The sequence below is a fragment of the Zophobas morio genome, unplaced genomic scaffold (assembly GCF_036711695.1).
Source record: "Zophobas morio isolate AGI-343-1 ecotype UQ-CSIRO unplaced genomic scaffold, CSIRO_AGI_Zmor_V1 ptg000223l, whole genome shotgun sequence".
Classification (NCBI taxonomy): domain Eukaryota; kingdom Metazoa; phylum Arthropoda; class Insecta; order Coleoptera; family Tenebrionidae; genus Zophobas; species Zophobas morio.
In genome coordinates, this window is record NW_026972327.1 from 1 (window position 1) to 61,279 (window position 61,279).

General features: G+C 24.3%; 4 protein-coding genes and 1 long non-coding RNA gene across 5 annotated transcripts; 2 read left to right on the forward strand and 3 right to left on the reverse strand.

Annotated features, from left to right (window-relative positions):
- Positions 1–1,197: 1,197 nt before the first annotated feature.
- On the reverse strand, positions 1,198–5,283 carry LOC135146345 (E3 ubiquitin-protein ligase AMFR-like). Its single transcript, XM_064078511.1, has 6 exons — positions 5,237–5,283; positions 2,947–3,072; positions 2,524–2,738; positions 2,313–2,407; positions 1,339–1,937; positions 1,198–1,277 (listed from the first exon to the last, which is right to left on the reverse strand). The coding sequence occupies exons 2-6, from the start codon at positions 3,060–3,062 to the stop codon at positions 1,250–1,252; spliced, it is 1,053 nt and encodes a 350-aa protein (XP_063934581.1). The 5' UTR covers positions 3,063–3,072; positions 5,237–5,283; the 3' UTR covers positions 1,198–1,249.
- Positions 5,284–11,086: 5,803 nt separating this feature from the next.
- On the forward strand, positions 11,087–11,925 carry LOC135146344 (2,3-bisphosphoglycerate-dependent phosphoglycerate mutase-like). Its single transcript, XM_064078510.1, has one exon. The coding sequence runs from the start codon at positions 11,087–11,089 to the stop codon at positions 11,861–11,863; it is 777 nt and encodes a 258-aa protein (XP_063934580.1). The 3' UTR covers positions 11,864–11,925.
- Positions 11,926–15,129: 3,204 nt separating this feature from the next.
- On the forward strand, positions 15,130–16,155 carry LOC135146339 (small ribosomal subunit protein uS2-like). Its single transcript, XM_064078504.1, has 3 exons — positions 15,130–15,176; positions 15,239–15,376; positions 15,454–16,155. Exons 2-3 carry the CDS (start codon positions 15,244–15,246, stop codon positions 16,131–16,133), a joined length of 813 nt encoding a protein of 270 aa, XP_063934574.1. The 5' UTR covers positions 15,130–15,176; positions 15,239–15,243; the 3' UTR covers positions 16,134–16,155.
- Positions 16,156–20,701: 4,546 nt separating this feature from the next.
- Spt-i (Serine palmitoyltransferase subunit I) lies at positions 20,702–43,333 on the reverse strand. Its single transcript, XM_064078512.1, has 13 exons — positions 43,304–43,333; positions 42,830–42,902; positions 41,812–41,883; positions 40,589–40,649; positions 37,364–37,493; positions 34,232–34,321; positions 33,579–33,686; positions 31,603–31,698; positions 27,150–27,272; positions 22,548–22,604; positions 22,375–22,494; positions 22,152–22,238; positions 20,702–20,758 (listed from the first exon to the last, which is right to left on the reverse strand). The coding sequence occupies exons 1-13, from the start codon at positions 43,331–43,333 to the stop codon at positions 20,702–20,704; spliced, it is 1,104 nt and encodes a 367-aa protein (XP_063934582.1).
- Positions 43,334–43,715: 382 nt separating this feature from the next.
- Positions 43,716–46,582, reverse strand: LOC135146343 (uncharacterized). The gene is made up of 4 exons (XR_010283795.1): positions 46,412–46,582; positions 46,007–46,117; positions 45,841–45,935; positions 43,716–43,788 (listed from the first exon to the last, which is right to left on the reverse strand). It is a non-coding gene; the product is annotated as an uncharacterized LOC135146343 (long non-coding RNA).
- Between the last annotated feature and the right edge of the window lie 14,697 nt (positions 46,583–61,279).

Sequence of the window (61,279 nt, forward strand, 5' to 3'; positions counted from 1 at the left end):
GGTATAAATTGAAAATAGCGAACAAACCACGTGAGAGGTAGTTGTTCATTCTCCTCTTCTCTCCCCTTTTTGTTCCATTTATTTACAAGACTCAAGCGCCTATACACTTTATTGCGCAACAACGGCCAACTTTAAAAAACACCTAACTGCTGCTTGGGTCAGCACTACCATCCTCACCTCAAGTACGACAAATAAAATTGTTGCGAAGTTTGTAACTACAGGGTAATGAGGATGTAGGGTTAGGGCAAATAAATGGAAGAGTGGGCCTTTTACCCTTCTCTTCTCTCTCTCTTACTGTTTTAAGTTACCCGCTGTGTACTGGCTGGGTCTTGTGTGTAGTTGTACTTATATGTCATTTACTATACAGTTTTATCGCCGAGAAAAGAAAGAAATAACACGTTTACCCATTGCATCTTGGCCAGTACGCAATCATACACCACCGCGAATAACAAAAAACCGCTGACCTTCTCCATAAGCACTGCTGTCGCTCTTACTAAACGGATAACCGGACTCATGCTAATCGCCTTCTAGCGGAAGAACTCACTTGCATGTTTCGTATTTTGTACTCTCAGCGTGTTGGTTAAATGCTAAAGTTAAATATTTAAATCAACTGCGAAGGTCACTTGAACAACTTTAGTATAAAATGGTAACTTGTACTTGTGGCGACGCGCCCTTTCATAGCTCGGTAATTCGAAGTTGTTAACTCCTTCAGGATGCCAGGAAACGCCATTGATAAATAAATAAGCTACTCCCCGATAAACCTTTAATTAAATTTTTCAGGATTTTTGCGACAAATCGTTTGCAAGCAGCTATAATAATTAAGATCCATTTTTAATTTGTAAACAAAGATGTGATTGAGTCTAAGTAATAGTTTCACTTAATAGCGTTCAAGCTGTGGATAATGGAATTTAAAAATACACTAAGACTTTTCTAGTCGTGCTATTTCATTATTATGAATAGAATTTATTTATAAATTGCACAGTTTATTCCTTTTCAATACAAACTTTTTCTACAGTTTAGCACGCCTGCTTTCAATAATATAAGCGCAACAGGGCAAGTCATGCATAAGTCTGGCTTGTTTAATTAAAAATATAACAGCTAACCAAACTTTAAATTTTTAAATATATAAATTTAAATAAAAAACATCAGTTTTTAAAGTGATTTCTTTTAATTTTAATTCAAGGGAAATTATTATATGCAGCATAAACCGTTTCTTGAAAAAGAAACAATTAAAAAAAAAATAACTTTTCTAGTCTTCTTTTCTTAAAAGGTATCGCCTGGATATAAATCCATTAAGTCATAAATAATTATCAGTATAATAAATTAAAAATGCTTTACTTTCTCGAACGTTCAACTAAATCTTCGCGTTCTTTTATAAGTAATTCACTGTGCTTGAGATTTTTCGGGTACGAAGCGCTTAATTCCCGTAAAATAGAAGAGTTGGCGGGAAATTTTTCATCGGAGGTAATGGTGCGAGTCGAATCGTCTTGACTGCCCTCAATGAAAGCGTTACTTGAATCTTTAGAAGTGTGATTATTACTATTATTACTATTATTATTACTACTACTATTATTAATATTAGAATCATTGATGAATTCTTGTGAACTATTATAACGACCGGCCAAGAGATTTTCAGTAGTTTCTTCAATAGAATTTGTGAGTCGGAAATCTTCTTCTACTATATGCATCGGAATTCTGAAAATCTCCGATAACTGTTGCAGAGTAGCGCGCTGGTCAATACTAACTGCTGAAGATGCTGAGGCCCCTGCTGGAGTGGGGGCAGGCGGCGGGTCGGGTGGAGATCCAGAGGAACCCTCGCGACGCACGAGACGACCTTCCGCTAAATTATCGGTGGTTTGCTCGATCGAGCCGGTTTGCTGAAGATCAGATTCAATAAGATTTTCAGAAACTCCAAAAACAAAAGAAAGATGTTGAATCTGTAGCAAAAAAATTATAAATCAAAAAAATGAAAAAAAAAAATTAAAGTTATAAAAATTCAATAAACTCAAAAACGAAATTTTAAAAAAACTAAAGGTAACAAAAAAAATTAGAAAAAATTTAAACAAATAAAAGTTCGTTAAGTTTATTTGTAATTATTTCTTTAAAGATTATTTTAAAAAATAAGCATAAAAAAATTAATCCCCCCCAAAAAATGAATAATCAAAGTAAAACTAAATTAAAAAATAATTTAAAATTACTTTAGGAAAAAATAGTAAAAAAATTGATACAAGAAAGTTAAATTAATTATAAACAAAAAAAAAATCTAAATTTTTTTTAAATATATATTAAATTTAATTATATAAAATCGCTACCAGTTGACGATTAGAATTTACTTGGCCTAATCTTGGCAAGTGCTGTGCTCTAAATTCAACCGAAAATGAAGGCAGCCAAGTGGCCCACCGACGACCTAATTTGATAAAAAATTAAAACAAATAAAAATATTCAATTTTAATTAAAATATTTTAAAAAAATATTTATAAAAAAAATATTTTACAAAAAAAGAAATTTAGAATTTATAAAAACCATTAAATCGAAATACAGAATTTCGAGGCCCCGTCATCGTGGCGGCGTTAAGATTATTATTATCTATATTATTATTACTGCTATTATTATTATTATAATTAAATTGATTGCTTTGATCAAAATTAGGAGAAATCTGTGCAGTCGAGGATTTCAAAAGGGATCTTCGACAAGTGGGACAAGAATTGTGATGATGAAGCCACGAGCGCAGGCAAGAACTTTATTTTTAAAGAAGGAATAAATTAAATTAAATATTATTAATTTTAATTCCAACTTTAAAAATTTTCATAAATAATTTTTATTAAACCTATAGAAAAATTATAATAAATTTTTAAACTTAACCCAAAATGATTAATATAAACAGTAAAAATTATTATTAAAATTTAATACAATTATATAAATTAGTAAAATTTTTAGAAAATATACACGTGAAAAAGATGGCCGCACGGCATTTTTTTAGCTGATTTCATAAGCTCTCTGCAGATGGCACAGTGATCGTTATAATCCACGAGTTCCTGTGGAGTAGCAGATTCGTACTTCATTTCTAAATCTCTAAAAAGTTACGAAATTGATGTTATTTAATATTAGATTTCATAAATTATTTTAAAAATAATTAAGGTTAACTATTACTTAGTGGTAATTAAATTAATTTAAAGGGATTATTAAAAAAATAATGCTAATAAAATTTATATTAACATTAAATTTTAATTTGGGTGTAAATTAAAATAAACTGAAATAATTATTTACTTTTATTTATAAAATTAATAAATCAATTAAATCAAATTGTATTTTTAACTTTTCTATACAAATAAATTTAAATAAAAATTAAAAAGTTAAATAAATAAAAAAGTTAAAATTATTAAAATTTGGTTTCGAAATTTATTTTAAAAAATTACAATTAAATTCAAAATAAAAAGAATTATAATTAAAAAAGTTAAAAATTGTAAAAAAAATTCAATAACTTTTATATTACTAAATACTGATTTAAAGAAATATTCAAAATTAAAAATATATTATATACAAAATATATACAATAAAATCTTTAAAAAAAATTATATAAATTTATTAACTAATTTTTCAGATTATATAATTCGAAAAATTATAAAATTTAAAAAATAATTATAGAAATCTTTTAAAAACAGTTTATATATAATTACTAAACAAAAAATTGTTGTAAATAATAAATATAACGTAAAAACCACTATAATAAGAAGTTTTGTTATCTTTTTAAAAAAAATTCCTTGCCAAAGTAAATAATTAAATAAAATAAATTTCTCAACAAAAAGTTAATAAATTTACTAGAAATAAAAAAAATTACATTCAAAAATAATAATAAACTTTATTATAATAAAAATAAAAAAATTTAACTATTTTGAATTTAAATAGTATTTTTGAATAAATTACAAAACAAAAAAACATAAAAATTTAAATTAAAAATTTTTTATGAATAAATAAAATTTTAAGCATTAAATCTAAATAATATAATAATAAATTTCTCAACAAAAAGTTAAAATTTATAAATAGAAATTTAAATTATAATAAATAAAACATAAAAACTTTACTCTTAAATTATTATAAATAACAAATTTTTTTATTAATTTAACTAAAATTTGTTAAATAATTTTGAACAGTTAAAATTAATAAATTTCTCATCAAAAAGATGAAAACTTCCAAAAAAAATTATTAATTAATTTATACTAACAAAAAACTTTTCAAGGTTATTAATTTAAAAAATTTAACATTAAAATTATAATTTAAAAATTACTAAACAAAATATGTCGATAAATTATAGATTTAAATTTGAAAAAATTAATCATAAACTTTTTTTTAAGATTAAAATATAATAACAAGTTTTTTAAAAAAGTATTAAAAGTTTAATTACTAAAACATTTATTTGTGCGATGTAAGAAAAATTAGTTATTATAATTATAATTCAAAATAAATTTTTAAAATTTTTTTTCAAAATATATTTAAACTTAAAAAAAAAGCAAACGTGTTAAGTAAAAATTTATTTTATAAATAATTTTATATACTAGTTAATACTTTGTCAAGAAGTTAAGTGCTCGTTTAATTTATATTATTAACTAAATTAATAATAATAATAATAATAATTAAGATAAACTAGTAAAAAAAAATTAAATTTTTTTAAAATTTTGAAGTAAATTAAAAACCGTGAAGTGCTATATAAAACTTATTTACTAAATTATCTATACTTAGTTTATTATATTTTTTGATCAAATTTAAGGTTTTTTTTATAAACTTAGTAATCATAAGTGTGTTAAAAGAAATTTTTATAGTAAAAAAAGTATAGTATAATTTATAAATGAACAATACATTGCAACCAAGTAATTGTTAAAACTTAAGTTTTATTAAATTTATCAAAATTAAAGAATCTAAATAACTATTATATTATTATACTTAACATTAACTTAAGAAGAAAAAATAGTGTACAACTTTTCATATATTAAAAAAAAAAGTTTTTATTCCAGTAAATCTCTACCAAGTCAAAATCAAAATAGACTAAAAATTATTAATATACATATTAAATTTTTCTTCACTACAAACCATTTTTTAAATCAACTAAATAAAAATACTTTTCTATATAAAATTAAATTCAAAAATTAGGTTTAACTTTACTACTTTGTGTATAAAAATATTAATCTAAACACAAAATTAATTAGAGATTTATTATCTTAATAAAATTAAAAAAAGTTACCTTGAAATTAATCTGTAATCTCGATAGCGCCCAATTTTCTTTTTCAAAGAATAATAAACTGATCGAATATTAATTGCTAAAATGAAGTCGATGAGCGAAAATTGGAGCCCATGAATTATCTTTATAACATTTATAGAAATTAATTTATAAATAAAAAAAATTTACTGCGTGATACCAAAATATGAAAATAGTGAAGTAAAGTCAAGATATCAATAAAAGTTTCAGTATAAAATTCAATGTTGTACAAAACGGATTCTTTATTTTCCAAAAAATTAAATTCCCGTAAAGAAAGTTCGGATAAGTGAAGACTATACTTTATTGCTGTTTGAATACAATCTAAAAGTAAAGTTATGGACTTTGAAGGAATTATTAAATAATGAATAAATTTTAATTTAAATCATAAAGTACTTCAAAATTAAGAAGAAAGATGATGGACAAGCCGCCTATTTTATAAGTTACAAGAGAAGTGCCGATTATTAATCCGCAGATGAACGATAAAATGATCATAAGAAGGCCAAAAATCCGAACATGAACCAGTGAAGATGCAGAAGGAACGTACATTAACTATTTAAAATAAATATTTTTTTTATAGGAACTCAAATTAAATGGTCAAGTATTTTTATAAAGTACGAATTCAAAACGGTCTTTGCAAAGCATCGCAAAAGTCCGTAAAAAACCCAGTAAAGTAAACCAAGTTATCCATATAGCATTTTCATATATATTGGGCTCAAGAAATAACGAGATAAATATAAGTTTAGACATAGCAAATTTTGCAAGTCTATCGCCTAAAGTGTATTAAAAATGAAAAAAATAACATTAACCATCTACAAAAGGGAAAAAAAAACCTAAATTTTGGCTTTCAATATCTCTTAACTTTCCAAATACACTAACCTGAATTAGTTTACCTAGTAAAAACACATAAAACAAAAGCTGAGTTGGTGAAGAAATAGAGAATCCGGAGAAGTAACTCACCAAACCAGAAAAAGGAAACCAGGAACATGTTGAAAAAGAATAAGAAGAAATCTTTTCGATTAGTTACAAAATATATAAACTGGCCAACGAATATTTTATGGCGGAGAGTAACGATATGAGCGTCATAAGCACAGGAAAAAACGTAAGCGACAGCAGCTATGCTTAATGTCGTATAATATCTCACTACTTTTGTTAAATTCATTAAAGCTTAATATAAATATGTACTAAACTGAATAACAAAAAAATTTATATTTAAAAAATAAGTATAAATATATATTTAAACAGATGCTTAAATATTTCGGGTACACCCGTACCGAGATAGTAATAGATAGAAAAAAATTTTAAACAATTATAATTAGACGTGGGAGGCGCCCCCCTTCTGTTCAGTACTATAATAGTTCACCTATCAAAAGTCACCTGCTATAAAATTTCATAACCAATGGCTAATCAATCAAATAAAGTTTTAGAATTCCTTTATTGTTTTTCTTGGTGCTTCGTTTAATTAAAAGAAAGTTACGAGGTTTTATTTTTAAATATAGACAAACATTACTTACTTTTTTATTTGAGAACTCTACTATAAAAAATATAAGGAAAAGAATTTTTATTAAAAAAATTTGTGATAAAGAATGTGAGCTACTACGGCCTTCTTTAAAACCCAGTTGCTTAATTTTTTCATTAGTTAAAAAAATTAACTGTGATATTTATTTTACTGAGTAATAAGGCATTTTTTTTATCTATAGGAGCAGTTCCTAATTTATCTTAACATGCAGTATATCGTAAATGTTATATTTTATTAACGAGTAAGAAGGCAGGATAAATTGTGGTGGATACTTAATAAAAACAGAGTTAAACATATTTTTTAGTTTACGTGCAAAACTTATAAATAACATGCTGTTTCTCTTGATAGATGGGATTTAAAAATCCAGGGACTTACAAGATATAATTATCTTTATATTAAGACCCGGTTGGGAACAAAATAAATAAGTTTGGCAAGTTAATACCAGCATAAATCTTAAAGAAAAATATGATTATTACGTTAGAAACAGCGCCATTATGTCTGTATTACTAATAAAAGTAAACCTTAAACCCTGTAGAACCAGTTATATCAACTTTTAGGGTTTTTTCACATAAATTTCATTGCGAATAAGTTCTAGATCTTAAAAAACTTTAGTCATTTCGCGTACATAAAATATAAGCAGCACGTGTATTCATAAACTAAAAAACTTAAAAACATAGTAATTGTGCCTTCTTTTTAAAAAATATACACATAAACATTAAAAATTATTTTGTCCATAATTACCTATGAAGTTTCAAAAAAAGTTTTATTCTACTTTTATTTTAATAGTAAAACGCAATTTTAAGTATATACTTTTGTTTTCTTTTATAGTATGTATTATCTTCTATAAATAAAAATTAAATTGGATTATTACAAATTCCACTGTTACAGAAAATAAATTAAATTTCCCTGAAGCTATGCAGCTTTAGTTTAGAATATTAATTTTACTCAGTATTACTGTAATTTACCAATTACTTATTTGTCTTGCATTAATAGCAAAAACCGGACACCTTGTAACCAAAAAAAGGGCTCTCATTACTACTTAAAAACTGCTAAATGAAAAACAGCAGCAAAGGTACTAACATGGTCATAAACTCGGTACAAAAACTTTATAAAGTATAAAGTGATTTTATTTATGTGGTTTTCGTTACTTATTCAAAAGAGAAATTGAAAGCTTGTATAACTGACTAAATGAATATAACAGTGAACATTTCGCTAGAAAAGGTCAAATATCTTCACGGCCATCCATGTACGGAGTGGCTGTAGGAAGCGATAATATAAATTTATAAGCGAGTAACAAATTTTTATAAACTTATAAAATTATATAAGATTTTCGTAGCAATTCATCCGGTAACATACACGGCACCAATTTCTTTCCAATAAATAAAAAGCAAGAGAAAACTAGATATCCTCCAAAAGGACTTACTGTCTCTATTTGCGCTTTGTTTACAAGTGTTACGCTTATCTGTCGAACTGTAGCGCTTATATAAAAGCTTTGATAGAGAAAAAAAACTAAAACCTGTTTATTAACCTTTTTGCACTCATACTTAAACAACTACCTTGGAGCTAGCGGGGTGTTACATACATATATATTGTCAATATTTATTAATTTATCCATATAAAACTAAGCCTCTATAGAACTACATGATTACTACTAATTGTAATAAACGATTAATTACTTATATAGTCTCCCGATGGATGATCTATATATCTTTGTGTTCTAGCCCCATAGACTAGAATTAATAACGATAACATTATTAACTGTAGTTTTTACCATATAAACTTAAAAGAATGAGATCTAAAGTAAAAACAAAATAACATACAAATGCAAAACTGAAGCGAGAAGAAAATCTCTCCTCCCACCTTTCATTACCAAAATTGCATTATATTCTTATAGTTAATGTACGTTTAAACATAATCCTGGACATTCTATATGCACATGCAATATATCATGCAATATATAACTGAAAAAAGTTTACCCTGTGCTATAAAAAAAACCGTAAAATTAAACGGCCTTTTCAGTGATCAATTCACTAACGCTTTATTCTTGATACGAGTACTTAGCGGAATCACATCATTAACAAGCAAAGTGTATAAAATAACACACAAATGTTAAAGAACCAATGAAATTTACTAAAAAAAATGCCCCAATTAGTTACAAATTTGTTGTGGTTGACTTCTTTTACAACTTCAGGAAAATTGTAAAAAAATTGAGAGCTACATTAATGATTCGTGGTCATAGTATACAAAAAGTTTAAAGATAAAGGAATAAATGAATGAATATTTATGTACTAAAAATTTAATCTGCAAATTGGATTTATCAAGAAGTTACATCAAATTCAATCCTATCAAGATATTAAAAGATCTTCCACCCCAACTAAAAAAAAGCTAGCCTTAAACTTTAAAAAAATAACCACTAGACGCTCAAAGATTTTATAATGGCACGTGTACATTAACACTAACGTTAATATTACAACATGAATAAGATAGTAGTAAGATAAGTGAATAAATGGTTTTTTTGTCTTCCTCTTACTTGTTTGTTTTGTTTTTGAGATAATATGTATATCTAAAATAAAGTCTAAAGTCTTAATAAAAACCTACCATAAATTTGAAATACATATAATAAATTTTAACGGACTTAAATAACGAAAAAATTAACTCCGACTTTTATAATTATCCTTTTACGTTTATATGTTAGATTATTAACTTTGGGCGATCTACTTAAAAAGCGAATTCAGTCAGTTAATAAAATCAACAGAATATGGTTTAGAGCGCTAGTTGCTAATAAATGTTCAAAGGTAAATATTAACAATAGAACGTTTATTTAACTCCTTTAATAAAATATATATAGTGTTAGGTAATAGATTTTTGAGTGCTTTGTAGTAATTGGAAAAAAAGTGTATACCCCTTACTGTAAGTTTTTTATTATTAAAAAGTAATTCAATTGGAATGTACATTTAGAGTAACTAGTCAACTTTTCTTGCGTTAAAGGGAAACATGCGGAAATATTATTTATATCTAAAAAACTAGTGTTTAGGGCAACTGCGTAAACGTCAAAGAAATTACTAACTGACGCTAAAGATTAAACTTTTCGACAGCTGTTTATAAAACTTAATAAAAATAAAATCAATTATTTAAATTTTATTACACGAGTGTTGTAATATAACCCTTCAGTTCAGTGAGATTTTTTTAAATAAATCAATTTTTTTTGCTTCACAATTATCTTTTCTTTTATACTCATTTCTAACGAAAAACGATACATTTAATTAACTTGAGTCGTTTTATTTTTAAAGTTTAATAATAATTATGGTATCTCAGTTTGCAAATATTTCTATTTATTCTATATTTTATCCTAAAATTAGTAGTGTAAGATGCGTGCTATCTTTTATAATATACTTCTACCGAAACTCAGATGTTATTGTACAGAAATTAGTTTTTTAATATTTTGAAAATCTAAGTTTTGTCCCCATAACTTTATTAACTTAAACTTTATTAAAAGTTAAATTAATAAAACAAAAAATAATTTAAAAACACGCAATAAATTTCTTTCACGCAAGAACAAAAGTTTTTACTTTGTAAAAACGTTTAAAATAAACTTAGAAACAAAGTTTGCCTAATATAAATAAAGTAAAAAAAAAAAGATTGACAGGAAATCAAGTACAGCTTAGGAAAATATTGAACAATTTAAAATAATGTTATTATTTTGTTATATTAGAACTTCTCGTAAAAGTAAAAAAATACAAAATTAAGAATAGCGCTTCTCTACTGTTGGATTGGAGGGAAATTGTTAAATACAAATGCTCACATCTCTTCAACCAGGTTATAACCTTTAAAACGATGAGTTTACAACAACTTTAAAAAAAAATAGTGTTATAGGGATACGTAAGCTCCATAAAACTGTAAAAAAAATCTAAAAACTATTAATATATATATATATATATATCCAATTTTATATTTAATTACTGAATTTTATGTTAACACCACCACCCGTGGGCATAAACCTTGTAAACTTAATATGAATAAGTTTTTACGTAATCCGAAGTCACTATTGTTTATTAAAAAAAAATAACAATAAAGTAATTTTGATATATAATATAAATAGTGCAATGCATTAAATAGACACTCGCTTGTGTTAGCTTTCCCACCAAACCAAAAATTGACGCCCGCCTTAAGGGAGCAAAACAATTTGGAATTATTACAAAATAGAAAACCCAATTTATACCCAATCGCATTTTACGCATATAAATTTCCCAAAATAGTAGCTAATAAATTGATCTACTTATGTTGAAAAATATGTAGGTTTCTAATATTTCAGGTAGAAAATGGTATATACTATAGTTTTTATGAGACACGGAGAAAGCGAGTGGAATCTCTCAAATCGCTTTACCGGCTGGGTTGACTGCAAGCTTTCGGAAAAAGGAGTTCAAGAAGCTATTGAAGGTGGCAAACTGATAAAGGAGCACGGTTACGAGTTTGATCTTTGTTATACTAGCCTACTCAAAAGAGCTATTACCACTGCCAACTATGTTCTGGAAGTATGCGATCAACTCTGGATACCTCAATTTAGATCTTGGAAGTTAAATGAAAGAATGTACGGAGCTCTTGAAGGTTTAAATAAAAGGGAATGCGTAGAAAAGCACGGCGAAAAACAGGTTATGGAATGGAGACGTTCTTATGGTACACCACCACCAGCTATGGCTGAGGATTCCGAACTTAACCATGCCTTTGAAAGAAAATATGCTAATATTGATGGAATAGTTCCTATGACAGAATGTCTTAAAGATTGTGTAGAACGAGTGGTGCCCTTTTGGAATACCGAAATTGTTCCTGCTTTAAAAGCTAACAAACGCATCTTTATAGCAGCTCACGGTAATAGTTTAAGAGCTTTAGTTAAACATTTAGATAACATTTCCGAGAAAGACATTGTTAATCTAAACATACCCACTGGTATTCCGTTGGTGTATAATCTCGGTGAAGATTTGTTGCCCATCCCCGTGGAAGATAAAAAGTACTCTCCCTTAACAGGAACTTACCTGGGGAACGAAAATGAAATTAAAGCAAAAATAGAGGGAGTTGCCAACCAGGCTTCCAAGAAGTAGAAAGTTTAATAAACTTTACTGTAAGAATATAAACGCAATAAAGGTCAAGGCTTGGTCTATAAGCAATATAAATTCCCTACAATTAATAATACCTTTTATAGTAGTGTTCACCTAAATTAATATACCTATTATAACTTTTTTAAAATAATTCTCAAAGATACCTAACAACTAAACACGGTATAGAGTGTCAATCTATAATGTATTTTAAATCTAATATATGTTTTATAAATTCTTCACCTTTATAGTTAGTAAATGAAGCAAGTAAAATAATTTTAACAAAATTTATTACAAGGACTTGTTAAAATTGGCTCGTGCTAATACCCTTCATTAGAATATAGCGTTATAGTCTAAAAAAGTGATGATATTCTGAGTGACAAAAACTATATTTAACGATTATGGTGTTGTGAATCAAAACCATTATGTTGCTGATGAGACGGATAATTAATGGAAGAGTCGTAATAAGGCAATTGATGGGGATTGGGAGTCGCTACAGGCAAGTTTATACGAGGAGGGAAGTAGGCGCAAAATGGCGGATTCTGAACCGATAATTTTGGGGGGAAGGGCAACGATTGGACCCCAAAATAATTATGTTGGTAAAACTGAAATAAGGGGATCGACTGCGGATTCCACTGAGGAGACGGAAATGCAGGCAACTGCGGGGGAGGACCACAACGCGGACGTGTATCATAAACTTCGCTGTGCTGCTGCTGCGCCGGAAGACGAGAATGGCTATAATGGCCGTGTGCGTTGGAAGATTGTAAAGTGGTGTAAGAATTTTGGCAATGAGGGGTATCGAGATCTTTATATTTGTGATCTTTTTCTAGGGATCCACCGGTATCTATTTTTTTCTCAAATTTCTTTCTAAAAAAGTTATATAATTAAAATTAGATTTATATAATAATAGCAATTAATAACTTTAACTTCTCTTTTTTAGCTAAACGCTCCTTTTCGTCATCAGAAAATTCGATAACCTTTGTGAAAGAAAATTAGAATAAATAATAAAAAGTATTAAGGGTAAAAATAATGTGCACCTGAATCAATTAAAGAAATGGAATTCTAATTTTAATAAACAAAGATTTTTAATTAACTATAATTAAAATTTTATTTTTTTAAAAGTAAAAATTAACTAGATAATAAAAAGTGTTTCGCAATGAATATAAAACAGTAATAGCTTACAATATATCTATATATAATGATATAATACGTTAAATAGGGATTACCAAAAAGGTGTATAAGCTAGTTTCAAAAATAAATAAAAGTCAAAAAATAAGGAAATTTTGTATAAAATTTAAAAATTGTAATAAAAAATTGCGAAACTATTAAATCACCAAAAATAAGTTAAAATAAAATTTAAAAAAAATAATAATTCTTTTAACTTTCACAAAAATTAAATAGTTCACTTTTTTAAAAATCATCAGACTTTATTACTCTTAATAAATGAACTTAAAAATACACTTTAACCTAAAAAACGAAATTTTAATAAATTATTCTTAAAAGCCTTAAAAATTAAAAAAAAGAAATATATATTTAAAAAATAAAACTTTATAAAAAAATATTTCTTTAAAAAAGAATTTATTTACAAGTAAAGGATTAATAGATATAAAACACATAAATAATAAGCTTCCTTATAGATATTAATGCTAGCCTAATTTAAATCTAAAAGTAATTCTCCAATATTAAAATCTAATATTTATAATAAATTTTTTTTAAAAAATATATTCGTTAAGGCAGTTATAAAAAGAAAATAATTCCAAAAACATAAAAATTCTGATGTAAGTATTTTTTAATTTATAAAAAGGATTTATCTTTATTATATTATTAAATAAAAAAATACGTCTTCTGGAGGTTCTTCATCATGATACCAAGAAGCATCGGAACCTTTAAAGTTTTTTAGTTGCTCTGAAAATACAAAAGATGTCAACTGTGGAGAATTTGCTACAAAGTAGACAAAAATTGGATCTACGTGGGCTGCGAGCTTAAAAACAATTGTTTCGTAAATATGTAAGTATTATAAAGTATATACTTTTTTTTCCAAAGTTTCAAAATCTATAGATTGTTTTTCTCTATTTACCCTTAAAAGATAGAAAGGAAGATCCACGGGCCCAAAGACATCAAAAATCTGAAAAAATAAATAACAATAGCAAGAAAGTAATAAATTAGTAGCAACTTACCTTCCCTATAGGAATTTTATCTCTAAGAAAAAGTATGGTGTCCACATCCAAAATGGGGATCTTGCTGAAGCTCTGAACCACAATATTTTCTTTAACTATACTTAAAATTTGACCTAACTCTTTTAATTCAGCATTCTCAGGAACTTCAATTACAATTGGCTCGGGTAAGCTTAAATCCTAAAATTATAAAGCAGTGCATATGTATAACCAAAGAATTGTAAATAATAAATAATACGTCTAAAGAAGTTTCATTCTTAGTCTTTACAGGAGTGAAAGAAGAATTATTATAAGAATCAATTTCTTCAAAACATAAGGATTCCATAGATTGAAAGTCAAGTGAATCTACGAAACTTTCATCGCTTGAAGTTTCGCTTTCTTCAACTTGAAAACAATTCTCAACGACATCAAAATTATCTTCGTTATCAAGCGGTTCGGATTGCGCAATTCTCAAATTTGCTTCAAATTCTACAGCAGTAGTTCCTTTGTAAATATTTTCAGGAATGAAATCTTCCATAAGAGCATCAACAGTAGAGTTTTCACCGTTACAAGAAGAATATATTGAATTTCTTTCATAACTGGAATCGCTTTCGGTTATAGGAATTGGCGCTGTACCCAAATTTTTCTCTATACAAGTACCGAAAGTTGGTAACAAATTTTCACATTGTGAAGAAACTGAACTTATATCTTCAAGTTTATTGATAATACTTAAATCTTCCATTTAAAGAAAATTATTCGTTCAATTCTACTAAGTTTTTTAAATAGTGTCTGAATTAAAAAATTATGCTTCGCACAGATTCAATTGTGATTAAAAAAACAGAGAATAGGTCACGTGTTAATGTCCTAGTTAACAATTTTCAATCGGAATTGATATACAGCAATACAAATGAAATTTGTAAGGCAGTTAAAAAAAATTTAAAGATTTCAATTGAGTTAATATCAATTAAATAATATGAATAAAAATTTGATATAACTTAATACCAGTGTTAGTTTTTAAATTTATGGTAGTCAACTTGTCGAGGGTTACAAGAGGCACGAGGGATTACAAACTTAGGAAAAGATGCATGTGTAAAATATTTTTTAGACGGGCGTGTCAATTTTTTTTCCGTTTACCTACTTTTTACTTTTTCGCCTCGGGTGTTAACGTTCGTTTTATTTTTTTTTAAATATTATTATATAATCAGAAGTCAAATTTTGTTGCTTTTAGAAATCATGTCTGGGGGTTTGGAGGTTCTCTCACTTAATGAGGATGATCTTTATAAAATGCTGAAGGCTAACATTCACTTATGCGACCAGATTTGTGGTTTCCAGATGGAGTCTTACGTTTATAAAAGGAATCCTTCAGGTAATTTTTGATATGCTGCTCTGTCTCAGGATTACTAACTCATTTTATAAACTTGTACTGTTGTTACCTTTATACAGGTTTGCATATAATAAATTTACAAAAAACTTGGGAGAAAATTCTTTTTGCCGCTCGCGCAATTGTGGCCATCGATAATCCCGCTGATGTGTGCATAATTGGATCAACGAATAATTCGCAAAGGGGCCTTCTTAAATTTGCCTCTCATACCGGAGCGGCCTCCATAGCTGGACGTTTTACTCCGGGGACCTTTACTAATCAAATTACGTCACAGTTTAAAGAACCGAGATTAATAATTATATGCGACACACACACCGATCGGCAAGCTTTAATAGAGTCATCCTATTCTAATATACCTACTATTGCGCTGTGCAACACATCCTCTTATGTAAAGTTTGTTGATATAGTCATACCCTGTAACACCAAGTCGACCCTCTCTGTCGGCCTTATTCTTTGGCTTTTGGCTCGAGAAGTTTTAAGATTCCGAGGAATAATTCCACGTGATATAGATTGGGATGTTATGCCCGATTTATACTTTTATCGCAGCCCTACAGAAATTGAACGTGAAGAAGTCGGAAAAGAAATAAATCAAGAAGCTTCTGCAGGTTTTGTACCGCCGCCCGTTTTGACTGCAGCCGATACTTCTCAGCTTGGGGAAGACGACTGGGCTAGAATAGATAGCCCGTCTGACGTTTTTGCACCAGAGCCAGCGAGTAAATTAGCGGAATCGTGGGGGCAGTAGTTACCTCTCTTAGCCTGTTATATTTTTGGGCTCAATAAATATATAGTAATGTTGTCTGAGACTTTGCTTTTTTATTCATTTCGTTTTTATAGATTCAGTCATTATTATAACATTTAGGTCGGGCATGTAGTTGATTCAATACTCATATAATCTTAAGTTTGATAGTTTATAAGGTGCAGCTTCTTTTTTTTTTCTCCTCTTCCCGTTATTACTGATATAGTAGATATATATTATTTCTCTTAAGGTAAAATAACATCATTTAAAAATTTATTAAATAAGTGAATAGTAGAGCTTTAAATATTACTCCACTTTGTGTATGCCAGATAGCTTATGAGGTTTTTATCTCTTTAAGTAATTTATAAGTGTAATTCAAACTTTAATATAATACCTCTCGAGTAATTAAAAAAATACTGGTTACAATTTAAGTTTTCAAAGTTAAAATATTTATTAAGATATTTTCAACAATATGAAGCTACTAAAAAAGGAATTTAGCCAGAATTTATTTAAAAATAATCAAAATTGATGGTTACATTTTTACTTTAAGAATCTTATTTGTAATAATATTTTGATCCCTGGCAAGCAAAAGTAGTTTCTAACTTGAGTTCTTGTATTAGAAATTTTAAATTAATATATATGCCTTTTACATATCTATAAAAAGCTTTTCGTCACTTGTTCTTTATTAAAGCTTTACACGTATTTGGGTTAAGACTATTTAAAATGTGAATTAGCCCCTTTGCTAATTATGTTTAATAGGCCTTTTTCCTACTTATATATGAATAGTCTCAGGGTGCCTTACAAAGAGGGTGACGTTTAAGTGAAAGGACAGCTAGCACAATCTTTTTACTAGTTCCATAGCTTAGGTTTGAATGAGAATAAAACTCGCTTATTCTTAGATTTATTAATATCTTGACTATTAATAAGTATTTCTATATTTATAGAGAGATGACTTTTGATTTTAAAAGAAAATTTAACGCTCACCTTATTTCTAGTTTTAAACAAGTACAACTTCTCTTACTCATTTAAGTTCAAGTAATAATACGGTGTATATTTACAAAAGTCAAGCTATTTAGCGAAAAAAAGCTAAAAGCAGGTATAAAAAATTACAACTTTGCATAAACTGATGAAAAGTAAGATTCCTTGAGCTGTATATTGTGCCCAAGTAAAAAACTTAAATAGGTTAATTTTCCGTAACAGTTTAATTCAAATAACATTTTTTTAAAAAAAAGAAAGCTCTAGCCGATTTCAATTAAAAAAATTGGTTTAAAAGTGTTTCTTGGAATTTAATTGTTACGGATTACTAAACGTTAACAAGTTGAAATTACACACATATATATAAGGGACAGCTTAAAAATATAAAGAAGCATAATTATAATATGTCAAAGCGTTATTAAATCCCAGAAGGTTTAGTATTTACAACTAGGATACTGTTAATCAGCTGCGTGCCTGAATTTATAGAAAGAAAGGGAGAATTAGAAGCTGAAACTAATATATATTTAACTGATATAGTATATAAGTTTATTATTTCTACCACACAATTGCTCAACTTCGAGTTGTTTTTCTAAAAAAGTATAGTGTCTAGAAACAAGGAGTTTTATTAGCTTTTTTGTAATAATTTACCTAAAAAACTTGAAACATTGCTAATATACTATTCTAAGTTAGCTTTCACTAAGCTTGAGTAAAGAGGACTAATTTCTTGTTTAATAAATTTTACTAGTTCAAGACCAATAAAAGTCAACTTTTTTTTTGGTATCATCTCTTCTAAAAAGCGCGATGGAAGGCTGAGTCCAGAAAGTACTTAACTTTTGAGGCTGGTGACCATTCGTATCTCAGCCTCTACTAAAAAGAGGAATAAAAAGTCAACAGTGTAGGTCATTCTAAACTTAATCGGTATAAACTTAGAAGGATATATTTCCGCCTGTTGCATCTTTTCTGAAGCGAAATAAAGAGTACACCCGTTGTTCTCTGCTTAAAACAAATGAGTTACTTTTTAAAATTTCTGTAGGTCACCTGCGCCCGAATTCTGAAAATCCAGGGGCACGTCAAGGAGCAAAAATATTTTTGGCAATCGCAGATTAATGTTGCGTCATCACATCGCTTATTCGTGTTGAAGCGCTACACCGTTTTTCCTGTTAATTATTTAAAAAAGCCAAGCCTTCAAAGATCTTACTAAGCGGTTTCCATTGCGATCTCGACGTTTAATACGTCGGGGGAGACTTGCGCACGCAAGTATCTCAGCTCTTCCTGTGGCAAGAATGCACACGAAGAACACGTCGACGATATACCCGTGAAGCGACCTTTACCAATGGTGCGCGTACAGAGGTGTGATCGTTAACAGTCTTCAGGTTAAAGTGGAGGGATTACATAAAGGTATCTGCGCCAGATAAAGCCACCGCTGCCAGGTCTTTGAAAGTTTCTGTTTGCGGCCTCGCGATATGTCAAATGTGGAGAGGATCACTTAACAACCCAATTTATAAAAACTCGGAAAGTTTTAGCAACACGGCAAATTGTGGCGAGGCTCACTCCGTTGATTATTGCGGCTGCATATACTATTCGCAGGAGCCAGCGGCGAGCAGACAACGAACACAGTCAATGCCCGCTCCACACAATACCATTACTTCGAGAACTTCTTAATCTTCCTTAACTTGTTCAGGTTCAATCAAAACCCCTATAGTTTTCATAACTACTGTTAGCGATTTTAACGGCGCTTCTGTTCACCATGCACAAAACTATGAAAGGGCTAGAATTATAGAACACGAAAGGTGTTTGGATCAAAATACGAGCAGCAAAAGTCGATGACTATTCCGTGCGGAATAAACAAGACCTCTCTTTTTCCTAACGTTACAATTAAACTGTAAAACTTTGCAACGTACCGCCAAGACTGGATTTCATGCGCTCGGCGGTATAACTGTCTTAAATGGACGAACCATTTATCATCCGATATATCTACCCGCTTTGAAAGGTCTCAAGGCAGTGGGAATTTCCATATGCTAGGCAGACTAGGTACCCGTATCTGTATTCGCTGTCTAAGTCTCTGCGGAAGCTACTACCGTGTAATTGTAAACTGCAACCGCCTTTCAAGAAACAGCCGGTTCGATAACCCGAATGGCCGCGTCTTCGAGGCCTGCGCTGAGGAATGCGGGTCTATGCATCTTTAGTACACAACACCTAATGCACTTAACGGCGACAGGCATTATGAGCGTACTAGATGTCGCCATACTAAAAATATATGTTTCTAAACGGCGATCGAAGCGCTCAACGCACTGCCGTGCGATCATCCACCAGTTCTTCTCGAACTAAGCGACGGAAAGGGTACATTCGCGAAGACTATTTTTGGCCTCCTTTACCAATTAGCACAAATTTGCTGATTTTCTCAAAACTACGCTCGCGCTGTGGTCGTCACTTTTTGTAAACGCCCATATTGCTTATATGCTGCAGTTGCCTGTTTTGAAAGCCCTCGTTACGGGTAAAAAATATATATGATTATCTGACCGAGAGCTAGTATTTGAATTTGTTAATTAGGTGAAGCATCGGAAGAGTCTTTATGAATAAAAGAATGTTTTTGTTTTAATACAAGCTTGAAACTAATATGCGCTATCACTGCGTCGACCACGCCAGGAGATACGTTAATAAAACTAAAAAAGCAAAAATTAAGCAAAGTTATATGTAATAAAAAAGTGTTTTATGCAACTTCTAGTAATAGTATTATTATTTTTTTTTTTATAAGTTTTTAACTATCACTTTCCTAAACCTCGAGGAAGATGACGCTCGTCCCCTTCGAGTTGATATCTTATAAGAAAGATGTGAAGTAAGCTCCCGGTGTGATGTATAACTCGGAGACACAAATTATGTTTACATTTAAGATGTAGGAGTATTGACGCACTCAAGTTAAATCTCTATGTTCAATCGCAGGCTTAAATTACACCAACTTTTAATAAATATAAACTAGATCAAAAAATAGGTTTTATATATTACAAATGGATGTCACTATAGTAAGTTAAACATTTAAAAAAATTAAAGTTATTTTCTTTATAAAAGCTTCCTGCTTATAATAATAGTATTACTTTCCTGAAGTTTGTACTTCCCAACAAAAAAATTATTTGATGTCAAATAACTTGACTTCTCGTAGAGTAGTTAGTAATAAATTTAGAGATCCAAAATTAGTCTGGATGCCCAAGTAAAATGTGCCTCAAAGATATATATTTTTTGAGTTTAAAAGTTTATCTCCTTCAAATTTACTTCAGTATATTGTAAGCAAGCTGAGAAAGAGCTAAGCATCTATTTTTGAAGCCCAGAAGGTGGCTTCCAGCAGAAAACACAGCATTTTAATATGTGTTATGAGAAATAGTATAATGAAGTTTAAGTGTGGACTTAAAGTTGGCGTGCCTCACGAGTATTTAGACAATAAAACTAAAATATAAAATATAGTTTTCCATTAAATCCCCCGAGTCAATAAGTGTATTTTATATAGCAAATTAGTTATATAAAGGGGAATACTAATATTATAATTGATATTTCAATTAAAAAAATTAATTTTTATTATTTTTTATTGGAAAATATAATTGTCTAAATTAACCGAGGGCGAAAAGGGAAGCTTCATTAACCGTGCAGGCTACTTTTCTTAATTCCTTAAATAAAAGAGTTAATTTGGTAAAGGATAAAAACGTTGAGCAAAATAAAAAAAAAACTTTTACTGTGAATTCATTTTCAATAAACTATTATCTTTCTTTTAACTAAAAAGTGAATTTTAAAATAGAAACCTCGGCTGGAAAATTAAATTATGATTGAGATTTTTTTAAAAAATATCAAAAAAGTACAAAACTAGTAAAAATATACTTATATTTCTAGTAACAAAATACATGGATAATTATAAGTGATTGATAAAAATTAATAAATTTGGGACAAATTTTTATAGCGTTAATTAAATCTAAAGGCGTACAGGGGTATATATAATTTCTGTTCTACTAATTTGTAACATTATTTTATGGATTATAAAAGATTTATTATTTTATTTTGAATCAAAATTAAATTCTTGCTATTGCTTGCATGAATAAGTCATTCACGCCGAGCATAGATTTGATTTAATTAAAATATGATTATTACTTGTTCTAAATTACTTGTTCTAAAAATTATTTGTTTTTCAAGTTGTTATAATGATATTTTAAGAAAAAAAAAATGCTGATGCAAAGATGCAAAAAATGTGTATTGTGTAGCAGTTAGAAGTATTTAAAATTTATAAAATAGTTGTAATTTAAAATTATACAATTTAAAAAAAGATAGCCAGGCATAGTTATCACTATAATTTAATCACTTTTCTACAAAAAGTCGCTTCACAAGTGAAAATGTAGTAAAACAACCCGCAAAGTAAATTAAAAATATAATCATTCCGTAAAGTTCCTCAGATAATATTTTTTTTGAATTTTAAATTAATTTACAATATCAGTGATTTTTAAAAGAAATTGTTTAACTTTATATTTATTTCTAGACAAAAAACTTAAATTTTCAAACCACCTGTATCCCTCTTTAAACCTTAAATTATTAAAAAAATGTATCAAAGCAGTAATTTATGTTGACAACCTTTTGAGATAAAATAAATAAAAATAAGAAACTTTAAATTAAGCCTTAAAAGTTTTTAATTTTTTTTTGCTTACTACAAAGAATAATTAAGTAAAATTTTAACCAAAATGAGCGCGTGACCTCCGCGATTACCGCAAATTATAACACTTTCTTTTTTTTTTATTTATATAAAAATTAATAATCAGACGCTCGCAATAATGAAGAAACAAGTAAACGTTAAAATTTGAATAATAAAAAATTCCTTAGATTTACTTCAAACAAACTTTTCTAGTAAATTTTAAACCAAAATGTGCGGATAAACTTTGCCATTACTGCTAATTATAATAATTAGTTTTTCGCTTAAAAAAGAAATTACATAATTAAACGTATCACTATATAAAAAAAGGAAATTATTAAAAATTAATTAAATTTTCAAAAGTTCCTTGATTTAAAAACTAATAATACATCTTTAGTATGTTTTGAAGAAACGGTGATTCGAATGCTCGGCTCGGGAAGATGCTTTTCTGCAGATTCAATATACTCCGGCATTACCTTTAAAAGTTGTGATTTTTTGAAAAAAATAATAACAATAAAAAATTAACAATAAATTAGTTAATTTGATTCTGTATAAATTTTAATTAAAAAAAATAATGTTTTCAGTTATTAAAATAAATTAATAAAAATAAACCAGCAAAACGCCGTTATTATAACAAAAATCAACAACACTTTGAAGAATTTGTTTTTTTTCTTCGCGTGTTGTTGCAGATTCTGGAAGACGAAGATGAATAATTGGGCTAATCTGTCTATACTACGTATAACGCTGCAATCAGATTAATTAGATTTCTAAATTTTTAAAAGTACCCCACAAATATGAAGTTTCATGCGGAAGGATAGTAATTCCTTCCAAAGAAAATCAACCTTTTAAGAAAAATAAAAAACAATGAACTTTTTTCTAAATAATAGAAATGTAATCTCAATAAAGAAAAAATAAATTGTCATTTAAAATTACAATTAATTTAAAAAAAAAAGTTTTAATAGGTTAACGAAATTAACTTTTCGCAACGCAAAACAGAGTAATAATAATCATTAATAATTATAATAATAATAAAATTTTGTTTTATATTTTTATAACCGCAAAAAAAATTATTAAATCAGCCTCAAATAATAAAGAGTAATAAAATGTAATTTTTTTTAAGGATTATTTTATTAATTGAATATTAAAGTTTATCATTATTATTATTATAATAATGTGCCTTTTTTTTTTAAAAAAAATCGCTGGCGCTGATCTGGCGTTTATATCTTTTTGGCGTTGGACATAAAACAAATAAATTTCTTCGACTATATAATTATATAATCTTATAATCTATTTTTTACTCATTAAGACGAAGCAATTAAGTTTTTTTTAAAAAACCATAAAATTTCAAAAACATTTGGATTTTTTCTGATAAGAGAATTTTCAAATAAACTTTTTTAATTTTATATTTACTACTTTATTATGACTTGGAACTTTTACATAAAACCTTTTTGTTTTCAGTTTTTTTTAATATAAAATTATTATTAGATTTCAACAATTTGTACAACTTTTATGGTAAATAAATATTCACTTTTTCTATATTAAACGGATTTCTTAATTTTTTTTAGTTAACAATTGGAAAATTAGTAAAGAAGTAAAAAAAAATTATTTTTAATTTAATCTAAAGGAACTTTAAAAAAAAATTTTTTTTGGTGGATCTAAAAATTAATTATTAATTTGTTTTTACTCGATGTAAAAACATAAGTAGAGTAGTTTATAATAAAATATTATGTAAAAAAACTTTTTTCTTAATAAAATTTAAATGAATCCTTAAAAGAAGTTAATTTTTGGTGGTACTTAAAATTAAATTTTAATTTTTTTTCCGATAATAAAATGTATTCATTTTAGTTAACCAAAATAAAAATTATTATAGAAGTTTATAATGAAATATTAAGTAATAAACTTAATTTATATAAAATTTAATTGAGTTTTATAGAAATTCATTTTTTTAAAAAATCTAAAATTTTCTTTACGATGTTAACAAAATGTTTTTTAATTAGCAACTCTAAGGAAGTTTATAATAAAATATTAAGAAAAAAATTCTTTATAAAATATGTTATAAAAAATAATCTTTGGTGGATTTTAAAATTAAATTTGATTTTTTTTTTCGATAATTAATTTTTGGTGGATCTAAAAATTAAATTTTAGCTTTTTTTTCCGCTGGTAATAAAAATTTATTTAGTTAACTAAAATCAAAATTTCAATAGAAGTTTATAGAATAAATAATTTAGTAAATAACTTTTTTCTTAATAAAATTTTTACGATCTTTAGGAATTTTTTTTTTGGAGAATCTTAAAATGTAATTTTGAAATTTTTTGTTATTAATTGGACTAATAGCAGAAAATTTTGATAGGTATTACGTAATAAAAACTTTCTTTTTTTTTTAAAAGAATTTAATTTTGGACCCTAAAATTTAAAAAAAATTTTCCGATGACAATATTACTTTTTTTTAAATAAATTTATTTTTGGTGGATCTTAAAATTTAATCTTTGGTTTTTATAATAAAAACGTAAGGGATAAATTTTTTTCTCTATTAAATTTAAATGTTCTCCAAGAAATAAAATTTCTGCTGGATCTAAAAATTTATTTCTTTACGACATTAATATAAACCTTTTTATTTAGCTATTAATATAAATAGTAAAGAAAGTTAAAATAAAATATCAAGTAAAAAACTTTTTATTTTAAAATTTAATTGAGTTCAAGAACTTACTTATTTCGTTATGACGAAGATAATAAACATTCAATATTATAATTCATTTTAAATTATTAATGAAAATATATAAAGTTATTAAAAATCGAAAAGCATATGTGCTTAAAAAATACTTTTTTGAAATCTAATATAAATTTAATCTTTATAATAACCAAATGATTAGTAGTTGCGAAAAATAAAACACTTTCAAGAACTAATAATGATTTAAAAAATAAATCAGAAAAGAGAATGTACTTAAAATTCACTTAAAAGATTTCAACTTTTTTTTTAATTATAATATTTTAGTATTAAGAAAGTAAGTCAATTTTTTTTGATTTTGCATAGTTGCCCTAAGTTTATAAATCTCTATAGTAGAATTTTTTTTATCTAAAAAATTTCTTAATTTATAAGGAAATAAAAAAAACTTGTTATAAAATAATTTACTTTATAATAATTTTTACAACAATAAAGTTTAATAGAAAGTTTATAAATATTTTTAAAAATAAAAAGAAAAAATTTCTTAATTTATTAATTTTTTAAAATTTAAAAAATAAATTTAAATATTTTAAAAACCGCTTAACCATAAAGAATACCAGCTTAACTCTTAAACGGCCAAAATCTCTACGAAACAAAGATTGGGAGCCAACTTGGACAATTTTTGATAGCAATTAGTGAGGTTTAATGAAGGTTGAACCCAATAAATTAACCAATGCACACTATAAAATTTTATTTATATTGAAAAAGGCAGATTTGAATTTTACTGTAAACTTATTAAAAACTAAATTATTTTCAAAAGTTAATTATATTTTAAAAATATCAGTATTCTTATGAATTGTGTGCCAAATAAACACTCTTTTAAATTTTATAAATAAATTACTTTACTTAAACAGATGGCAAATCCAATTTTCTTATAACCTTTTTTGATAATTAATTTATTTTTTTAAAGAAGCCAGTATTATTTTTATTTATGTATCAAAAAAACACCAAATTTTACTATTATCTTTTTAAATAACTATATTACTTTTTTTAAAAAAATTACTGTGTACCAAACAAACACTTTTTCTTTAAATGTTGTTATAAATTATTCTACTTAACTTGACAACGGCAGATCTAATTACCACCATAATCCTATTTAAAAACTAAATTATTTTTTTATGAATTAAAATAATTTTAAATTATGTATTAAATAAACCATTTCTTTATATTTTATAAAAAAAATATTTTATGACAAGTGATAATGGCAGATCTAATTCCCACTATAATCTTTTTGAAAACCAAATTATTTTTTAAGGTATCAGTATTATTTTATATGAGCACCAAATAAACACTTCTTACTATTTATAAAAAATAATTAATATTATTATAATTAGGAACTAAATATATTATTTTATATGAAATTTAAAATTAATTTAATTATAAATGTAAATTGTTAAAAAATATTTTCAAACTAATTTTTTCTTTAGCTGATGGCTTAATAATAATAATATGAAAGAAGAAATTCATATACATAAAGAGTAGAAAATTTCCAAAAGATTAAAAAGTAGTTAACTCTTAATTCTCAAAAGTTATTACTTTTACTTTATTTTTTATAATTTTAAATTTATTATCATTAAGAAATGCGCGTGTTAAAAAAAAAAAAAGCAAAATTATAAAATTTAAATAATTTTATTCTTTCATATAAAATTTCGTTAAAAAAGTAATCATAATATAGTATTAAGAGTTTGCTAATTCACTTTCACCATTAATAAAAAAAATAATTTTTTTATAACATAATTTAGTGTTTAAAAATTTCAAAACTTTTAAAATTAAAAAAGGTTTACTTGCCTTTTCGTAAAACTTAGATTATAAATTTTTGTAGTTTTTTTAGGTATTAAAGTATTGATAGTTTACTTATTTATATTTACTATTAATAAAGTAATATAATATTTTTTATAACATAATTAGTTAGTTAATAAAATTTTGGAATGTTAATTTAAAAATTATAAATGCTCTTGAAATGCAACAGCCAAATTTATATAAGTATATATCTTTTAATTATTAAAAAGTATTGAAAATTTGCTTATAAACTTTTACTACTAATAACTAAAGAAATAGTTTCTATATGAATTTTAAATAATTTCTATTAATTTGGAAAAAGGCTTTTTATAAGCAACTTATAATTTTTTAATTATTGTAAAATATAAATAATTCCTTATAGACTATTACTATTAATAAAAAAATCGATATTTTCTGTAGAAAAGTTCGTAAATTTCTCGAAATTAATAAAAATTATTAACGTTTTTTTTAAGCAACATTTATTTATATGAATTTTATTATTATTATTATAAAAAATAAATAATTTCCTTTGCACTTTTTCTTTAGAAAAAATTATATTAACATTTTTAATACGCAACAATTTTATAAATTTTTTAAAGTTTTCTTTAATTTCTAAAAAGTTATAATAACTTTTAAGCAATTTGTGTATTATTTTTTATTAGTATAAAAAGTTAAATAATAAAATAAACTTTTCTTCACTATTTCACTTTTTTATATAAAAAGCTTTAACAAATTTTTTTAATTCTAATCACTTGCTTACTTTCAAGTCTACACAAATGTATTAAATTTAAGCAAATATAAAAAATAAGAATTTTAAAACCTTTTAGTTATTAATTATTTATTATTAAAAAAAATATTTTATTTTTATATAATAAAAATTAATTACATTTTCTTTTAGATTGTTTAAAAGTTTTGAATCTTTTTGTAACTTTTGCAAAGCCAAGCGAGCCGCCTCCGCATTGATAGGAGGAAGCGAAGCTGAAAAACAATAGCCTTTTCCTTGAAGTCTCTAGAAAAAAAATATAATATGAAAAAATATTATTTGAAAGAAATAATAAATAATTTTTAGAAAGACAGAATAAAAATGAAATAAGAATGTAAAAAAAAACAACATAATAAAATGGTATTATTCTTAGAAAAGATAATAATACAATAACTCAATTAAAAAAGTTCAAAAAGTAATAATAATATAAAAAAATAAATTAAATAAAAAAATTAAAAAATAAGATAATAAAAATGAGTAAAATTAAAGTAAAAAACTAAAAGTAATAATAAATTATTTTTTAATAATAAAAATATAAGAAAAATAAAATTCAGCAATAATAAAAGTAACTACAATATATTTTATTATATGTAAAAATAAATCGAAAGTAATATTAATAAATTTTTTACATAAAATTATGATAAAAAATAACAAAATATATATATTTTTTTATAATATTTATTATAATAAAAATAAGTTCAACAGTTTTAAAAATCTAAAAGTATTAAGAAATATATATTTATTAATATAATAACAATAAATAAAAAAAAATAGTCTAAAAGTAAAAAGAAATATTTTTTATAAATAATAATATAGTATCAATAATTAAACGATAAGTATAATAATAGAAATAATATATATGTTTTTAAAAAAATATAAAAAAAACTAATATCAGCAATAAAAATCTAAAAGTAAATAATATATATAGGACTGTCCATCTAAACGTAATAATAAATATAGTTATAATAAAAATTATTCAAACAAAAAAAATCTCAAAGTAATAATAAATATAATTTTATTATAATAATAAATTAAAAGTTAATAATAAAAATCTAAAGATAATGATAAATATTGTTGAAAAAATAAATTATATAATAGAGAATTTAATAGAAAATTTAAAATTATTATTATAAAAATAAAAAGGTATAGTAAAAGTTAATATGGTTTCCAGAATAATAATTACAATTGTTTCTTTGCTTTGTAAAATAAAATACATAAAAAGTTATAATATAATGTAGTAATAAATAAATACATATTTATAATAAAAAATAATATAACAAAAAATGTTTTTAAATATTATATTTTTGGTTTGTTAACTTCGTTAATATATATATAAAATATATAAAAAATAAATAAAGGAATAATATCAACATAAAAAGTTATTATCTATAATAAAAAATGCTTATTTACTCCGTAATATATATAAAAATAAATATAAAAAAGTATATGAAAGTATAATAAATAAAATAATATGTACAAAAAGTTTTCATTAATAATAATAACTCTTTGTTACTTTGTGACTATTAAAAAATAGTTAAATATAAAAGTTAAAAAAATATAAATACATAAAATAAATAAAATAAAGTTTTTTATAAATAATAATTAATGCTTATTTACTTTGCGTATAAGAAAAGTAACTAAATATATAAAGTTATAATAAAAATTATTTAATAGTAAAAAAACATGCATAAATAAATAAATTTAATTCTTTTTTAAATTTAATATTTAAGTGAAGTAAAAAAAAATTATTAGACAGAAGTAATATTTTTTTAAAATTTTAATTAAAAAAAGTTAATATTGTTATAATAAAAAATAAACTTTATTTCTTCATTAAATAAAATAAAAATATTTTATTATAAAAGTTTCTTTTTACATACATGAACAGTTAAAAGTTTAATAAATATAATACAGCATTATTTATTTTCTAATAACTAATAATTAATAAAAGCAATAATAAAACTTTTTTTTTGCAATTCATGTCTTTATAAAAAAAATAAATAAATTTAATTTTTATAATAACACAAAGTTTCCTTTTTTATAAATAAAAGTATAAAAAGTGCATAATAAAATAGTACTGTACTATTTTTTGTCTTAATATTTTTTTAAAAAAAAATTTTATAAAAATATAATAATAATAAATTTTTTTAAATTTAAAAGTTTTTTTTTTGAACCAAAGTTTAAACAATTTTTTTAGTAGTTTGTACTAATAAATAAGGAATGTAATAAAAAAAGTTATTATTTTTTTCCATTGTAAAGTTTCTTTTTTCAATATAACAAAGTTTTTAAGAGCTATAATAAAATAATAGTACTATTTTTACTTAATTAACCTTTTGTTTACTTGAAGCATAATATAATATTTATATAAGTTTTTATTATATTATAACAATGTTAATAAAAAAATTTTCAATATAATAATAGTATTTAATATAAAAAAAAACTATTTCTAATACTAAAGCAATATTAAAACTTTTTTTTTTAAATATAATAAAATTAATTTCTTCAATTTATATTTTTATTATAAATAACTATTACTTATTCTTTAGTACTACTAATTTTTCTTTTCCAATTTAAAAAAATAATTATATTAAAATTTTATTATAATTTTTATTTTCAGTAATAAATTTTATTATTAGATTTTTTATTTGCTTTCATGTATTTGTAATCTAAAATTATAAAAATAAAAGTTCTTCAATTTATATTTTCATTACATTAAATTTATTATTATTTTATTAAAATCAATTTTTTTAACTTCATAAAATTATATAAAAATTATTCTAATTTTTGCTAATAATCAAATTTTTGTTGCTTAATATTTTTTTAATACAAATTTGTAAATTTTATAAAATAATGTTAAAAACTTTTTTAGTTTCCTTTTAAATGTAAAATATTAATTTGTTCAGTTTATGAATAAAATATTTTATTTTTTTATTACTATTTTTTTTTACTTTTTCAACTTAAAAAAAATATATTAAAACTTGATTTCAATAAAAAAATTCTATTATCAATTTTATTGCTTTTGTAATTTCATTAAATTTTATAAACTTATAAAATATTGTTAAAATTTTTTAGTTTTTTTCTTAGAAATAAAATTATTTCTTCAACTTATAAAAATATTGTATATTTTTATATTATTATCATTATTTCTTTTTTTCAGTTAATAAAATATATCAAAAGTTTGTTATATATAAATTTTATTATCGGATTTTTATTGTTTTTTCAATTTTTATAACACATAATTTTAAATTTTATAAAATAATATAAAAACATTTTAGTTATTTCATAAAATAAAAAATCCCTAAATTTTATATTTTTCTTATTAAAAAATATTTACTATTTTTTATTTTTAATCCAATTTTATGTAAAATTTCGATTTAATAAAATAATATTAAACCTTTTTTTTTTAGTTATTCCTTCATTTCATGTATTTCTTAGAAAAAAAAATTATTTATTATTATTATTTATTTTCCTTATCCAACTTAGAGAAAAATATATTTAACTTTTTTTTCATTTTTTTTTGTTTACAAAAAAAAATTTATTACAAAATATTTTCTATTTTTTATATTTATTTATAAAAAATTTCTAATTTTATAAAGAGATAATAAAACTTTTCAAGGCTTTTAATTATAAATTAAAAAAAGTTTTCGCTTTCATGTTTTCTATGTTAAAACTTCATTTGCAGTTTTTATAATAAATAAAACTATTTTTTTAAAAAAAAATTATATCTTTAAAATAACTTTTTTTTCAGGTTCTAACTTTTTTTTTTATTTGTGTATAATGAAATTATTAAACGAGTTTCTTAAAATATAATGTTATTAGCTCTTGAAAAACTTTTTCTCTGGATATTATTCTTTTTAAGCATTTTAAATTTATAATAATCATTTATACTTTTAACTTATTTATTTTTTATAATAACAATTACTTAAGTATTTTGAAAAATAATGGAGTATTATTTATAATAAAACTTTTTAAAAGGTTTATTAACTTTCCAATAATTTTTTTAGTTTTTTATATAATAATCCTTTTTGACGTTTAACTTTTATTTTAAAATTTTTTATAATATTTACATAAATTTTTTGAAAAAATATTAAATTATTAATATTAATAAAACTGAATTATAATAAATCTTCAAAAAAAATATTTTTTACTTTTATAATTATAAATAATAATATATTTTGTATTTTCTTATTTCTTTATCTCTCAGCTTTTTTATATGATTTATTTGTATAATTTATACTTTTATAAATATTTTATATGATTTATTTTCTTGTACAAACTTTTATATATTTTTATTTTTATTCTTATATGATAATAAAATAGGTTTTTCTTTATAGATAATAACTTTTTATATTCTTTCTATTAAAAATATATTTACACATAAAATTTATATACTTTATTACTTCTATAAAAAAATTGCTTACTAGATATTAGAATTAATTTTTTTTAATACTTTCATAATTATTAAAAATTAAAAATTTATTATTAATATTAAAAAACTTTTCATTATTAATATTATTATAAGAATTCAGGAAAAACAATATAATCAAGTATCTATATTTATATAATCTTAAAAACAAACTTGATGGTCCACTAAAAATTTAGAACCGGCACAGAAGCCACCAACAGAAGCCAAAGCATTTTCCATAGAGGCGTATATCTGATCGACGTCTTCAGGCTTAATGATAATAATAATAAATATAATAAGTAATACGGAACATAAGAAAAGTAATAGTAATATAATAATATACAAAAATATATAATAAATAATATAAATATTAGCGATAATAAATAAATAATTAATAATATTTAATATATACATAAATAATATGTAAAAATAAAAAAAGTAATAATAGTAATAAAAATATTAAAAAAATATAAAATGTTTAACATAAAATAGTAATAATAATATTTAATATATAAATATGAAAAAACATAAAAGGGTAGTAATGAAAATAAATAATAAAAATAAAAAAGTAATAATTATTACTAAAATAATATAAATAAAAAATGAGTATAATAATATTATTGTAAAAACAGTAAATAATATATTATATATATAAATTTTTTTAAATAGTAATGAAATAATAATAATAAGTTTATGTATACCAAATATATAGCGAATAAAAAGAAATAGAGAATGTTATAAATATTATTAATGATAACGTCGTAAAATAATTATATTGCAATAATAAAGTATAGAAAATTATTAAAGATTGATAAATAATAATTTAAAAAAGGAATAGCAGTAATATAAATAATAAAGATATAGAAATTAGTAAAGAATATTAATACGAAATATATATAAATAATAAAAATTAAAAAAATATAAAAATATATTGTGAAAATAGTGCATTACTAAAAAATTATAATAAATAAATTATCAATAATAAATTTTATAATAAAAGAAGTAGAAAAATATAAAAATCATTATGAACAGTAAAATACTTAAAAAATAATTATAAATAAATATTGTTAATAATAAAATAATAAAAATAATAAGTGGAAATTATTTACTAAATAAATGATTAAATAATAGAAAAAGTAATAATAATAAATAATGTAATAAAATTGAATAAATATAAACAATAATAGGTACTAAATTTATACTAAATAATAAAAACTATAAATAATAGAATAATAAATAAATAACAAAACTTTTAATGATGAGAACAGAATAAAAATAACCATAATAAGAAAAAATTTTGAAAATAATAAAAAATTTAAAACTATTATTATAGTAATAAGCAAATTTATTATTACATGATAATTTGATAGCAAGAAGTAAAAGTATTACATAAATAATAAAAAAAGGAAAATTATATTTGTGATAATATAATAAAAATAATAACAAGTAGAAAAAATTTACAAATAATAAAAAGTGTAATTATGATAATAATAATAATAAAATTCTTATTGGAAATAGTAAAACAATTAATAATAAATAGTAAATTATATAACAATAAATATAAATAATTAATAAATAAAAGTGTTAAATATAAAATATTATTACAAATAGGAAAAATATAATAATAATAATACGTAGTAAAAATATATATATAATAACAATAATTATAAATTATTAATAAATAAAGAAATATTATATATAAAAAAATTACTATTTCAAAGTAAAAACATAATAATGCGAAGAAGTAAAAATTATTTATAAATGTATAAAGCTTAATTACTTTAATAATGAATAAAAAACAGCCATTATTTTATCTACTAATAAGTAAACATTATTAATAAATAAAAAAAGTATAATTTTATGATAATATTTATAGGTAAAACTATTAAACTAATGAAAAAGTATAATTATTCTAAGAACAAATAAAAATAATCAATATTATAAATAGTGAAATATATATTAATAATAAAAAAAGAAGTAATAATTATTAAAAAATATTAAAAAGTATAATAATTACTATAATAACAAAAGTAAACATCAATATTAAAACAAGTAAAATATAATAATTAGAAGAAGTAATAGCTCAGATATTAAAATAATAAAACATATAATAAGACGTAAAAATCATTATTAAATAATATTATTAGTACATTAATACTGTAATGCTCTGTAACTCCGCGGCCGCCTTTTCCCAAAACCCCAAAAGAATTGCTTTCGTCTATGAAAATGCGGCATTTATATTTTTTTTTAAACTGAAGCTGTTGAATATAAAAAAAAATAAAATAAAAATACTAATAAAAAAATTTTTATACTTAAAAAAAATACGAAAGAATAGTATAAAAATAATAAACACACACGCAAATACAAAAAGTTTAATAAAAATAATAAAATAACAAACTTTCTAAAAAGTATTCAGGATAATAATAAAAAGCAAAACGCCCTATAAAGTTTTCATAATAATTATAATAAATATACAAGGAAATAAGAAAAGTTTAATATATTTATAATAATAAAAAGTATATCTTTTTTTATAAAGTATTCAATAATAATAACAAATTTTTAGTATAAGTAGAAAAGTAAAAATATAAGATGTATATAATAACTAAGTTTTTTTTAAAACAATAAATATATTTATATAACACAAAGTAAAAGTTTTTTAAATTACAGTTCTAAATATGTATAAATAATAAAAAAAGTAAAAGTTATCTTGTAGTCATTCAAATAAAAAATATATATAAATGATAAAAAGATAAAGTTTCTATAAGGTGAACATTATTATTATAATGAATAATAATAATCGTACGAGTTGCGGCAGAGGACAGATATCTCCGTAGTTTCTATAGAGACCCTCCACGACTATCAAGCGGCGTATATGCTTGGCTTTTTTCGGATTCTTATTTTATTTATAATAAAAAAAATATAAAAATATATAGAAAAAATTATATATATAATATAGAAATACTCTAAGAATAAATATAAAAATAATTAGGATAATAAATATAAACAAACATTAAAATAATAATAGTAAGTAGCATATACTATATATTTTTTTATTAATAAGGAAATAAGTACAATTAAATACAAATATATAAAAACAATAAGTAAAATTTAGTTGTAATAATATTAAATATACTATAACAAAAAAGCAATAAATGGTTTAGTAAACTATAAGGTGAATAAATATAAAAGTGTTATATATTTATTATAACACAAAAATTTCAAAAGTTTAATAATAAAAACTATTAAAAGTATATGTAAAAATATAAAATTTAATGGTAATAATTATAACAAGTAAAAGTAAATATAAAAAAGAAATAATCATAAAAAGTAAAACTTTATTTATAATAATTATAAAAATTAAAAAAAATAAAGTATTAATTCTATAAAATATTAAAAATCATATGTAAACTATAAATACTATTAATAATACAAGTTAATAAAAGTATATATCATATAGTAAAGTTTTTTATTATAATAATAATAAGTAAAAGTTATTATAAAATAATATGAATAAATTAGAAATAATTATAAGTAAAATTTAATTGTAATGATAATAAATATATAAAAAAGTAATGTAAATAGAAAAATAGTAATAATTGTAAGTAAACTATAAATAAATATATTATGAAGTATAAAATATAGTAATAATGTTATATATAATTTAAATTTAAGATATTTAATAATAATAATAATAAATACAAAGTTTGATAATAATATGATCATATAATAAATATAAAAAATATATAATAAAAATAATAGTAAAAAAAAAATTATAAAGGAAAACTTTTATGAATATAATAATAATTAAAATAAAATATAAAATAATGAATAATTATTATAGAAAAAAATAAGGAACTAAAACTTTGATAGTAATAATAACTTTTCTAATAATAATTAATGATAATTAATAATGAAGAAAAAGTATAATCTTCTACAATAATTGTCGTTATAATAATAAATAATAAAATATACATAACACAACTATAATAATAAATAAAAAATATATTATAATAAAAATGCAACAAATTTATCATAAATAAAAGTAAAATGATAACGATAGAAGTAAACAAAAGTATTGTATAAAAAATTAACCAACATAAATCTATATAAGAAGAGTAATAAATAAAAAATGTATAATAAAAAGAAAATATTATTTAGAAAACAAAAATTTAATATAGAAACTTATAAAAATAGTGGAAAGAAGAAAGTAATTAGAATGAAGTAAACAAATTTTTATATATATATAAAAAAAATAAACTAGTATAGTAGTGGTAACATATTATAAATATATTATAAAATGGTAAAACTAAAAATATATATTATAAAGTTAATAAAAATAATATAGTAAACAAAATCCAATGGAAAAAAAATAACCAACATTAACTTTTATAATAGCAATAATAATAAATAAAATATGATGATAAGAAGAAGAAAATTATGTATAAACAAAAAAAAATCATATAAAAAAGTAAATAAATTATTATAAGAAAAATAAATATAAACATTTATAAAAGTTAATAATAATAATAATAGTAATAAATGTAAATAAATTTATTAACTATTAATAGAATGAATGTAAAACTTTAACACTAAAGAGTAATAAATAAGTAGAAACATAATATTTGTTTATTAATAAATTCCAACTAACTAAAAGTTTTTTTTTCGTGCATAATATTATAATCAACTCGTAAAAAACTTTTATTATTTAATATTAATAAATAACATACAACATACAGGAAAAAAACTTTAGAAACATATAGAAATATAACAAAAATGTTAAGTTTTATTCTTAAAACAGAAAAAAACTTTTATAAAAAAAACTTATAAAGTGTAATAAAAGTAATGAAAAGAGTTTAAATATATACAAAAGTAATCACAAAAAAAAAATTTTACTGGAAATAAATAAATATTTTATAAAAACAGAATATATAATAAAAAGTATATAAAAATAGTTTTCATGTGTTAAAAATACAAAAGAAGTAAAAGTTTTATACTTAAAACCTTTCAAATATTAAAAGTTAAAAAAAAAAAATCTATATAAATATACAAGAAAAGTAATTAAAAAAATTTATAAAAGTAAAAAAAATATTTTTTATATATAAAAATATAACAAAAGTGAAGTTTTTACCTAAAATCTTCTAATGATAATTAAAAAAAATATTTCTTAAGTAATTATTTTTAAAAATAAAAACTTTTCCATCTGAAACTTTTATAAAATTGTAATAAAAAATATAATTATATATTAAAATAAAATGAAAAAACTTTTTTCTTATTAAATCTTTAATATTTTTTTTATTTTTATCAGTTATTATTATATAATAATTTTTATACTATTACATAAAAGTTTTGATCTTAATCTTATAAAAAAATTAACAAAAGATATTTTTTATAGAAAAATATTATAAAATAAAAGTATTCTATATAAAAACTTTTCTAGTTTATTAGAAAATAATTTATTTAACTCATTTTTTAAAAAAATTAAAAAATATTATATTTTTTAATATTTATTTGTAATATTTAAAACGTCTAATCTTCAATTTTCATAAAAGTAGAACAAAAAAAATATTTTAAAAGTATTAAATTTTTGTATTTTGCACTTTTTACTGATTTTATTATTGTTATTTTAATTTTCTTCTAATATTATTTATAGTTATTTTTGTTATTAACATATTTTTAACTTTTTATTATATATATTTCTGTTATCTTACTTTTAGTATTAATTTTAAAAAATAAAGATTTCGTCCTACAATTTCTGAAAAAAAATATTTTATATATAAATTTATAAAAAGAAAATATTATTTAACATAAAAAGGAAAATATTTATTATTATTATTATATATCCATAGCAAACTTGAATAAAAAATAATAATAGAAAGTAAAGTTTTCTATATAAAAACTTCTATTTTTTAATAATATTTTAATTTATAAAAAAAACTTTTCGATCTTCTTGAGCTTGCTGGTTTAGAAGTTCTTCGAGATGCTGCATATTATTATGCCGGAACCAAATAACTCGACTTTTGGCAGCTAATAAGCCAGTTTGGTTCGAAAAAGAGAGGCCCTCGTCACTAAAAAAAGTACAAAAATGAAGAAAAATATTATAAAATATTCATAAAATTGTAAAAAATAGATTATAATAAACATAAAAAAATTGAAAAAAATAAAACAATTTATATAATAAAAAAATTACAAAAATAATAAAACATTAAAGTGATATTAAAAATAATTATAAGCACACAAAGAAAATATATACAGTATAACATAGAAAAAAAAACTTCTGATAGGAAAAAAAGGTAAAAAAAAAAAAGTGGAATTCAATAAATAAAAATTTTTTATCATTATTTAAATAAAATAATTTAATAAAAAATAATAAAACTTGTTAAAATAAAAAAACTCAAATATATTTAAAAGTAGAATTGAGATAAAATAATAAGAAATGGAAAAATGTATATAAATATAAAAAAAGTTTTGATATTAATATAATAATATTAATAAAACAATGAATATTATAAAAAGGTAAAGAAACTATTTTTACGGAATAAATATAAAAATATATAAATGAAACTTTTTTGTAATAATAAATATTAAAATGTAAAAGTAATAAAACTCTTAAAGAATAAAAAATCTTAAAAAAATGTAAAAAAAATAAATATATAACATTATATATAATATATAAATATAATAATAAAACAAAAAATAATAAATAAAACTTTTTGAAAAATAAAAAACTTCTAATTAAAAAAGTGAATACTCAATAATAAAAAGGAAAAAAAATATGATTAGATAAAACTTTGTATAATATAAAAAATAAAAATAATAATATAAACAAAAATGTTAAATAGTAAAAACTAAAAAAATTAATAAACTAGAGATGCAAATAAAATAGAAAAATAATAAAACTTTTTATAATAATATATAAATATAATAAACCAAAAAATTAAAAAATATTAAAAAATTCGATACTAAAGAAATATATATATAAAAAATTATAATAACAATAAAAAATACTGAAAGACAAAAGTAATATCAAAGTAACAAAAATTATAACCTTTTTATTGATAAATATTTATAAAAAAACTGATAAAAATAATAATAAAACATAAAAAATTAAAAGAAAAAGAAATAAAACTTTCTACAGTAGAAAAAAAATTAAACATATTTTATAACAATTATGATTTATTTATAAATGCAAAAAATATAGATAAACAAAAAAATTTTATAACAAAGAAAAAGTAGAATAAAAAAATTTGAATACATTAAAAAATATTAATATTTAAAATGTGATAAAACTTTTATAATGGAAAAATATAAATAAACAAAACTTTTAATAATAAATATAAAAAAAAGACGAAAAAGAAAGTAATAAAAAATCAGAAATACACGAGAAAAATTTAAAATACTTAAATATGTGATAAATATTTAATAAAAAATGTAAAAAAATAAAAATAATCATAACTTTTCATAATAATATATATAAATAATAACAAAACAACAAAATATTAAAAAGAAAAGAAATAAAACTTTTTAAATAAATATTAAAAAATAGTGAACAACAAGCAAATAAAAGTACAAAATAAAAGTTTTCCCAGTAATAAATAATAGTTAATAAAAATTTTTAATATGTAAACTTTTATTAGTAATAAAATAATATAAGATTACTAAAACGTTAAAAAAAAGTTGATATTTAAATATAACTTCTTAATAATATAATAATAATAAATAAAACTAACGCGGCTTAATAATAAATAGTAGGCAACACGTAAATATTAATATAAAACTTTAATAATAAAAATATAATAGTAAAATATGAATATAATAAGTGGTTAATAAATATAAATAAAAATTTTAATATATATATAAAATAATTAAACTTTACATAAATATGAAATATAAAAAGAAAGAAAATAAATAATGTAGAATTATAAAAAAGTATAACTTTAAAAAAAAGATGAAAATATAAATACTAAATATAACAAAACTATATATATATATACAAATAAATATAAAAAAATGTCTTACTAAAAAATAAATTATTTAATGAAAACTTTTAAATAAATAACAAATACGTAAAAAAGTATAACTTTTGTCATAAAGGACACATAACTTTTAAAATAAATATAAAATATCAAAAAACACATTAGACAGAACTTATAAAAAATAAATTTTTTAATAAAACTTTTATTAAGTATATTTTATAAAATATAAGGAATAAAAGTAAATAAATGAATACTAAATTTACAATGATATTTGTAAAAAAATAATAAAAAATAAAATAATAATAAAAAGTTATAATAAAATAATTGTAAAAGTAAATTTTTTATAATAAATACAAAAAATTAAATATTTTAAATAAATAATATTTTATAAAATATAATAAAACAAAAAAAGTACAATAAGAAACTAATTATATCATGAAGAAAATTCTAAATTAATAATATTTTACAAGAAATATAATAAAATATATATATAATAATAATACAAAAGAATTTTCTATGGTACAAAAAAAACAAATATTAAAAATTATAAAAAAGTATATTATTTTAAAAAATATATATAAAAAAGAATAAAAGTAAAACAAAAAAATTATAAATAGAAAAAGTTTTTAATATAAAATATTTTAAAATATAAAAAAATAAAAAAGAGTAAAACTTCTATATGTAATAAATTAGAATTAGTAATAAAATATATATTTTTTAATAAATTAATAAAAAAATATATATATTCTAAAAAAATATTAATAAAAGTTAATAATATAAAATTCCAAATAGATAATATTTCGTAAAAGATATAATAAAAAAAAAAGAAAGTAAAACCTTTAAAGTATAAAAGTATAAAAATTTATATGAATATAATTAAAAAAAGATAAACAAAAAATACTAATAATATATATATATTTTACAATAAATATAATAAGCAATAAAAAAGTAAAACTTTACAAAATATATAAAAAAGTAAAAATTTTCAGTATAAAAAATAAATTATAAAATATTAAAGTAAAGAAAAACTTATCTGAAGTACATATAAAAAATTAGCTTATTATTGAAATTTTTATAATAATAAGAAAAAAAAGTATAATATTATATTAAATTATAGTAAAACGAAAATATTTCCAAGGCAACAACCAATAGCTTTTATTGAAACATTCATTGAGCTTAATGAGTACCAGAATATTATGTCCGAGCGGCCAGAATAAGGCGGAATGGCAGAAGAATTGGTCGCAAATCCTTTTGTTATTATTATATTAGGTTTACTTTATAATAAAAAAAATTTATTTACTTAATATATCATTATTAAAAATAAATTATCTAAATTATTTATACTTCATTGTTATAATAATAATCATTAAATATAAAAGTTTTATTAATGGCTATAAAAATAAAAAAGTTAAAATAAGTTATATTAATTTATTATTATTTTCTTCCTATATTAATACTATAATATTATTACTTTATATTTATTTATAGTAATTATTATTATTTAAAGTTTTCCTACTAAATATTAATATTTAATACTATAAAATAAAATTATTAGTAAAAAGGATATTCCTCTTTGTTAATAGTGATATATTTATTTATTTTAACAATTGTAAAAAAAAATTTTATGCTACATAGTAATTTTTATTATTATAAAATAAAATTTACATCAAATTCATTATTACTTGCAATATAAATAATATTACCTTTCATTTTTATTAAATTATTACTACTTAATATTTATTAGTATTACCCGTAAATAAAAAAGTTTTATTAATGTTTATACTATAGTAAAATTATCATTGTATCTATAAGTTTTATTAATTAATATTTATTTTATTTTTATAAATAAAGTAAATTTACAGGTGTTTTTTTATTTAAAAGTTTTATTAATTGTTATTATTATATAATAATAATAACCTTTATTATTTATTTAAAGGTATTACTACTACACACTTTAAAAACTTTAAACTTAATTATCATTATTATAAACTACATTTATTATTGTAATTTTTCTAAATAAATTTACTCTTTTACTATATATAATAAATATAAAAAAAAATAAATATCTTGTATTATTAATATTAATTCTTAAAAAGTTTTATTAATGCAAATAAATACATGATTTTACTCTAATTAATAAATATAATTATCTTTTATGTTTTATTATTAATAATACTTTCTTAAGAGTTTTATTTTAATAAATAAAAATATGATTTTACTATAAATAATTAAAAGTATTAATATCTTTATAATAATATTATTAATAATACTTTTTTATAGTTTTAGTTATATACATTAATTGTAAATAACTAATTAAATTTACTTATAATTATTTTATGTATTTCTAAAAATTTAATAGTAAAAACTACAAAAGCTATAAATATATACATAAGGCTCTTTATAATATTACCGTAAGAATAAATAATAACTTCTTCAACGTTTAAGAACTTTGCGAGTTCATTTTCAAGAATCAAATGAACATCTAAAAAAGTAATGAAAAAATTAAATCAAAACGCAGTACACAAAAAATTGTGAAAAAAAAGTGTCACCCAATAATAACGTTTTTCCTAAAAATTAAAATACAAAAAGAAAATGGAATATCAACTGACGCCGAATAAACGTTGAAAAAAATTAATGAAACTAAAAGCATTTGGATTTATAAAAAACTGCCTTTATAGCTAACTGAACCCAACTAAAATTATAAACCGCCTAGTATATAATCATTACATTATTATAAGAAAAAATGACGCCTTCTTTTTAAATAAAAAAGGCACATAACTATTGCCTAATTAGGGTAAAATTCTACGCCTCTTCCTAAACTGCATCAGTAACTATAAAAACACCCAAGTTATTCAGTCTTCGTTCCATTTTTTTATTGGATAAAGTTTATAAGTAAATAAAATAATTATAGAATTTTTTTTTAAGTATCATATAAAAAGTTTATATGCATTTTCTAATAAAAATATATTATTAAGAATAATTTCTTTTAATAAATTTACTACTGAATATTTTAAGTTTAAACAATAATATTAGTATGCATATATACACTATAAAAGTTATAAAAGAATAAAAATAGTATAAGTAAAAATATATGTATATAAAGTTTTGGAAAAAATTTACAATATTTCTGTAAACAAGAAATAGTTAGCAATAAAAAAAGGTTTAGAAAAAAAAATTAAAGAAAATAAATAGTCGCCTAAATAAAAGGCACGAATTTTAAAAATGAATAGCCAAATATAGCATATTTAAATTAATCATAATTATCGACCAAAAAAATCGTTAATGGAGCTAATAAAAATGTTAACTTAAAATATGACAAATTATGTTTCTTATAAAATAAAAAGTGACCAATAATATTTAAGCATAAATATCCACTTCATGTAAAGTATATCATTATAGAAGTTGCAAAAGAAGGGAAGAACTGTTACCGATAGTCCCGTAAAAGCCACGCGGGCCGCAAGAACCCACACCATACTTTTGAAGGACTTTAATAGTATGCTCCTAATTTTATATAAAAATTATAACGAAGCAATAATAATATGAAAACAAAAACTTAACTTTTTCTAAAAATAATGAAAGTTTCAACAAAATATTCTAATACTTTAATAAAAATTATAATGATATATCAATTTTACCAAAATATTTTATAATAAATAGTAAAGACAGAACTCAAAATAATAATAAATACTTATAATAATTATAAATATGGGAAAAACTATAAAGGAAATAGAGTGAGCAATAATATAAACATAACCTTTATAAGATTTAATAATACTTTTTAAGAAAAAAATAATAATAATAAATAAGAAACTAAAAAAGTTTCAATATTATTTTAAAAAAAAATTAAAAAAAACATTATCTTGTTATAATATACTTTTTGACTTTACTTAAAATGCTTAGACATATATAAAGTAAAAAATAATAATTATCATAAACAAAAGTTAAAAAAGTTAGAAAATATTATATTTCTATTAAAAATGCCTATAAAAAACAAAAAGTTAAAATAGAAATATTAATATTATAAGCAAAACTAAATAAAGTTATATACTTTTAAATATTACCTTCAAAAAAATTGCTTATAAAAATAAGAAGTAAAAAATAATTAAAAATATACAAGCAAAACTAATATTCCTATAAAAAAGTAAATGAATATAATAAAATATTACAAGCAAAACTAAAATTCCTATAAAAAAGTAAGAAAAAATATTATAAAATATTATTATAAAATATTTTTATAAGTAAAAAAAAAATATATTGTTATAAGAAAAAACTGAATTTCTTATAAAAATAAACTTCTATTTCCGGATCTTTTATAATTCCCAAAAAGTCAAAAGTTCCAGCGTTAATGAACTTTTTGTCGTCCAAATTAACTTCAGTGCTGAGCGGGCTAAAGTTTTTAATAAAAAAAATTAAATAAAGTGAAAATTAATATATAATAAAAAATAAAAAATAATTATAAAAAAAGTAAAAAAAATAAATTTCGTGATATTTTATATACAAAAAAAAGTAAAAGTTATTAAAAAATATTATTATAAAAATACAAATATATATTTAAGATAACACATAAAATAATATGAATAGTAATAAAAAATATTATTATTTACTTAAATAAATAAATAATAATAAATAGAGATAACTCATATAAAAAGTAAAAATTTATAAAAATATTTCATTTACTAAATACTAAAAAAAAAATTTAGTGTATATTTTTTTGAATAAAGTATAAACATTTTTTACTAAAATATAACGGAAAACTGAAATTTAATGGGTACTAAAAGAATAAATTTAGTGATAATTTAAATATATAAAAGTAATAAGCCATAAATTATTAAATTTAAAAAAATAAAAGAATAAATTTCAGTGAAATTTTATATATAGAATAAGTAAAAAGTTATATAAATATTAATATTAACTAAAAAAAATTTATTACAATGTCGTTAGTAATTATTTATAGATAAAAAAGATTAAAAAAATATTTACTAAAAATAATAAAATTTAGTAATAATTTATTACTAACAAATAAAAATTTACAAAAAAGATTTTATAATTTATTATTGAAAAATAAAAAAAAATTTGAGTATAAATAATATATAAAAAAATAAAAAAAAAATTTGAGTATAAATAATATATAAAAAATCAGTAAAAAAAAAATTATTTTATTTACTAATAAAAACTAAAATGTAATAAATATTAACGATTTATTATATAAAAAAAGAAAAAATAAAATTTGCTACAAATATACAATTGAAAAAAAAATTCTAGTAAAGCCCTACCACGTGAATCACTAACAACTAGCTTTCATTGGTTCAAAAAAATAGTGACACCAAAAATTCCTATTACGTTTCTAAAATTCACAATCAACAACTAAAAATAATACTCTAAAGTATAGAAATCACTTAAATTTCTAATTTTTTGAGTATTTTTATAAAAAAATAAAAATTATTTAAACAAATCCAGTAAATAAATTAATAATTAGTTATAATTGCTGCTATGTAATTATAGGTAAAACAAAAATTAATAAATAAAACTCAAAGAAAGTATCTAATATGTTTTTTTATTACATACAGAAACTTCCTTTTGTATAAACATATAGAATACTTTATTAGCTATAGAAAAAACTTAAATGCCAAAAAAATTTAATGCAATTAAAAAGTAATCAACTTCAATGATTTTTAATTATTTCATATTTTTCCGTAAAAAGTTTCCAATAAATGTTTACAAATATAAATTCCCTCTGGTGTTACTAAAAAACTTTACAAAAGTTTATTTTTTTTTCCAAGTAATCACTTCACTCTGCGACGTCTCCGTAAAAATTAATTAATTTCAAAGTTCCTTTCCAATATATTCTTCTTAAATAACATTTAATAATTATATTTATATAAAAACTTTCAAGTTCGCTCCATAGTCATAATTTTTTTTTAATTTACTTCAGATGCACTTTTTACTTTATAGTAATAATTATATTGACGTTTTCCTTGTTCTTAATTTATTAAATTTTTTCTATATTACTCTTTCACAATCAGTAGCACTTCTTCAAATTATAATAAAGTTTTTTAATTTTTTTACTTACTATTTAATTTAAATTTATTTTTAGAATTAATAAAGAATTTCGCTAAACAGATTAACTTTAAACATATTTTCATAGTTCTAAGTTAAAAATTTACTCTGCTTGAAAGTTAGTGTAGCAGCAAAAAAAGTCCGTATGATATATAATCAAGAGATTAAAATGATTAAAAACATAGGAAAATTAAATTTATTTAAATGGTTAATGAAAAAGTTAAAAATGGTAAAAAAAATATAAAGCAGTAAAATTATATCAAACAAATTTTACGATTAAAGTAGTACACTCGCTTCATAACTACGGCGAGTAAAATTTTAAATTAAGAAAATAAGTATTATTTATAATAAAAATAGTGGCTTGTCAAGAAAAAGTTAGTACGAAGTAAATACGAAGACTTTAGATTTTTCAGATTGAGTTTTTTTATAATTAACCAACGGAGCTGGTTTATAAGCCTCGATAACCTCTTCAATTTCCTTCAATTAAATAATAAATTGTTTTACTGGAAATTATGTGATTCAGTAAGCATCAAAATAATTGTTATTACTGCTTCTGTTAAGTTATCCGCTTCCGATTTTGTTTTCTGGCGAGGAGCAAACCAAACTTTTAAAAGCACAAGAATTAAGAAAATTTCGATGAAAAGATGATATATGGCGTTCTAATATTTTAAAAAAAACGTTTAAAACTTTTTCAAAAGGGATTCAAACAGAGTTAAACAAAAGAAATATATAAAATTAAAACATACTATAACTAAAAAAACCAAAACGCACTAGCCAAACCCTAAAACTTTATAAATATTTACATTACATCTTTTCTTGTAAAAAGTTTTTAAATTTGGTTTCTTATTATTTATTTTTAAATTTTAAAGGTTACTTATTTTATTTTATCATTGTAATCAAAATGGCTACTATAAATAAGTTTAATTATTTATTATATTAAATTTCAAAATAACCTCGACGAAAAGTATTCCAAATACAGGATAGGGGACGCAAGCTCTGTATATCTGTGTTAACAAGGCTCCTAATAGTTCTGAAAAGGCACAATCTTCAAGGTTCCCCCTCTCACAATTTGATGGCATTGTTAATTTTAATTGTTATAAATCTAATTTTCTCATTAAAATTAACTAAATAATTTTTTTTTAATAATTGAATTGCGTAAAGCACAGTGACGCACCCTTTAATTCATACAGCATTTCAATATTAACCACAGGAACGTAACGTATAAAAGCAACGTAGTCGAGGTAGTAAATAATAGTCTTGCGATTTTTAGACGTGCGCTGTTTCCTCGTGTTTTTCGAGATGCAACCAGTGCACTTCTACTTTTTACTATAAGCTTGCTATAAATACTAATACACACATATATATTAATCCAGGCCAACAGAAGAACTACATCTTTATAACAGAGACTTTAGATGGAACATTCTCTAACCGATAAATCACTCCCGAGTTTGTGGAAAAACTGATTGCCTCTTTCGAGGAATTAAGCGAACAACTTCCAAATTCAAAAACAAAAACTCCTATGAAAAACTTTTAACTAATAAAGATACCTTTAAGCTAAGGAATACTATTAAATCCTTTAATACCTCCATTGCGCTAGTACTTGTCCACAAAACCCGTACGAAATACTTAAAGACGACGTAAATATGAACTACAGTAATCTCGGTAATGACTACGATGATAATACCAGTATCAATTGCTGACAGTAATATTAGTATTAATAACAACGTTTACAATAATTATCAACATCAAGGCTAATAATATTAGTATTATACTAACAATAACAGTGCTACCAGTGTTATTACAATTCTAACATTAACAATAAATATAAATGCCAAGACTAATAATAATGCCAGTATTATAATAGTAATAGTAAAAATCATACTAACAATAAGAGCGCTACTAATGTTATTACGATTCTAACAACAACAACATTGATAAAGATAGTAATAAAGATAGGATTTCTTCTATCACAATCCTGAAATAAAGAAAAATGGGATGATATTGTTAACTTGGCTAAAAGAAAACAAAAATTTTAAATGCTTGAGATGTTAGACTTGGTATACGGATGCTGATCTCATCTATAAGGACTTTTGCAGGTTCACCGCACTCATGGGCCGAGATAAATATGGATACTACAATTATCAACTCCCTGAGGATAAAGTATTAAAGTTGTTATTCGGAACGTTTTTATTGATATGAGCACGGGTACATTCAAAGCTGAGTTGAAGTCTCAAAGAGGTAATTCGCATACGAAGTTCTAGATCAATAAGCTTAAGTTATCAGGGCCCTTAATTTTTCTCTTTATTTATCTCCCCTAAATACATACGATATTCTCTCCTGTTTCCTTAGCTCAAAACGCTGACGACACAGAGAAATTAGTAACTTAAAAATACCGCTTTGGCTATCAAGGTTGTACAATGTTTATGTACTTGAATTTTGGTTTTTTAAGTGGAAAGTCACGATAAACCTTCTCAAATGCCAAGTAATGCTCTTAAAAAAATTTTAAAAAAAGAACAGTAAAACTTTAACGCTTTCGCAGACTCCCACTTATGTTGCAATCAGGCAGATTACAGACTGCAGACTTAATCGGAAGCCTCATAATAAGTATTCTTGTTCAAAAATTGAGTTTAACTTCAGCTTTATATTCTCTTATATGATAGAAAATCCATTTGAATCTTTAATTGAACTTAAAATAAACTCTTTGTATATGAAGCATTATCAAGGTCTATTATGAGTTACACTTGTTTTATGGCCCTACTTCTCAGCTTTACATACTAGCATACTCCGGATTCTTTAAGACAACCACCTTATAATGTTGAAAACTAAAATACTTAAACAGACGGTCATGTAATGTTTATCTTAAGATGAAGAACATCCTAATAATTTAAAAACTATTGAATTAAACCACCTCCCCCAACACTTCCTAATATACGAACGACCAAATATTTTTTAAAAATATATTAATAAAGCAAGTACTATTAAGGCTCTGGAGCATATACCAGCTTAATAAAGAAGGATGGTATAAATTAAGGAACAGATATGTTCATGTTCGCGAAGTAGACCTGCTGAAAACCTTACATTCGTAACAGGGGCCACCCTTTTTAATTCTTTCTACAATGAGGCAATAGAGTTTAACAATTTAAGCGGTAGCAGATTTAATAACTTTGTTATATCAAAACTTAAATAAATAAATAAAAATATTATATAGACAGCCAGTGACTACACAATGTGTAAATTATTTGTTATTGAAGCTATACGCTATTTTATTAATTTCACTAGCCCTGCGTTGTTACTAAGACCAAAAAGCGGCTCCGCACAATCATGCGACCTAAATAAAAATTGCCAAGCTTCTTATTTCACTTTTTAATTACTGGCTTCTTGCTAAAGGCATGACCTACAGTTAGTAGCTGCTCAGTTTAATCCCCTCTGTGAATTGAATGTGCGGAAGACTTCCTTAACAAGTCATTGCGTTATTTAACAAGAGCGGGGCGCTTTAAAATCACAGCTAAATAATAAACATGTTTAATATGTTCTTCTTTGCCGTTTAGGCAAGTACCTTTTAGTAGTTAAGAAATAAGCAATTCCTCTAAGCGTACTAACCGAGCGCCCAACAGGGGTGTATGAGAAGAAGAGCTTGTGTATATTTATATATGAAGTTCTCACAGCGGAGACCCAAGGGGTCTAACACTGCATAATCCCTCTGCCCCCATGCTGAAGGATAAAAGTCCCCCCAAAAGAGTTAATAATAAGGGTCATTTCAAATGCTAGTATTTTATTAATAAAAGGAATGGTTTGAACATCTTAAAGAAGCTTAGTGATAATTCTTCTAGAAATTATCAATTCTTTCTTTCTTTCTTAAGTTATAATTCGCTTTTTAATCTGTAATAAAGTTAATAATAATTATTACTGTAAATACTAATATCATCATAACTTTTGTTATAAGCATAAATATATGGTATTTTATATATCATTAATATTATTAGTATAAAAGGTCTACGTGAGAATACTTTTGGGAGGTTTTTGTGTTTTGAGTAGTCATTAGGATCGTAAATAATAACTAGCACAAAATTTGGTTAGAATGCGCGCTGAAATCTGAAAAGCAAAGGCAGGGGTAGAGTAACAATCGGCCGCAAGGACAGCTATGTATTAAAACTTAACCATTTCTGCCTTAACTTTTGTTTATAACTACCCAAGAAGACAATTTTTATATTGTTATTTTAAGTAACATTACAAATTATTACTTTCTAGGTTCAATGTAGGTTTTAAACTATTTTTAACACACCATATAATTAGTTAATTACTATTTTATTCCACGCACGTGCTAAGTCTTCTGTCATCACTGAGGTCACATAACGCATTTTCTTTAAAGAATTCAAGCCATTTACAAACTTATCGACAATATGCCACACAGGGAGTGTAGAGGCACCGTGTCTCCATCAAAATGAAATTTTTTGATAAGCTTCTCCGCCTAAATTTAATATTTATAAACATTCACAAGTATGCATGAATAACCTACGTCTTCCATAGCTTCCGTTACATCTTTGAGGCGGTAATGCTTAATTATTATGAAAACAGTGAACTGTCCTTTAAAGATATGCGCTCTCCGAAAAGATAAAAAAATCGACCATTTTGGTTTTGTGAAAATGAATGTAAGGGGGCAGATTCCGAGTTTTATTAAACGATCATGCAATTATAGGTCCTCATGGTAATAAAACTTATTATAATATTCTTATTAAATGTAAAGGTTAATTTTACTGTATCTTTCCATACGTTAAGAGCATAAAGTTCACTTCCTTCGAAGTCTTGTCGGTAACTCCTGGTAGAAGAAATAGGGACCCATCCAAACAACTTGCGCCAAATACTAAACGGCCTACAATAGAAAAAGGAGCTCGAGCCGTATCCCGAAATTTATATTTTTACTCTCTCACCTGTAGTTTATACTGTATTCCTCATAATTACCAAGTAACACGCATTAATTGATTAATAAATTTATTTATTATGCTAACCTGATTTATACCTTGTTAAAACAAAACAATTTTACTAAACAACCTTATGCTTTAGATATCGTTATTGACAAATTATTAGTACTTATTAATAATATTTTATTTTCAAAAAAAATAGGGAAAGAATGGAAGTGTTCCTTTCTAATGACTTCTCCGCCTCTTCAAAAATAAGCAATTAGTGGGGAGGGGGAGAGAGCTTAAACATTTTCCTCCTTCTTTTTCTTTTTCCTTTTAATCTACGTATAAAAAGGAGTGGTGTATAGGTGTTTTTTATGCCCACTCCACGGGGTTAGGTTTTCTTTTTTAGTAACGTAATAAGCCATTGCGAGAGCTAAGAAAACTTCCTTCTTTTTTAAATAATGTAGTCGATTTTGCAGGTAGAAACCTGCTGTAGCAGCTTTATGAGGTAGCTTTGTACAAACGCAGTCACGTTATGACCCTTGAAGCTCTAGGAAGTGACGCACCTGCAGCATTGACATTTACTTATTAAAAAATGACAGATCCTAGTTCTCGATCGAGTCAAAAAACTTAGAATTCTCGAGCTCTTAATCAGGAGTGTTCGCGGACTTATAACTAAGTAGCTTCCAATCAAAAAGGTGTCATAATTTCTTGACACTAATAAACAAAAAAAATTAGCGCTTACGCGCGTCACGTAGGAGGCGATAACGTGCCTCAATCCATGTCTCGTAGATAAGTTCAGATTTACCAGCAGGCAATTAGTGTGCCTGGCTAGCCTGGCGCAAAGGGCACTGGCATTACGTCGGAAGACGACGTCTAAAAGGTTCAGCTGAAGGCCCGGGTGGAGAGCTTCATTTCGCACAAATCATGGCGCGTTTGTCATCACACGCAGCAATTTGTTTCGTCGCACTTGAAATGCCGACGCTATTACAGTGGAGTCGTAATCACAGGCAGCGGACGCGTATGTCATTACTGGCTGGATGTAAGACATATACAATTGCCGTTTGTTCAGAAAAAGCTTGCTCTTGCCGCATAGTAAAGGGTAAAGCGCCTTAATTGCTGCCTTGTGACCTTCGCACCAGATAGACCACGTGCGGCTGCCAGGAAAGTTTATTGTCAATGTGACTCCCAAGTAATTTCGCTTGAGAACCACGGAACCTTTATGCTATTAAGTGTTAAGGCGCCAACAAAAGGACCGTTTCTTAGTACCTAAAAACGCTTTGCTCTTCATCGCATTTATTGAAACTTTTCGATTACGGCATCAGTTATCAAGGCGTCAAGATAGCGCTGTAGATGTCTGCGTAGAAAGGCTGGAGATTCGACGATGAGTAAAACGGTCTTACCAACAGCGTAGAGGCGATTCGTGTGTGGATTTGATGGTAAGGGCACGTCGCTCATATTCTTGCAAATTAAAGGGGCGAAAGAAGGGACTGCGTATCTCCCACGCGCACTCTGAAGACGCGACCATTTTGATATGACTTCAGCACGTTGTAAAGGCCGTGAGGAACGGGTAACGAGCGCAGTTTGTGCAGCAAGCCTTCATGCCAAACTTGCTAAAATGTTTTTTCAATGTCGAGTAAGACAGCGCCTTTTGACTTCTTAATGTTAAAAGGGCGAGTGGTCAATTCAGTTAAGCGGAGGAGCTGCTGGGTCGTTAAGTCCTTCGCTGAAATCCAAACTGAAACTCTGGCAAGGCGTCCCGAGTTTCTATAAGCTCTTTTAGACGGCGGTAAAACGACCTCACCCACACTTTGTCGACAGCCGACAGGAGGCTGATGGCTAGGTACTTGCTAGTTGCTGTAACCGGTTTAAGTGTCTTTGGGCATCACAAAGGTGGCGTCTTTCACCGGATCTGGAAGGCGCTAAGGACCATCGCAGATTTTACTAGAAGTACAGATAATGCATCCCTGCTAATGGCAATTTCTTCAGCATCTCAGTAGTGATGACATCTGGGCCAGGCGCTTTTCGTTTATGGAGCATTTCGACAATTGCTTAAACCTCGCGCCAACATTAACTAGCTCATGTGGTTCGTAGACATTGGACAAGGAAGCTCAGCTGTTGGAAAGCGTCATTGACAGTTAAGTAAGCAGCTGGCGCGTTTTGGGTAGCAAGGAGATTGGGCGAAAAGCGTAGCTTTGTCTTCATCACTCTCGGGTACTATATTTCCTTCCCGAATGAGCGGCAGTGGTGCAAGTCCCCAATTTTTGATCTTTTTAACAAATTTCCAAAAGGAGGAGAAGCAGCTGCTGTTCCTGATTCGGAAGAAGCGATAACATTGCCCCCCACGGTTGTTGTTATACACAATCCTACGGCCCCAATTGGGGGTAACTGTGCGAATACTAGCAATGGTGGCTGCTTCATGCTGTCCTTTGCTTTCTTATGCTATTCTATTCTTTGTCCATTTTATAATAATGATCTGTTGTGGCGAAGCTATTAACTTTTATTAAAATAAACCATTTTGTGTGTGTTACTTAATAAATATTAACAAAATAGATTTATGTTCACTGGCTAAAAACAATTCTGTTATAGTAAATTTATAGCCTAAAAAATTTTGCTGGTTTATAATATAACTCTCTTATAAGTTTAGTATATACTTTTTGGAAAGCACATTATAATCTCTTTTTCTAATTAATGGGTTAGTTAACCAATCTACTCTCCTTTATATTTTTTTAAATACACAAGTATTTTAGGTTACAAGGACCATGCATTTATAAATACATTTTATTTATGAGGGTTTCGTCATTTAATCTAAAAATTATTTTCTTTAAATAAATAATGTTTTCCAAAAAAGTTGTACAAGTCAAGCAGTTTTCTTAATAAATATCTTATTGCGAAATTCCTGCCTGGTTACGAAAGATATTATATTAAAGCAACTTGAAAAGGAAAGATACTTAGATGACGTAAGTAGTTTGCTAAGTTTACACATTTACACTATATTTTATTCAACATAATTCTTTCTAGAGTTTGCCAACTATTTTACTAAATGAGTTTATAGAGCGATTAAAGCTTCACTGAGTATTTGAAAAAAAGGAGAATATTTAAATAAAACAGTACTAGTTTTTAGGTGGTTAAATTCATGTCTTGAAACCATCCGGTAGATACGTAACTATGCACTATTTTTGTTACTATTTATAAAGGGCAAAATTAACTTATTGCTTAAGCTAGTCAATTATAAGGACGATGTTGGGAAACAGTTTAGTTTATTTGCGCTTGCTAAGTCGTTTTGGTTCGAAATACTGAAGCGGTTTGTTTTATTACATATAAATAAAAGTTTTTTATTACTTTTTTTGTATAAGTTTGATTCCAACTCTCGTAGCGCCTATAACTATAAAATAGATACAAAGGGTGACAGTAGATATATTAAACTGTTTTGCAACCGCACCGAGAAGAAAAACACTTGACGAATTGAGCGTGTGGTTTAACAAATAGGTGACAAAATTAAGCGTAGAAGTCTCATTTATTTTCTGAATTAGACAAGTTATATACCCTTTCCGGTCACTAACAAGACGAGAGAGTTGGTTGGCTTTAAGAAAGTAAATGGTGCAACATTTGATGGTTCTTTACCAAATTCCTTTATTTTTTTTCTTAGCTATGGTGTGATGGAGATGAAGAAAGAGCCTTAATAAAAATGACTTTCTCTAGTTGGTAGTCCATTTATTTTCTGGTAATTTTTTTTTTAAAATAAATAACACCATAACCAATGAACATAAAGTAAGAAATTTGCCCCACCTATAAACCAGTAGTAAGCGTCGTAATCTATTAAATAAACATTGCAAAGTCTGACTGAAATTAGTTTACTCTATTTAACTTCACTTAAAGATGAGTTTTAATCCAGATGGACATTCTATTATTTATAAATTAAGACGCCAATTCGAGAGGAACATTCTCTGCGTAGATATGTTTTTCTAAAGTCCTCTAATGGCAATATTAGATTTTAAATTAAACGGTGAATACTTTCGCCAACTAAATTCGGTATTATTCTAGATTCTTAAATCAATTTAACCTTATTGTGAAAAGTATTTCAAAGGGTTGCCCTCGAAGCTAAGGAACAAAAGCGAGGGTTAAGTGCAGGACTTAACTAACGTTGCTTATCATAAAGTTGGAAACCTATTCTATATTATACCTACAACTGTCATTCATTCCTTATTGGTAGTACGATTCCATGAAAGATTTATTTCAATAGGTAGGTAATAACACTATTTTTGGATAATAACGGGTCATATCATTGAGCCTGTGCTATCACTGCAAGTTTTCCACCTTCCTAGGTTCTTGTCTACATCCGAATTTCCTTCATAGTACTGCCACCATAGTGATGTAAGCGATAGCTACCATCTTAAAATCCTTCCAAGGCTAATTTGTAGGTTGGAGCTATTAAAAATAGACTTGGTTGTTAGCTTATACCTTGTTAGCGTTCGTGCAGTGGTTTACACTTTAGCGAAGTAAAGATTAATTAACTGTCGCCAGGGCTCTATCGTATAGCGTACAAAAAAGATCGTACCTATACGTAATCTGTGTCTACCCGTCAGGTATTCCTAGCGGTAACCTAGGTGGCCAACAGAGAATCTTCTTTAGAGGGAGTATGTGTTCTAATCAAACTTATCTAAACTTTGGTTGTCAACCCTCGATGCTGTTGAGGTGTCATAAGTTTGTATTCTTTGGGCGAACCTGCTCAACCCTTTTGACTAATTTGGTTAGTACCCGAGTAGAATATTCGAAACTACGGATGATTCATGATAACGGTAATTCCCTTAGGCTGGCGCTTGGTTCAGGGCCAGCGTATACAGGGGAAAGCTACATGCCTGCGAAATGTGTTGAAAGCCTTGCTTTTGGTAAATCTGCTAGCCTGGGTCTTCTGGCGAGTTCACTTTTAACCGCAAAACTTAAAGCTATGGAATCGTCTTCATCTACTTAGGACTAGTTTCTTTATTTTTAATGACTAAGAGCATAGTTTTTGAGAACCTACCCTCCGTAGTTGTGGTTTATTTTGCAGCTTACGCATAGTATACTAGCATCGCCTACTGCTGTTCTCACTCCTATTAGCGGATTCGGTAGATCTACTTGAAATAATTGAACATTAATAAAAGAAGCTAAGTTTTGTGCCTACGATGGCTCTCTATGCAAGCAGCAAGGATTGAAAGCAGGAGTAATCTCTGAGTCATCGAATGAGTGAGGGAAGTAACACTATGCTCCTTTACCGAGTAACTATCCAAGTAATGGCTTTAATTAGTACACTATAGTCGAACTTAATTAAAAACATCAGTTGCCTTAGCTTTAGTGGTATTAAAAGGTGCCTTTTGTTAAAGAACTAGCTAACACCGGGGGAATTTTTTTTTTTAAGTATTGAGATTTACTGGTGTAAGTCTATAATCGTCGCTAATATAAAATTTTTTGATAAAGATGGTAAAAAAATTAATGTAAACTACTCAACTACTAGACAATATATGCAATCTTAGGTTATTTGAAAACTAAGGTAAATTAGCTGTTAGTTTTGAAGGCAAATTTTTCATCAATATTCTGTTTTCTTGTTGCAGTTTATAATAAACATTAATCATTAAGTCTCGAAAAATTATCCCCTATACTAAATTTAAAAATCGCAAGGACGAATTCTAATACTATTAGTGATAGAAGCTTAATAGTTTAACAAAGGTTTTTATACAAAGAAAATGTCCCTGTGGACCTAATTATTCATAATATTAGCATATACAAAATGTAGGTTTCTAGTAATAAAGTTGTAAGGTTTGGAATTAGTGCTGATTTTGTTGTTTAGCCTTTGCTTTTTATATAGTAATTATCTAAATGAATGGATTGCAGGTAGCTCAGTTCAAGTTTTACAATGAATATATAATGCTACCTAATTAATGGGCACTTCGATATATTTATATTATTTAAAAATTATCAACCAATTATGGTTGCATGCATGCACAACGTTTCAGCCAAAGTCAATATTCTTCAATGAGGTTTTAAACAAAAATAAGCATGGAAAGAAATTAATCCGTTCCCTATTTATTATTATTAATAATCTTATAAAACTTTAAAAATTAAAAAAATGACGCTGCAGTTTTCAAGTTTAATTTTTTGTTTTCTTCCTTATATTTATGTTTTAAATATTATTTTACTTGAGTGGGAAATTTTAAATATTAAAATAATGTTGTTTCATAATAGATTAATTATTGTAATTAATCTATTACTATTTTTTTTTTTAGTAACGTATCGCGTTAATTTTGTAGGTTGATATATTTGAGTTATTTTCTTTGCATTATTAGGAACATGCAACTAGCTATATGGTAGGAAGAGAGTTTAAATTTAAATTTATATGAAGACACTTAAAATTAGTGCTCCAAACCTTATAAATATAAATTTTTTTCTGGATTCGTTATTTAGGGATAAACTGTGCAAACCCGTAAGTAGGAACGAGATTCTAATGCCAAGCAGACAACAATTACAACCTTCAGCCACCCAAAAAAAATTTTGAAATCGGTCAAGTTTGCTATCTAACTTGCAACCTTACTACCCGTTAATTGAGAAATAAAAGCTGGTATATATTATTTACTTTTATCAGGTTTGAGGTGGCGTAGTTTATTTTTGTTCGTACAGTTATATATATATATATATTGTATTAATAGTAAAATGATTTTTATAAAAGAAGTATTTATAGGCTTAGATATTGAAGTTTGCCTTCTATTTTTTTAATTTAAAAAGTTCTTATCGTTTTACCTCTTAAGTATGGAATAGTTTTTTATTGAATTACCCACTCTAATATTTTGTTTCACAAAGGGCTTGCTTCAAAAAAACGGGTAAACAGTATCAAAAGGTGTTTTTGCGGCGCTAAGAGTTAGCACAGCTTAAGAATTTAGTTGTTAAAAACCGTTTTCTTTCATGGTAGAAGCTGTGCTTTAAACCTTAATAGATAAATAGGATTATGAGTTTTTAAACAGCCAACTACCCTTTGAATTGTAGTGTCTTATTACTTATATTGCTAGGAGCTGACTTGATTGTTTTAACAAGAACGCAATATCTACTTTCTAATTCAAACTTAGCGAGTTCTTAAGGATCTTTGGCAAACCTACCTTTATTAAAGTTTGTTGCAGTTTCGTTCTGTATGCCTTGTACTAAATAGTTACCTAATTTATTTTTGTTAAATGCAACTCTAAAATAATTTTATTTCTCTTAGAATAAATCTCAAAGTCGATCTTGAAACGGTGCAGTGGTTAGCAGTAGTATCTTGAAGTTTTAACATAAAGTTTATATTGTATGTATTTAATACTAATATAAACCTGAAAGCGGAACAAATATTATATTTCTTCTCATTGGACCGAAGCACCTCTTCCGAAGTTTATAGAGCAAAGATAAATTTACAAATTGAGGGCTGAAACTGTGTCACATCCTCTTAAACTATATTCTCCATATATACTATGTATTCATAAACACTTCCTTAATTACATATTTTCAAGTATTTAAATAGGACTTGCCGATAACAATACATAAAAGAATTGCGTACAAATAAATTTTATTAATTAATAATGAACAGATCAACCGTAAGTGCAAGTATATAAGGTGTTAATGGTAACAGAGACTGGTTTAAACAAATAAATATGTTAAAATTTTTAATAAATATATAGTCAATAATTTTTACTAGGCATATGTCAACTCAAAGCGTTAATTCAAATCAATTTTCACTATATGTATTCAATAGTTCTAAAATGCTGTTGATTGCTTTCTTCAACTTGCTTTCATCAATAAGACTAATAACTGAAGAACTTAACGGTAGTTTGTAGTAAGGAAGATCGGAATGTTCTAAATAAATCGAGCTAAAAGAAGAGGTGACTTTATTCACCTTGGTGCAGCACTTGGAGAATTCCGGGCAAGACTCCTTATTTGGAAGGTTTCCTTTGTCTTCCCACTTACACCCCCTTGAAATTAATTTAGAAGAGTTCACTTTGGTGCTATTTTTTTTGCAGTTTGCACAGTTCGTGCTGTTTTTTTTTAAGGCCCTTTTTTTTATATCCTTTTTACGCTTAGGATTTTTTTTTAGTAAACGTAAAAAGAAGTATCTTACTTTGGAAAGTTTTACATTAAGAATTTTTGTCTTTTTTGCCTTTTTAGCTTCTCTACAAATTAGTTTTTCAGACTTTGTTTCAATTTCAAAATTTTCGCTGAATTTAAAAGAAGGGGATATAGTATTTAATGTTACTGATTTTTGAAGGAATACAATTTCAGGGAAATTGATAGTTTCCGATATATAACAAGACAAAATACGTTTTAGAGATTTTACTTCATAATAGAAAAGTTCTTCAGTCATATCCTAAGTGAGCGATAAAAAGCTCATTAGTTACATGCCTTAAGATATATCTCTCTAGCTTTTACTGTCGAGCTCCTTTCAATAAAGAGGAAAAATAAAACAAAAACCAAATTCTATATATTTTTTTGCAAAAAAAACTTGAACATTGATCTCTTATAAGTTGTATTATGCGTGCGCAAAATTAACTTTTTAGGGGCAAATAGTGAAGTAGATTTTTATCCAGCCACTAAAGATAAAAATTGTATGATTCTATCTTATGTACATTTTTCAGTTTATTTTTTTACTAGATCTTTTTAATTCATTATTAATTTAAATAATTTACGTTGATAATTGATATTTCGGCATTTTTTAAATAGTTATAATTAGCTATTCAGTTGACCCACAACAGTGTTTATTTTTATTTGCTTCCGGTCATTTTAGTGGTCTCTATATTTATATTACATAATATTGGAAAGCTTGAAACTTAAAAAGGTAAAAATTAATTGTAGCAAAAGTTTAACGAAAAATTACACCATATCCGGATCGGTTATTCTGCTGTAATAAACAATTACTATAAAGTGCAGGTAATCCTTAAATTATTGGGTTATTGTGTAAAACACTTAAAGACACTTTTTTGATGGTATACTAAATGTATTTTAGCAACTTTACTGTGAGGAAGTTTGCATAAAGTCACAACTTTAAAAGGGCGATTTTACTATGAAGGATTTTATATATTTAGAAAATCAACCTTCTTTTTATATAATTAAAGGGTACTCAGAAGATACAAAGTTACTTTAGTAGAATTACCAAATCTATTTAAATCAATGTTAATTTTTTAGAGTTCGTGTACCAGTTTTGCTATTTTTATAGCTAGTGTGTATAATATGTAGCACACTACATTTTTCAGTTAAAGCCTAGATTATATAATAAAAAAATTAACCTAGTTTTAGAAGAAAAAAGAGCTTAAATATTTCTTTCTGACCAATTTGTTCGTTGCTATATAATATGTATTATATGCGCGTGTATGTTGGCCAGAAAGTTTAAATTTTGTATAGTATTGATGATTAACCCCACCATTACAAAAGAGTATCGCTTTGGCATTAGCATAACAGGATATATATTGTAAAATGTGCTTTAAATCTTATCTTAGTACTACTGAAGGTTAATAACTCGAAAACGTGTGATATGTAAATTTTATGATTTTTGTCCAGAGACCTAAAGCCTATTAAAAAGATCTTAAATGCAAAGAACTGCACTAATACATTATTTAGATTAAAAGGCCATAAAAGGCAATAAAACACATTGTTTAGTTGCATAGACGGCCACATAGATGGAAATATATTGCTAAATGAAGGAAGAACGCTGGCAAAAACACCCTCCCCATCCAGTCCGTGTTTAGTACCGCAGTGGATAACCACGGAATCCCACCCTGTACTGCACTCTCGGTGTTGAAAATCTAAATGTTTGTAAAATGAAACTATTCCTGATAGACAAAATGATAGCTTTTTCTCCTTTCTTAAGTACTGTTTCTTTTCTTTTGCCTGTTTTGCATCTTCAAAGCTAGGTATTTGGTTAAAAAAGAACCAAAAAAACAATAAAACACACTGTAAAGGATTGCCAAAATCGCCTAAATGAGCAAAATACTTAAGACAATAGTAACTATATTTCCAAGAAAATCATATCTTTTAGGTACTAGCAGATAATTCTATGATCTGTTAAATGTAAGAGTCATATAAACATTAAAAAGCATTAAAAGTTAAAACAGTTATTAAAGAGAAAAAATAAATCAAGAGTAGAAATAAGAGTAAGGAACAATTAAGTTAACAAATGTAAAATCCCATTCGGACAGTTATCATTGCATCTGTAACTTACATCAATTAACGCATATTTCCTAAGTTGGCAAAGTTATTTGTTTATAATATAAGCAAGTAGTCATTTTTTAATAATCTTAATTTATTGTATATATAAGGTTTAAAACAAGTACATCTTTTTTTTATAACCAACCTAGATAAGATAAGGTGGTAATGTAGTGACAGAGATAATTAGGGAGGTAATAAGTGAAATAGTCTAAAATATATAACTGGCAAGGTAGGCTTGAGAACTGGAGTTACATTTAGTGTAAACTATGATATAACTGAACGAAGCTATGTAAAGAGCGTACCCTGGTGGGCACTCATTCTCCAACCCCTGGGAGAGAGGGGAAACAGATTAAGCGCTTAAAGTTCCCTTACGAAGACCAGCCGTAGTAGGCCAGTGAAAAAAAAAAAAAAGAATTTAGTTACACAAGCTGATAATAAAATTTTTTTTTTGAAATAATGTTTACAGAGTCACACGTTATTATATCAAAAGTAACCAAAACAACTCCCAACAATAGTTATTAATATAGAAAAAAGAATTAGATATTATATTTACCTTAACACAATATTAACTAACTAACTAGAAATAAGCCTCTGCTTAACAGAGCTATAAAGCGGGATTTTCTAAATTCATGAAGTTTATAAATGCCTTATCGTATTCTTCAAAAAAGGGCCATTCAGCTTATTATGACATTCTGGTTATGTCTTATAAATATATTAAAAAAA

Coding starts and splice junctions, on each gene's coding strand:
- LOC135146339 (XM_064078504.1), top strand. CDS start 15,244: ATGTCTGGGGGTTTGGAGGTTCTCTCACTTAATGAGGATGATCTTTAT. Junction 15,377..15,453: donor TTATAAAAGGAATCCTTCAG/GTAATTTTTGAT, acceptor ACCTTTATACAG/GTTTGCATATAATAAATTTA.
- LOC135146345 (XM_064078511.1), bottom strand. CDS start 3,062: ATGAAGTACGAATCTGCTACTCCACAGGAACTCGTGGATTATAACGAT. Junction 2,408..2,523: donor TTCTGTATTTCGATTTAATG/GTTTTTATAAAT, acceptor TTATCAAATTAG/GTCGTCGGTGGGCCACTTGG. Junction 1,278..1,338: donor TTAGTTGAACGTTCGAGAAA/GTAAAGCATTTT, acceptor ATTTATATCCAG/GCGATACCTTTTAAGAAAAG.
- LOC135146344 (XM_064078510.1), top strand. CDS start 11,087: ATGGTATATACTATAGTTTTTATGAGACACGGAGAAAGCGAGTGGAAT.
- Spt-i (XM_064078512.1), bottom strand. CDS start 43,333: ATGATAATTATTATTTTTTACTTTATATAT. Junction 42,903..43,303: donor TTATTTTTTACTTTATATAT/GTCTAAGCATTT, acceptor ATATAAAATTAG/GAGCATACTATTAAAGTCCT. Junction 20,759..22,151: donor CTTCAAAACATACTAAAGAT/GTATTATTAGTT, acceptor CTTTTATTTAAG/GAATTAAGAAAAGTAGCCTG.